The sequence below is a fragment of the Triticum aestivum genome, chromosome 2B (genome assembly GCF_018294505.1).
Source record: "Triticum aestivum cultivar Chinese Spring chromosome 2B, IWGSC CS RefSeq v2.1, whole genome shotgun sequence".
In the NCBI taxonomy this organism is placed as follows: Eukaryota; Viridiplantae; Streptophyta; class Magnoliopsida; order Poales; family Poaceae; genus Triticum; species Triticum aestivum.
This window is the reverse complement of record NC_057798.1, coordinates 157,015,982-157,088,070: the sequence shown is the minus strand read 5'-3', so window position 1 is coordinate 157,088,070 and position 72,089 is coordinate 157,015,982. Positions and strand designations below refer to the sequence as shown.

Here is a 72,089-nt window from a genome sequence, read left to right as displayed (position 1 = left end):
CATCGTGTTGAAGCAGAATGGTCCATATGGAGTGATGAATGCCGTTGCAGCTTGATCCGCTTCTGCCATCTTGATTTGATGATAGCCGGAGTATGCGTCCAGGAAGCACAATGAATCGTGCCCTGCAGTGGCATCGATGATTTGGTCGATGCGGGGGAGGGGGAAGGGATCCTTTGGGCAGGCTTTATTTAGGTCTTTGAAATCGACACATAGGCACCAGGATTTGTCCTTCTTTGGTACCATTACCAGGTTTGCTAGCCAATCCGGATGTTTGATGTCTCTGATGAATCCGGCTTCCAATAGTTTGGCTAGCTCTTCTCCCATTGCCTGTCTTTTGGGTTCGGAAAATCGTCGAAGAGCCTGTTTGACTGGCTTGAATCCTTTTAGGATGTTTAGGCTGTGTTCTGCCAATCTGCGTGGGATTCCGGGCATATCCGAGGGGTGCCAGGCAAAAATGTCCCAATTTTCCCGAAGGAATTCTCGCAGTGCGGCGTCTACATCAGGGTTCAATTGTGCCCCGATGGAGGCCGTCTTTGTCGGGTCCGTTGGGTGGACCTGGAATTTTACTATTTCATCTGCTGGTTTAAAGGAGGTGGACTTGGATCTCTTATCGAGTATCACATCGTCCCTATTCACCGTAGAGCGTAGCGCGGTGAGTTCCTCTGCCGCTAGGGCTTCGGATAGTGCCTCTAAGGCTAATGCGGCTGTCTTGTTTTCGGCGCGGAGTGCTATGTCCGGATCACTAACGAGAGTGATTATTCCGCCGGGCCCAGGCATTTTGAGCTTCATGTACCCGTAATGGGGTACGGCTTGAAAAATTGTGAATGCCTCTCGTCCTAATATAGCGTGATATCCGCTGTTGAACGGGGCCACTTGGAACATGACTTCTTCGGATCTGTAATTGTCTGGCGAGCCGAATACCACATCGAGTGTGATTTTTCCTGTGCAGCGCGCCTCCTGGCTAGGGATTATTCCTCTAAAGGTTGTGCTGCTTCGCTCGTAGATGAGGTTTAATCCGCTGCCGCCATCCATGAGGACTTTTGTAAGTCGAAAGCCGTCCACTATTGGACTAAGTACCAGTGCGGCTGGAGCTCGGGCTGTTCGGAATTTAGGTTCGTCGCTGGCGTTGAAGGTGATGGTTGTGTCGCTCCATGGATTGGTTGTTGCTACTTGGTAGACTTCGGCGAGGCTGCAGATTGTTCGTTTCCGCATATTATTTGATGCGAAAGTCTCGAAGACTGTTGATACCGTACCGATGTTGTTGGAGTGGTTTTCCGGAGCTAGAAGCTCCTCTCCACTTTTGGCCACCTGCCGTAATATCCAACATGCTCGAAGGCTATGTGTTGGGACGGCGCCTTCTGTACTGTGAATTTTACAGGGTCCGCTAAGCCATCCCTCCAGTACGGTTCTGTGCCCTTTATGGGGTTTTTGCTTTTTGGTTTTTGTATCTGGTGCCTGAGTGTAATGCACCCTTTTGTTGCGGACTAGGGTTGTATTCGGGGCCGGATTGTCCCAAAACTTATTTTCGGTTGTCCGAAAACTCTCCATCGCACAGTACTTTCGTACTATGGACGCCAGGTCGGCGAAGCGTGTAATTTCACGAGGCTGACGGCGTTCAAGATTCCCTCGTCCGTGCAATTATTGCAAAAAATTGAGATTGCATTTTCCTCTCGGCAGTCCTTTATCCTGTCCATAACCAGGAGGAATCTGGCCCAGTAGTGATGTACTGTCTCAGCGGGCTCTTGCCGGATTAGAGATAGATCACATATGTCTGGGCGGGTGGGTGGAATCAAGTCCGGAACCCTACCCATCTCAAGGCTTGAAGGCCGAGAAGTTTCCAAATTTGGAAGCTTGGATTGCTGGACGTTGTCCAACGAGTCTGGTCTGATGCCTGACTTTAAGTTCAGTGCTTGATCGAAGTCCGTCCCTCCGCGGGAATCCGGCATGGGGGGTTCGGGAGCCCGGACCTGACTAGTTTTCAATACAGGAGAAGAGTCGCCGCATTGTTCCTCTACCACTGCAACGTGGTGGGTGACCTGGGGAGAGTTAATCTCTCTCAGATCGGTTTTAAGCACAATCTGACTGTAGTCTGTAGCGACTCCTAGGGCAGCGATGCGATCCAAGAGCTCGTTTACGGATGAGAGCTCTATTGGATCTAGCCGCTCGGCGAATTCCGAGCGGACGTGAAGATTGCTTTTGACGACTTGAGAGGTCATTGTCGAAGCGGTGGCCGGACAGGCGGTCATAAGAAAACCACCTAGCCGGATAGTTTGGCCGGCGGCCAAGGCTCCTTTGGCGAAAATACCATCCTTGAAGACGGGAGGAGGCATCCTTCCTATCAGTGACGGCACAGAGGAACTCTCAATGAAAGCACCAATGTCGGTGTCAAAACCGGCGGATCTCGGGTAGGGGGTCCCGAACTGTGCGTCTAGGCGGATGGTAACAGGAGACAAGGGACACGATGTTTTACCCAGGTTCGGGCCCTCTTGATGGAGGTAAAATCCTACGTCCTGCTTGATTGATATTGATATTGTGGATGTTTACAAGAGTGGATCTACCACGAGATCAAGGAGGCTAAACCCTAGAAGCTAGCATATGGTATGATTGTAATGGTTGTTGTTGTGTCCTACGGACTAGAGCCATCCGGTTTATATAGACACCGGAGAGGGCTAGGGTTACATAGAGTCGGTTACAATGGTAGGAGATCTACATATCCGTATCGCCAAGCTTGCCTTCCATGCCAAGGAAAGTCCCCTCCGGACATGGGACGAAGTCTTCAATCTTGTATCTTCATACTCTTGGAGTCCGGTCGATGATGATAGTCCGGCTGATGATAGTTCGGCCGATGATGGTAGTCCGGCTATCCGGACACCCCCTAATCCGGGACTCTCGTCCACGAAGAAGCAACCTTGTCTATCCCACCATGGCCGTCTCCCACGAAGGACTTGCCTCACTCGGGTAGATCTTCACGAAGTAGGCGATCTCCTTGCCCTTACAAACTCCTTGGTTCAACTCCACAATCTTGACGGAGGCTCCCAAGTGACACCTAACCAATCTAGGAGATACCAATCTCCAAAAGGTAATAGATGGTGTGTTGATGAGGAACTCCTTGCTCTTGTGCTTCAAATGATAGTCTCCCCAACACTCAACTCTCTCACACAGGATTTGGATTTGGTGGAAAGAAGATTTGAGTGGAAAGCAACTTGGGGAAGGCTAGAGATCAAGATTCATATGGTAGGATTGGAATATCTTGACCTCAACACAAGTGTAGGTGGTTCTCTCTCAAAAACTGTAAGTTGGAAGTGTAGGCATGTTCTAATGGCTCTCTCCACGAATGAAGAGGGGGTGGAGGGGTATATATAGCCTCCACACAAAATCTAACCGTTACACACAACTTACCAATCTCGGTGGGACCGAATTGAGAAACTCGGTCGGACTGATTTAGCAAATCACCATTAGGGTTTTCGGTGGGACCGACATGCAACTCGGTAGGACTGATATGGTTAGGGTTAGGGAATAATGTAATCTCGGTGAGAATGATTACACAAACTAGGTGAGACTGATTTTTCTAATAAGCTAACAAGAGAGTTGGTCAGGCAAACTCGGTGCGACCGATTCGCTCATCTCGGTTGGACCGAAATGTTACGAAAGGGAAACAAAGAGTTTACATTGCAATCTCGGTGGGACCGATCGCTCATCTCGGTGAGACCAAAACATTACAAAGGGAAACAGAGATATTACAATCCCATCTCGGTGAGACCGAGATCCCTATCGGTGAGACCGATTTGCCTAGGGTTTGTGGCACTGGCTATGACATCTGAACTTGGTGGCGCCGGATAGAAAGAATCGGTGGGGCCGAGTTTGACTTTTGGTTTAGGTCATAGGTGGATGTGAGAAAGTAGTTGAGGGCTTTGGAGCATATCACTAAGCATTTTGAGAAAGAACCTCATTAAGCAACACCCCATCCCTCCTTGATAGTATTGGCTTTTCCTATAGACTCAATGTGATCTTGGATTACTAAAATAGAAAATGTAGAGTCTTGAGCTTTGAGCTTGAGCCAATCCTTTTGTCCTTAGTATTTTGAGGGATCCACTTTTCTCATCAATGCCAGGCCAATCATTGAGCTTTCGTGAAATATTTATCTTGAGATATCATTAGCTCAATGAGCTATATGTTGTTAGGAATTACCAAAACCACCTAGGGATAGTTGCACTTTCAGTTCATACTAAAGATCTTGCCTCCTTGAAAAAGGCTATTGACTCTTGCGAAGAGTTGATGAATGATAAAAGTAAGCTTGTGAAGTCTCATGCTTCTCTCTCTAAGGATTGTGAGCTTCTATCCGTGTCCCTCAAGACTAAGGAAGAAGAGCTCACCCTTCTTACAAAGAGTTTTGAGATGCTCAAACTTACTTATTTTGAAACTCTAGCCAAGGCTTACTCTTCTCCTATTATCAATGTTGATGCTTGTACTACTAACTCTAGTAGTGATCTAGCATCTATTCTTGAGGAAAATCGCTTTCTCAAGGCTCAAATCGAGAAAGGTCTCATGACATGTGCTCAAGGGCAAAAGAACCTTAATGAGATATTGAGCCAACACAATGAGGTGTTTGCCAAAGAGGGACTCGGGTTTGACCCAAGCACAAGAAAGAAGAAGACATTGTAAGTGCATCTAGTGCCCCTTAGTGATTTTGGTGTATTGAAGACTTATAGGTTAAGGGACTGATGCATTTGTGAGTGTACACAGGTCTATAAGTCTATGAGGAGTTTGATATTTATAGAGAAAGTCAACCCCTAAAAATGAAGTTCTTCAACTGAAGACTTTGGATTTCTGAAGACTTTTTGAAGACTTTGAAAGTGAAGAAATCGGTCTGACCTTGAAGACTAGGCAATCATTCGAGGAACATGAAGCGTGAAGACTTTGTTTTCGTAGTTTCATTTTCTCTTTCTTGAGTCATAGGAAACACCGTACTGTTAAAGGGGGTCGAGGAATACTAAGGAAAAATTTCCATGTGATGCTCAACTCAAAATCCTACACCTACCAATCCCTTCGAGTGAAGCCATTGGAAATCTCGCACAGTTCAGTCATATTCTTCAGTGATAGAGACGAAGTTCTTCTGGTCTCTGAGGAATTTGTTCTGACTGAAGAGTTAGGAATTCGCCAGTGCGGATTGCCTATGAAGTGAGGAACATGATAGCCCTGAGGAATTCGAACCTCAAATATTCCGACCGTTGTTGTGCTATGCGCCAGCTGTCCCAAAATATCTACCCACCTAACGGTCATATCAGACAAGGGCATTTATGTCTTATCATGTCGGGCTGCTCCCCGGCTATAAGTAGCCGCCCCCTACAACCACTAGTTGGTTGGCTGCTCCGAGAGAAACTGATACTTGTCATTTGAGAGCAACCCATCCTCCGAGGACTTTGAGTGAAAATCATCAAGTGAGGAAATCCCAAACCCAAACCTACAAAACCCCAAAGTGATTGAGCATCACTAAAGAGATTGATCCTACATGGATCCGACTCTTGTTTCATTTGAAGACTGTGCTTCTTCCAGACGGTTAGGCGTCAAGGTCTAGAGCATCCAAGAGGAATTGTGGATCGCCGAGTGACCGAGTTTGTGAAGGTTCGGAAGTCACCTGAAGACTTACCACGAGTGATTGGGCGAGGTCTGTGTGACCTTAGCTCAAGGAGAATATGGTGAGGACTGTGTGTCCGGGACTGGGTGTCCTCGAGTTTAAATACTCAGCCGCTCCAACCAGATGTACAACTGAGACAGCAGTTGGAACTGGTCTACCAAATCATTGTCTTCACTGAGCTAACTGGTTCTATCTCCTCAACTCTTTCATTTCCTCATGTATATTGTTGTGTGCCTGTTCATATCTGTTTGAAGATATTGACTGAAGACTTTCTCAATTTCCTCGGTTCTATTTCTTATGTATGTCCGTCTTCTTCCTTGTGTTATCCTGTGTTTACGCTTTCAGTACTCTGTGCTTGTCTTCATTTCATCATGATGACTATGCTTGTGTTCTGTTATGTTCCTTTCTGAGTACTTATTCCGTTGCAAGTAGTTCTTCATTTAGGAATCTCCTCACCAGCAAATTCCTCGGTGAAGAATTCATAAAAATCACCTATTCACCCCCCCTCTAGTCGATATAACGCACTTTCAATTGGTATCCGAGTCTATGGACAGCGAACTGTGGACCGTCACTGAGATCGGACTTACCGATCTATGCAAGATGGCGGAGGCTGATGACATTCGCAAGTACACACTACTTAACCTCATAACAAAGGATGTCATCTGCTCTAGTCTGTCCTGAAATCAGTTCAGGAACGTCATGCATCTCAATCACGCGAAGCTAATCTGGGACCATCTCTCTGAGGTCTATGAAGGTCATCGGACTTGTCATGATCCTTGGTTTGAGGATTACAAGGAATCTCTCAATGCGATGACATTCGAACTAGAATCATCATCTTCTACCCCTGCCTTATGGCAAATAGTGCTAAGGTAACTGAATGCTACCTATCCGAGTCTAGTGATGATGAATCTGGTGATGAATTTGGGCCTAGCTATGTCAAACTTGCTTCCCTTGCCACTAAACAACAAAGAGCTTTGGAAAAAGTTCAATACATGCTAAATAAGAGCGATGATATGTTGGGCGAAGAAATGGATCAGTCAAAAGCTTTGGCTAAAAGTCTTCAGAGACTTCATTCCAAGTTTGACGACCTTCAAGGTCATCATAACACTCTCTTATCTGATCACGAGAAGATTTCTCTTGAACTTCTTCAAAGAAAGCAAGATCTTGAGAAGCTAAGAGTGAGTTATGAAGATCTTCAGAAGGAGCGTGATTCATTACTTGCTCAACAAATCAGCGCTACTCAGGAAGAATTTGTTCCTCCATGTCTAAAGTGCATAGAATGTGAATCTGCTAATTCTTCACCTGAATGTTCAAATGCTTCAAATGTTACAAAATTCTTCACCTGTCTCTGCTATCACTAATTCCTCATTTGAGGACATTGCTAGTACTACTAATGATGCAGGGCTGAAGGAATTGTAAACGAGAGGCATGTACAAAAGCCTCAAAGGGCATCAGATTCTTTGTGATGTGCTCAAAAAGCAGATCCTCAATAGAAACCCTAGGAAAGAGGGTATTGCCTTTGAGAGGAAACTCAATGCTGATGGAACATATTGGAAGCCCGAGCAGTACCCCAAAACCTCATGGGTTGCTGCAAAGGGACCTCCAGTTGATCCATCCAACTTATCTGGCTTTACATGTGAATCTCCTCATTCTTCTGATGAGTCATTTGACTCTAACTATAAACTGTTGAAAAATTAGAATGGTGAAGTATTTGCTAGATATGTTGGGACTAACTTCAGGAACGGTTCCCCTATGAAGAAAATCTGGGTTCCCAAAAGTTGCCTTGAAAGTCTTCAGGTGAATGTCCTCATGACACCACCTGTGAAGAATAGGAACCCCAGATCAACTTCTTCATATGAACAAAATTCTTCATATGGATCCAAGTCCTCACGTGGATCAAATTCCTCAAAAGGATCAAAGTCCTCATATGATCATCATCATTCTAACCCCTCTGTTTCGCAGGATAGAGCTAAGGGCTATGAATATGAGCGTTATTCTTCAAATCATTATGTTCATAAGTCCTCGAAGAATTTCTCTGCTTACTCATATGCTTACCCTAACCCCTCTTATGTGAAACGAAGCGGACTGGCTTCTATGCCACCTTTCTCATATGGTGCTCGTAGAGTGATGAATTCTTTGCCACCCCTTCAGATGTGGGTGGTGAAGAAAAAGAACTAATCTCTTATGCAGGGTCAGGTCTCCAGACATGCTCAAAACGTCTGAAGAATTTGCTGGAGACCTGAACAGTGCCTGAAAGGACATAGGCTAATCATGAAGAAATGAATTTTCATTTCTCACATCCTCATACTGAATTATCTGTGCTATTGCTTGATGAAATTGATTGATGATATTGATGTCATATTCTTCACTGATGAAGTATATGAGTTTGTAAGTTGCACTAATTCATCTGCAGGATGATCAACCCAAAGCAAACGAGTGGGTCCTCAGTGGATGTACAAATCACATGCCGGGTGACAAGAATCTATTGATGGATGCTCCTTTATTACTGTCACATATGAAGCATATAATCTTCGCTGACAAAGGCAAAAGTCAGGTATTGGGTCTAGGTAAGGTTGCGATCTCAAAGGATCATCACATGGACAAAGTCATGCTTGTCGAGTCCTTAGGATACAACCTCATGTCTGTCTTAATGCTTTGTGATCTCAATATGGTTGTAGTCTTTGGAAGATATTGTTGTGTTGTGATCATGGAAGCTGACCATTCCAAAGTCTTCGAAGGCTTTAGGAGAGGAGATCTGTATATTGTTCATTTCTCTACAGGACCGCAACCAGCCGTGCGCTTACTTGCAAAAGCTTCAGAAGGCTGGCTATGGCATCGACGACTTGGTCATGCTGGCATGAGGAATCTGCACATGCTTGCGAAGAAGAAGCATGTCATTAGCATTGAGAATGTCAAATTCCTCAAGGATCACTTATGCGGAGCTTGTGAAGCTGGAAAGATGACAAAGGCCAAGCATCCAGCAAAGACTATCATGACTACCACTCGACCATTTGAATTGCTTCACATGGATCTCTTTGGTCCTAACCACTATTCTACAATTCTGAATGATGCATCTCAATATGGATTTATTATTGTTGATGATTATTCTCGTTACACATGGGTGCACATTGTCACTTAAAAACATGAAGTGCAGGAAGTCTTCAAACGATTTTCCTTGAGGGCTTGAACCAACTTTGGTGTGAAGATCAAGCACATCAGAACTGACAATGGGACCTAGTTCAAGAATTCCGGTCTATATGGCTATCTTGATGAACTTGGTATTACTCATGAGTTATATGGTCCTTATACTCCTCAGCAGAATGGCATCGTGGAGTGCAAGAACAGAACCCTCACTGAAATGGCTCGCACTATGCTTGATGAATACAAGACGCCTCGTCGCTTCTGGATTGAGGCAATTGATACTACGTGCCACGTCATCAACAGGGTATATCTTCACAAATTCTTCAAGAAAACTGTGTATTAACTCCCCACTGACAAAAAGCCCAATGTGAGTTATTTCAAAGTCTTCGGTGTTAAATGTTGGATTAGAGATCCTCATCAAACTTCCAAATTCTCACCGAAAGCACATGAAGATTTTATGCTTGGTTATGGAAAGGACTCGCACACCTACAGAGTCTTCAACAGCGTTCTTCACAAAGTTGTTGAAACTGTAGATGTGCGGTTTGATGAAACTAATGGCTCGCAAAGAGAGCACCTACCTTCTGTGGTAGATGAACTAGCACCTAAGGATTCTATCAAGTTCAAGGCTACTGAGGATGTCATTCCTACCAAAGAATTTGCTGAAGAATTCATTCCAGATCATGATGATCACCTGGCTGGCGCACCTGAAGAAAATGGTGCTGAAGAAAATGCTCCTTAAGAGAATGCTGATCAAATTCCTCGAAGACAACCCACTCATCCTTGCATTGCTAACGAAGTGCAAATTGAGAAGATCATTGATGACATTGAAGCACCAGGTCCTCTCACTCGCTCAAAATCTTCACATTTATCTAACTTTTGTGGGCACTTTGATTTTGTCTCTATCTCAGAGCCCACTAAGGTAGATGAAGCATTTCTGGAGCCTGAGTGGATTCAGGCTATGCAAGAAGAATTGCATCAATTCAAGCTCAACAACGTTTGGGAACTGGTCAAACGTCCAGATCCTCGAAAGCATAACGTCATTGGCACAAAGTGGATCTACCGTAACAAGCAAGATGAAAATGGCCTTGTGGTGAGGAATAAGGCACGGCTTGTAGCTCAAGGCTACACACGGGTTGAAGGAATTGATTTCGATGAAACTTTTGCACCTGTTGCTAGATTTGAGGCTATTCACATATTACTTGCTTACGCTAACCATCATAATATCACCTTATATCAAATGGATGTGAAAAGTGAATTCCTCAATGGTAAGCTTGAGGAAGAACTATATGTTCCTCAACCCCCAAGTTTTGAAGATCCAAAGAATCCCGACAAAGTCTTCAGACTCAACAAGGCCCTGTATGGCCTCAAGCAAGCCCCTCGGGCGTGGTATGACACTTTGAAGGAATTCCTCATGAAGAAAGGCTTCAAACCCGGTTTACTCGACCCAACTCTTTTCACAAAATCTTATGATGATGAATTGTTTGTGTGCCAAATCTATGTTGATGATATTATCTTTGGCTGTACTGACCAATGTTATAGTGATGAATTTCCCTATATGATGAGTGAAGAATATCAAATGTCTATGATGGGAGAATTTAAATTCTTTTTAGGTCTTCAAATTCGTCAATAGCACAATGGCATATTCATATCTCAGGAAAAATACCTCAAAGCTGTATTGAGGAAATTCGGCATGCAAGACTGCAAAGGGGTCAAAATTCCAATGCCCACAAATGGCCATCTATGCACTGATGAAAATGGTCAAGACTTCGATCAAAAGGAATACCGCTCCATGATTGGCTCTTTATTGTACCTATGTGCGTCTAGGCCAGATATTATGCTTAGTGTTTGCATGTGTGCCTGATTTCAAGCTACACCGAAGGAATCACACCATAAGGCTGTGAAGCATATTCTTCGATATCTAGCTCACACACCAACACTTGGATTATGGTATCCCAAGGGCTCTTCATTTGATCTCATTGGATATTCAGACTCTGACTATGCTGGCGATCGCGTGGACCGCAAGTCAACATCAGGAACATGCCATTTCCTCGGACGATCTTTGGTCTGTTGGTCCTCAAAGAAACAGAATTGCGTATCTCTCTCCACTGCAGAAGTTGAGTACATTGTTGTTGGATCATGCTGTGCTCAATTACTATGGATGAAGCAAACACTCGAGGACTATGGCATCAACGTGAAGAATGTGCCTCTCTACTGCGACAATGAGAGCGCTATCAAGATTTCTTGCAACTCAGTTTAGCACTCGAAGACAAAGCACATCTAGATTCATCATCATTTTCATCGTGATCATGTGTTGAAGGGCGATATCTCCATCTGCCATGCAAGCACTGAAGATCAGCTGGACGATATATTCACTAAGCCCTTGGATGAGAAGAGATTTAGCAAGTTGCGGTGTGAGCTAAATATCCTAGAATCTTCAAATGTTCTCTTAAATGGACACTCATCCTAACACTTATGCTGACTTGATGAATTAGATGCGCAACACACGAAGTAATGTTTTTCTTCAATAATGAAGACTAACCCTCTAAGTGTGAAGAAATTAACGAAGAAATTGACTCTCAGAGCCCTACGACAATTGTACGCGGTGTCTGAAGCCAACTTTCTTATACGGTGGGTTACGCCACCACAAAAGTTGAAAATCTTCAATTTGAGTTTTTTTTAGTTTTGAAATTCATCAATTTTTCAAATTCTTCAACTTGCAATGTCTTCACTATTTCCGTCGTTTGTCTTCATTTGAATATATATATATATATATATATATATATATATATATATATATGAGTTTATGTCCTCTACAGCATTCACTTATTGCTAATTCTTCAAGTTGACTTTTTCCGCTAAGTGAATGTGATCGGACCCTTCCCCCTCTATGCTAAACTCAATCTAATTTTTTCACAAATTCTTCATGTGTGTTCTCATTTGAAACTCGTTCAAAATCTTCACTATGTCCTTGACAGCTGAAGAAATTGCGAACGGAAACTTAAAACAAAAGATCTTATCTGAATTTTCGGCTTTGCCACTCAGACCGTTCCGCATTCCACGATAAAATACTTATCTATTCACCCATGATCCTACAAGATCGCCACCTCACAGTGTTGGGGAACGTAGTAATCTCAAAAAAATTCCTACGCACATGCAAGATCATGGTGATGGCATAGCAACAAGAGGGGAGAGTGATGTCCACGTATCCTCGTAGACCGTAAGCGGAAGCGTTATGACAACGCGGTTGATGTAGTCGTACGTCTTCACGATTCGACTGATCCAAGCACCGAACGTACGGCACCTCCGTGTCCAGCACACGTTCAGCTCGATGACGTTCCCCGGGCTCCAATCCAGCAAAGCGTCGGGGATGAGTTCCGTCAGCACAACGGCGTGGTGACGATGATGATGTTCTACCGGCGCAGGGCTTCGCCTAAACTCCGCGACGATATGACCGAGGTGGAATATGGTGGAGGGGGGCACCGCACACGGCTAAGGAACGATCCATAGATCAACTTGTGTGTCTATGGGGTGCCCCCCTCCTCCGTATATAAAGGGGGAGAGGAGGAGGGGCCGGCCAAGAGGGGAGGCGCACCCTAGGGGGGGGCAAACCTACTCCAAGTAGGTTTGGCCCCCTTTTCCTATTAGGAGTAGGAGAGGGAAGGAAGAGAGGGGAGGGAAGAAGGAAAGGGGGGGCGGGCCCCCCTCCCAATTCGGATTGGGCTTGGGGGGGCGCGCCCCCTCCTTTGCTCCTTCTCCCTCCCTTCCACTAAGGCCTAATAAGGCCCATATACTCCCGGAACTCCGGTATAGTCCCAATCTCATCCGGAACCTTTCCGGTGTCCAAATATATCCGTCCAATATATCAATCTTTATGTCTCGACCATTTCGAGACTCCTCGTCATGTCCGTGATCACATCCGGTACTCTGAACAACCTTAGGTACATCAAAACTTATAAACTCATAATAAAACTGTCATCGTAATGTTAAGCGTGCGGACCCTACGGGTTCGAGAACTATGTAGACATGACCTAGAACTATTCTAGGTCAATAACCAATAGCGGAACATGGATGTTCATATTGGTTCCTACATATTCTACGAAGATCTTTATCGGTCAAACCGCATAACAACATACGTTGTTCCCTTTGTCATCAGTATGTTACTTGCCCGAGATTCGATCGTCGGTATCCAATACCTAGTTCAATCTCGTTACCGGTAAGTCTCTTTACTCGTTCCGTAATACATCATTTCATAACTAACTCATTAGTTACAATGCTTGCAAGGCTTAGGTGATGAGTATTACTGAGAGGGCCCAAAGATACCTCTCCGACAATCGGAGTGACAAAACCTAATCTCGAATTATGCCAACTCAACATGTACCTTTGGAGACACCTGTAGAGAACCTTTATAATCACCCGATTACGTTGTGACGTTTGGTAGCACACAAAGTGTTCCTCCGGTAAACGGGAGTTGCACAATCTCATAGTTGCAGGAACTTTGTATAAGTCATGAAGAAAGCAATAGCAACATACTAAACGATCAAGTGCTAAGCTAACGGAATGGGTCAAGTCAATCACATCATTCTCCTAATGATGTGATCCCATTAATCAAATGACAACACAAGCCTATGGTTAGGAAACATAACCATCTTTGATCAATGAGCTAGTTCAAGTAGAGGCATACTAGTGACACTATGTTTGTCTATGTATTCACACATGTATCATGTTTCTGGTTAATACAATTCTAGCATGAATAATAAACATTTATCATGATATGAGGAAATAAATAATAACTTTATTATTGCCTCTAGGGCATATTTCCTTCAGTATCCCACTTGCACTAGAGTCAATAATCTAGATTACATAGTAATGATTCTAACACCCATGGAGTCTTGGTGCTGATCATGTTTTGCTCGTGAGAGAGGCTTAGTCAACGGGTCTGCAACATTCAGATCCGTATGTATCTTGCAAATCTCTATGTCTCCCACTTGGACTTGGTCCCGAATGGAATTGAAGCGTCTCTTGATGTGCTTGGTCCTCTTGTGAAATCTGGATTCCTTTGCCAAGGCAATTGCACCAGTATTGTCACAGAAGATCTTCATTGGTCCCGATGCACTAGGTACAACACCTAGATCGGAAATGAACTCCTTCATCCAGACTCCTTCATTTGCTGCTTACGAAGCAGCTATGTACTCCACTTCACATGTAGATCCTGCCACGACGCTTTGTTTAGAACTGCACGAACTTACAGCTCCACTGTTTAATAAAAATACGTCTCCGGTTTGCGATTTAGAATCGTCCGGATCAGTGTCAAAGCTTGCATCGACGTAACCATTTATGACTAGCTCTTTGTCACCTCCATATATGAGAAACACATCCTTACTCCTTTTCAGGTATTTCAGGATGTTCTTGACCGCTGTCCAGTGACCCACTCCTGGATTACTTTGGTACCTCCCTGCCAAACTAATAGCAAGGCACACATCAGGTCTGGTACACAGCATTGCATACATGATAGAGCCTATGGCTGAAGCATAGGGAACTCCTTTCATTTTCTCTCTATCTTCTGCAGTGGTCGGGCATTGAGTCTGACTCAACTTTATACCTTGTAATAAAGGCAAGAACCCTTTCTTCGCCTGTTCCATATTGAACCTTTTCAATACTTTATCAAGGTACGTGCTTTGTGAAAGTCCAATCAAGCGTCTTGATCTATCTCTATAGATCTTAATGCCCAATATGTAAGCAGCTTCACCGAGGTCTTTCATTGAAAAACTTTTATTCAAGTATCCTTTTATGCTATCCAGAAATTCTATATCATTTCCAATCAACAATATGTCATCCACATATAATATTAGAAATGCTACAGAGCTCCCACTCACTTTATTGTAAATACAGGCTTCTCCAAAAGTCTGTATAAAACCATATGCTTTGATCACACTATCAAAGCGTTTATTCCAACTCCGAGAGGCTTGCACCAGACCATAGATTGATCGATGGAGCTTGCACACTTTGTTAGCTCCCTTAGGATCTACAAAACCCTCCGGTTGCATCATATACAACTCTTCTTCCAGAAATCCATTCAGGAATGCAGTTTTTACATCCATCTACCAAATTTCATAATCATAAAATGCGGCAATCGCTAACATGATTCGGACAGACTTAAGCATCACTACGGGTGAGAAAGTCTCATCGTAGTCAACCCCTTGAACTTGTCGAAAACCTTTCGCAACAAGTCGAGCTTTATAGATAGTTACATTACCGCCAGCGTCAATCTTCTTCTTAAAAATCCATTTATTCTCAATGGCTTGCCGATCATCGGGCAAGTCAACCAAAGTCCATACTTTGTTCTCATACATGGATCCCATCTCAGATTTCATGGCCTCTAGCCATTTTGCGGAATCTGGGCTCATCATCGCTTCCTCATAGTTCGTAGGTTCATCATGGTCAAGTAACATGACTTCCAGAACAGGATTACCATACCACTCTGGTGCGGATCTTACTCTGGTAGACCTACGAGGTTCAGTAGACACTTGATTTGAAGTTTCATGATCAATATCATTAGCTTCCTCACTAATTGGTGTATTTGTCACAGGAACTGATTTCTGTGATGAACTATTTCCAATAAGGGAGCAGGTACCGTTACCTCATCAAGTTCTACTTTCCTCCCACTCACTTCTTTCGAGAGAAACTCCTTCTCTAGAAAGGATCCATTCTTAGCAACGAATGTATTGCCTTCGGATCTGTGATAGAAGGTGTACCCAACAGTCTCTTTTGGGTATCCTATGAAGACACATTTCTCCGATTTGGGTTCGAGCTTATCTGGTTGAAGTTTCTTCACATAAGCATCGCAGCCCCAAACTTTAAGAAACGACAACTTTGGTTTCTTGCCAAACCACGGTTCATAAGGCGTCGTCTCAACGGATTTAGATGGTGCCCTATTTAATGTGAATGCAGCCGTCTCTAAAGAATAACCCCAAAACGATAGCGGTAAATCAGTAAGAGACATCATAGATCGCACCATATCTAGTAAAGTACGATTACGACGTTCGGACACACCATTCCTTTGTGGTGTTCCAGGTGGCGTGAGTTGTGAAACTATTCCACATTGTTTCAAATGTAAACCAAACTCGTAACTCAAATATTCTCCTCCACGATCAGATCGTAGAAACTTTATTTTCTTGTTACGATGATTTTCCACTTCACTCTAAAATTCTTTGAACTTTTCAAATGTTTCAGACTTGTGCTTCATTAAGTAGATATACCCATATCTGCTCAAATCATCTGTGAAGGTGAGAAAATAACGATATCCGCCACGAGCTTCAACATTCATCGGACCACATACATCTGTATGTATGATTTCCAACAAATCTGTTGCTCTCTCCATAGTACCGGAGAACGGTGTTTTAGTCATCTTACCCATGAGGCACGGGTCGCAAGTACCAAGTGATTCATAATTAAGTGATTCCAAAAGTCCATCAGTATGGAGTTTCTTCATGCGCTTTACACCGATATGACCTAAACGGCAGTGCCACAAATAAGTTGCACTATCATTATCAACTTTGCATCTTTTGGCTTCAACATTATGAATATGTGTATCACTAATATCGAGATTCAATAAAAATAGACCACTCTTCAAGGGTGCATGAGCATAAAAGATATTACTCATATAAATAGAACAACCATTATTCTCTGATTTAAATGAATAACTGTCTCGCATCAAACAAGATCCAGATATAATGTTCATGCTCAACGCTGGCACCAAATAACAATTATTCAGGTCTAAAACTAATCCCGAAGGTAGATGTAGAGGTAGCGTGCCGACTGCGATCACATCGACTTTGGAACCGTTTCCCACGCGCATCATCACCTCGTCCTTGGCCAGTGCTCGCTTATTCCGTAGTCCCTGTTTCGAGTTGCAAATATTAGCAACAGAACCAGTATCAAATACCCAGGTGCTACTACGAGCTCTAGTTAGGTACACATCAATAACATGTATATCACATATACCTTTGTTCACTTTGCCATCCTTCTTATCCGCCAAATACTTGGGGCAGTTCCGCTTCCAGTGACCAGTCTGCTTGCAGTAGAAGCACTCAGTTTCAGGCTTAGGTCCAGACTTGGGTTTCTTCTCTTGAGCAGCAACTTGCTTGCTGTTCTTCTTGAAGTTCCCCTTCTTCTTCCCTTTGCCCTTTTTCTTGAAACTAGTGGTCTTGTTGACCATCAACACTTGATGCTCCTTCTTGATTTCTACCTCCGCAGCCTTTAGCATTGCGAAGAGCTCGGGAATTGTCTTGTTTATCCCTTGCATATTATAGTTCATCACAAAGCTTTTGTAGCTTGGTGGCAGTGATTGGAGAATTCTGTCAATGACGCTATCATCTGGAAGATTAACTCCCAGTTGAATCAAGTGATTATTATACCTAGACATTTTGAGTATATGCTCACTGACAGAACTATTCTCCTCCATCTTGCAGCTGTAGAACTTATTGGAGACTTCATATCTCTCAATCCGGGCATTTGCTTGAAATATTAACTTCAACTCCTGGAACATCTCATATGCTCCATGACGTTCAAAACATCGTTGAAGACCCGGTTCTAAGCTGTAAAGCATGGCACACTGAACTATAGAGTAGTCATCAGCTTTGCTCTGCCAGACGTTCACAACATCTGGTGTTGCTCCTGCAGCAGGCCTGGCACCCAGCGGTGCTTCCAGGACGTAATTCTTCTGTGCAGCAATGAGGATAATCCTCAAGTTACGGACCCAGTCCGTGTAATTGCTACCATCATATTTCAACTTTGCTTCCTCAAGGAACGCATTAAAATTCAACGGAACAACAGCACGAGCCATCTATCTACAACAAACATAGACAAGCAAAATACTATCAGGTACTAAGTTCATGATAAATTTAAGTTCAATTAATCATATTATTTAAGAACTCCCACTTAGACAGACATCTCTCTAGTCATCTAAGTGATCACGTGATCCAAATCAACTAAACCATAATCGATCATCACGTGAGATGGAGTAGTTTTCAATGGTGAACATCTCTATGTTGATCATATCTACTATATGATTCACGCTCGACCTTTCGGTCTCCGTGTTCCGAGGCCATATCTGCATATGCTAGGCTCATCAAGTTTAACCTGAGTATTCTGCGTGTGCAAAACTGGCTTGCACCCGTTGTAGATGGACGTTTAGCTTATCACACCCGATCATCACGTGGTGTCTGGGCACGACGAACTTTGGCAACGGTGCATACTCAGGGAGAACACTTCTTGATAATTTTTAGTGAGAGATCATCTTAAAATGCTACCGTCAATCAAAGCAAGATAAGATGCATAAAGGATAAACATCACATGCAATCAATATAAGTGATATGATATGGCCATCATCATCTTGTGCTTGTGATCTCCATCTCCGAAGCACCATCGTGATCACCATCGTCACCGGCGCGACACCTTGATCTCCATCGTAGCATCGTTGTCGTTTACGCCATCTATTGCTTCTACGACTATCGCTACCGCTTAGTGATAAAGTAAAGCAATTACAGGGCGTTTGCATTTCATACAATAAAGCGACAACCATATGGCTCCTGCCAGTTGCCGATAACTTCGGTTACAAAACATGATCATTTCATACAATAAAATATAGCATCACGTCTTGGCCATATCACATCACAACATGCCCTGCAAAAATAAGTTAGACGTCCTCTACTTTGTTGTTGCAAGTTTTACGTGGCTGCTACGGGCTGAGCAAGAACCATTCTTACCTATGCATCAAAACCACAACGATAGTTTGTCAAGTTGGTGCTGTTTTAACCTTCGCAAGGACCGGGCATAGCCACACTCGGTTCAACTAAAGTTGGAGAAACTGACACCCACTAGTCACCTATGTGCAAAGCACGGCAGTAAAACCAGTCTCGTGTAAGCGTACGCGTAATGTCGGTCTGGGCCGCTTCATCCAACAATACCGCCGAACCAAAGTATGACATGCTGGTAAGCAGTATGACTTGTATCGCCCACAACTCACTTGTGTTCTACTCGTGCATATAACATCAACGCATAAAACCTAGGCTCGGATGCCACAGTTGGGGAACATAGTAATTTCAAAAAAATTCCTACGCACACGCAAGATCATGGTGATGGCATAGCAATGAGAGGGGAGAGTGATGTCCACGTACCCTCGTAGATCGTAAGCGGAAGCGTTATGACAACGCGGTTGATGTAGTCGTACATCTTCACGATTCGACCGATCCAAGCACCGAACGTACGGCACCTCCGTGTTCAGCACACGTTCAGCTCGATGACGTTCCCCGGGCTCCAATCTAGAAAAGCGTCGGGGATGAGTTCCGTCAGCACGACGGTGTGGTGACGATGATGATGTTCTACCGGCGCAGGGCTTCGCTTAAACTCCGTGACGATATGACAGAGGTGGAATATGGTGGAGGGGGGCACCGCACACGGCTAAGGAACGATCCGTAGATCAACTTGTGTGTCTATGGGGTGCCGCCCCCCCTCCTCCGTGTATAAAGGGGGAGAGGAGGAGGGGGCCGGCCAAGAGGGGAGGCGCGCCCTAGGGGGGCAAACCTACTCCAAGTAGGTTTGGCCCCCTTTTCCTATTAGGAGTAGGAGAGGGAAGGAAGAGAGGGGAGGGAAGAAGGAAAGGGAGGGCCGGCCCCCCTCCCAATTCGGATTGGGCTTGGGGGGCGCGCCCCCTCCTTTGCTCCTTCTCCCCCCCTTCCACTAAGGCCCAATAAGGCCCATATACTTACCGGGGGGTTCCGGTAACCTCCCGGAACTCCGGTATAGTCCCAATCTCATCCGGAACCTTTCCGGTGTCCAAATATATCCGTCCAATATATCAATCTTTATGTCTCGACCATTTCGAGACTCCTCGTCATGTCCGTGATCACATCCGGTACTCTGAACAACCTTAGGTACATCAAAACTTATAAACTCATAATAAAACTGTCATCGTAATGTTAAGCGTGCGGACCCTACGGGTTCGAGAACTATGTAGACATGACCTAGAACTATTCTAGGTCAATAACCAATAGCGGAACATGGATGTTCATATTGGTTCCTACATATTCTACGAAGATCTTTATCGGTCAAACCGCATAACAACATACGTTGTTCACTTTGTCATCGGTATGTTACTTGCCCGAGATTCGATCGTCGGTATCCAATACCTAGTTCAATCTCGTTACCGGTAAGTCTCTTTACTCGTTCCGTAATACATCATTTCATAACTAACTCATTAGTTACAATGCTTGCAAGGCTTAGGTGATGAGTATTACTGAGAGGGCCCAAAGATACCTCTCCGACAATCGGAGTGACAAAACCTAATCTCGAATTATGCCAACTCAACATGTACCTTTGGAGACACCTGTAGAGCACCTTTATAATCACCCGATTACGTTGTGACGTTTGGTAGCACACAAAGTGTTCCTGCGGTAAACGGGAGTTGCACAATCTCATAGTTGCAGGAACTTTGTATAAGTCATGAAGAAAGCAATAGCAACATACTAAACGATCAAGTGCTAAGCTAATGGAATGGGTCAAGTCAATCACATCATTCTCCTAATGATGTGATCCCACTAATCAAATGACAACACATGCCTATGGTTAGGAAACATAACCATCTTTGATCAATGAGCTAGTTCAAGTAGAGGCATACTAGTGACACTATGTTTGTCTATGTATTCACACATGTATCATGTTTCTGGTTAATACAATTCTAGAATGAATAATAAACATTTATCATGATATGAGGAAATAAATAATAACTTTATTATTGCCTCTAGGGCATATTTCCTTCACACAGTATGTGGGTGACACATGTCACGTGAATGAGAAGGGCCAGGGGCTCGTTCGTCCGAAATCTTCGGTCGCACAGTTTTTCACTGCCGCTATAAATACCCCTACCTCTTCCTCACTTCACTTTTACTGCGCTCGACCTCTCTCCCGCTCGAGCTTCCCAAACCCTAGCACCGCCGCTACTTCATCATCGCCGGTGAGGAAGAGCTTCACTGCCTCGACCTCGTCACCGTCGTACTCACGCCAGTTGCGGATTTCTTCACTCCGCCGCCGCTGTAGTTGTCTTCCTCTGCCGAGTTAGGGCATGGATGGTCTGAACCGACGAACTTCACCTCAACACTTCCTAGTTCGTCGTGTTCTTCACTTCAGGTAATTAAAAGTTACTTTTATTGCCCGCTTTGATTCATGTGTTTTCTTAAAAATCTTCAAAGGTGTTTATTCTTCAAATCTTCACACACTAAACACCTCACATGTTATCTGTTCTTGATTCGTTTCTCTAAGCAATGATTTTCTTCAAGATTCCTCAATTGTGTGGATTTTCAAATCTGTACAAATCTGGAACCTAAGATAAAGAAAGCTTAGTGAAATTCTTCAAGACTCATCGGTCAAATTCCTCAAACCTATTCTTTTTGAAAATCTTCTGAGGACGCATATGACCTCTCCAAATTCCTCGCAACTATACTCTGCTCATAGGTACACATGTCCGCTGCTGAATCACTAGGTTCTCATCAACTTAACTCATTTGTAGCGTTCCTCGAAGAAAAGTTGCATACCTCTTCAGAAACTTCAGTTGTTCATCCTCAGCTGAAGAAAATGGCTGACGGTAAGAAACCACAGAAGGAAGGAAAGAGGCCTGAGGTTAATACTGCGTTTGAAATCCCTGAGAACATTTATGTTGGATACTGCACTCCTGATGAGGCCAAGTTTGGCAAGGACGACAAGAATCAGCGCAAGGTGCGCATACAACGGATTGAGAGGAGATGGCCACGAGAATGGAGGGAGTACAGGTATGTTAGTCCCAAGTACATGAAGAAATTTGCGCTCAACCCTCCATGCTCAAGACCTCCATTGAGACCTGGCCAACTGGCGGATCCCACCAGCCTCAAGCGCGGTGAGGACTATGCTGATGAATGGGCAAGGCGCCAGGCCAAACTAACCAAGCAAGCAAAAGAAGCAGTGAGGAAATTCAATGAAGATTCTGCTGCTGCTGCTAACGCTGCTGAGGCCTCTGGTAGTAAGCCCAGGAAGGCTATGCCAAAGAAGCCTGCCCACAAGTCAAGTGCTTCTCCTTCAATGCCCTCGTGGCCAAGCTCCTCAGAAATGCCCTCAAGGCCAGTATCTTCAAAGCCCTCACGGCAAATTCCTTAGTCTGCTCCTCCTCCTCCTCCAAAGTCCTCAGTTCCTCCGACAAAGTCTTCAGCTGCTCTGACCAAATCTTCGGCACCTGTGCATCTTGCCACGTGCCAAAGAACAACTGGCATCTCTATTGCCTCAGGAGCATCTGCTAGCTCCACTGCTGCACCAAGTTCCTCAGTCGGTCCATCTCTGCTGAAGAAAAAGGCCACTGCTGGATGAGGCCTTCCCCCAAGTCCTCACAAGAAGCAGGTTGCCTTCCAAATCCCCTCTGATGATGATGAGGCTGATGATGAAGAACTTGCTGAAATCATCAGGGACAGGCAAACCAAGGCCGCTAGAGCCAAAGGAAGCAATGTGCCACTAATTCTGGATCCCAAGTTGATCCTTGATTACATTGACTTATGGCACAAGGACCCCACTACACCTTTGCCAGAGATGAACCTCACTCCTGGTCAAAGTCATGTTCTGACTCACTTCATTGAGGAAGAGAAGTGGAAATATGAAGAAGGACGAAGGCTGAAGAAAGCGCAGTACAAGAAACAGCGCTACCTTAAGGACAATGTCCTCATGCTTACTCCTGAACAACTCATTGTTGTACAAGCTGAAATCAAGCAATTGAGTGATAATTTCAATTGGTACTATGCTGATTGGAAGGGAGCAAAGGTTTGGTTCGTCAATTTGACGAGACTTTCTCTTCAACTGCCACTGCTTCGGTGCATGTTGAAATTCCTCAGGCTGAAGCATCTTCCCAGCCCATTGAAGAACATGTTAGCACCACTAATGTAAGTCAGGCTACTGAAGAAAATGAGAGTACCAGGGCTGATGACTCCATTCCAGCTGTTGAATAAATTGCCAGGGCATCCACTAGTGGTGCGCTTGAAGAAAATGAAGAAGTCAGGGCAACTGCAACAGTTGCGCCTGAAGAAAATGCACCAACTTCCTCTGCACCTCCTGCGCCTACACCAGCTCCTATCCTTCCATCTGCCCTAGATGTGAAGAAGACCAAGGCTGCAGAGCATGCAGCGATGAAAAAGAGGAAGTCATCAGCTTCATCAGATTCTTCAGCTCCGAAGAAAATAAAGCCTTTGACAAGTTCAGCTGCAAATCCTATTGATGTCGTTCCTGTCTCCTTCATGCCATCCAAGGACCTTGTTCCGTTTGGTGAAGACTATGAGATTCCCGAGGAATCCGATGAAGAAACTCCTTCTGCTGCTTTGGCAGAGCAGTTGGATGAAGAAATTGAAGTGGATAGAATCCCTTCAACCCCAGTCATCTCCTCACCTATGTCTCAGTTCACTGCTGAAGAGGCAGGTGTTGAAGAAATGGAAGATGAGGATGTGGACATCGGATGTACCACACCAGTACTGAATGATGACTTTTGGGAAAGTCAGCACCCCAACTCTCTGTTGTTCACTCCTCTCCAAGTTCTTCCTCAGTTCCCAGCCGCTACTGAAGTACAGGTGGGATCTGATGAACCTCGTGCAAACCCGTCTGTCCATGAAGAAATTCCAGCCACTAGTGCTGAAGAAAATGTGAATGAAGAAGTGATGACCTAGCTGCAGCTGCAGAAGAAACTGAAATTCCTCGGCATGAGGAACCTGAGATTGCGATTCCTGAGGTGGTACTGCAGATCACTGACACCCCTCAACCCAAGCCAAAGAATCCCTTCTCCAAGAAGCCAAAATTCAAAGCTGATGATTTCTTCGGCGAACGTGTGTTCTTCACTGATTTTAACCCATATGACAAGTCCTCAAGCTACTGCTCCTCGTGTGCTGACTGATCGTGAACTACTAATAAGTCTTCACCAGAAGGTGGATCGAAACCACAAGTGGGTTAAGCGTCAGTTTGGCTCTATTATTCACAACATGACTTCTACACATGAAGTGTTTGATCGCACCTGGGCTATTTTGTCACATCTATATGGTGAAGAAGATCTGAAGCAAATGGGCTTCAAGGAAGACTTTGACGGGTCTGCACCTCCACCAAAGAGATTCAAGAAAGTCAAGGTTCCTTCCTTGGTGGACAGCTCATATTCTTCTTCACGCGCCACGGACGAGCATGAAGACTTGGACGACACTGTAGCAGGCCCTACATTGACTCAACACCCCAACAATGTTGGCACTCCTCCATCTTCATGATATTCTTCAGGGGCGTTAGTCCTCATTTTCAACCCTTTTGGTCATTCAATGAAAAAGGGGGAGAAATTTGAGTTATTCTTCAAGCGGGTCTATATATGGGCATTTTTTTGCTAAGTTACAACTCTCGTTCTTCTGATGACTTTGCTGGATCGAGTTCTAATCTTAAACTCTATGGTGACCTGATACTTTTGTTGTGTTCTTCTGCATGCTTATTCCTCTTTAATGTTAATGCATGCATGCTGAATTACATCAGGCACCATATTTCATCATGCATTTCAAATTCTTCATATTATATATCAAATGCGTGTATGAATTACAAGATATAGGGGGAGATCTCCATGATTATACTCTTCAAGTGTGCATTGCTTCAAAAGCAAATTCCTCACTATGCACATCTTCAGGGGGTGTTCTTCTATATCTTGCAATCAAATTCCTCAATATCAATATTTACACTTCATACGATTATCCCCGTTGAAAACTTAACCTATATTGTCATCAATCACCAAAAAGGGGGAGATTGTAAGTGCATCTAGTGCCCCTTAGTGATTTTGGTGTATTGAAGACTTATAGGTTAAGGGACTGATGCGTTTGTGAGTGTACACAGGTCTATAAGTCTATGAGGAGTTTGATATTTACAGAGAAAGTCGGCCCCTAAAAATGAAGTTCTTCAACTGAAGACTTTGGATTTCTAAAGACTTTCTGAAGACTTTGAAAGTGAAGAAATTGGTGTGACCTTGAAGACTAGGCAATCATTTGAGGAACATGAAGCGTGAAGACTTTGTTTTCGTAGTTTCATTTTCTCTTTCTTGAGTCATAGGAAACACCGTACTGTTAAAGGGGGTCGAGGAAATACTAAGGAAAAATTTCATGTGATGCTCAACTCAAAATCCTACACCTACCAATCCCTTCGAGTGAAGCCATTGGAAATCTCGCACAGTTCAGTCATATTCTTCAGTGACAGAGACGAAGTTCTTCTGGTCTCTGAGGAATTTGTTCTGACTGAAGAGTTAGGAATTCGCCAGTGCGGATTGCCTATGAAGTGAGGAACATGATAGCCCTGAGGAATTCGAACCTGAAATATTCCGACCGTTGTTGTGCTACGCGCCAGCTGTCCCAAAATATCTACCCACCTAACGGTCATATCAGACAAGGGCATTTATGTCTTATCATGTCGGGCTGCTCCCCAGCTATAAATAGCCGCCCCCTACAACCACTAGTTGGTTGGCTGCTCCGAGAGAAACTGACACTTGTCATTTGAGAGCAACCCATCCTCCGAGGACTTTGAGTGAAAGTCATCAAGTGAGGAAATCCCAAACCCATACCTACAAAACCCCAAAGTGATTGAGCATCACTGAAGAGATTGATCCTGCATGGATCCGACGCTTGTTTCCTTTGAAGATTGTGCTTCTTCCAGACGGTTAGGCGTCATGGTCTAGAGCATCCAAGAAGAATTGTGGATCGCCGAATGACCGAGTTTGTGAAGGTTCTGAAGTCACCTGAAGACTTACCATGAGTGATTGGGCGAGGTCTGTGTGACCTTAGCTCAAGGAGAATATGGTGAGGACTGTGTGTCCGGGACTGGGTGTCCTCGAGTTTAAATACTCAGCCGCTCCAACCAGATGTACAACTGAGACAGCAGTTGGAACTGGTCTACCAAATCATTGTCTTCACCGAGCTAAGTGGTTCTATCTCCTCAACTCTTTCATTTCCTCATGTATGTTGTTGTGTGCCTGTTCATATCTGTTTGAAGACATTGACTGAAGACTTTCTCAATTTCCTCAGTTCTATTTCTTAAGTCTGTTTGTCTTATTCCTTGTGTTATCCTGTGTTTACGCTTTCCGTACACTGTGCTTGTCTTCATTTCATCATGATGACTATGCTTGTGTTCTATTATGTTCCTTTCTGAGTACTTATTCCGCTGCAAGTAGTTCTTCATTTAGGAATCTCCTCACCAGCAAATTCCTCAGTGAAGAATTCATAAAAATCGCCTATTCACCCCCCTCTAGTCGATATAACGCACTTTTAGACGTCCTCTCAAAAGTGCACAACCCCTCTAAAGGAAACATTTGTACGACAAGGGCACAAGGAGAAGGTTAAGGTTGTTAGTGGGAAGCCACAAGGGGCATGCCCACTCTCAACAAGCGAAAAGAGTTCATGCCTCCATCCTATGTACTTCGTAAGACTAAGGATGGAGAAGTTTATGCAAAATTTGTTGGTCCTCAAAATGCATTCCGATTCTATGCTATTTGGGTCCTAAGACCCTTGTGACTAACTTGAGAGGTCCCAGGGTGCCTCTAACCAAGTCATAATTGTGTGTAGGTTTCCTTCTCCGGTGGAGTAAAATGGGTGATTGATAGTGGATGTACCAATCATATGACCGGAGATAGCAAATTGCTCTACGATTTCATGGAAGCTATTCAACCATTCATGAGCATTATGTTTGGTGGAGGTTCAAAAGGATAGGTACTCGGGTTGGGAAAGGTGGCTATCACAAATGACATGTCTCTTGCAAATGACATGCTTGTCCAATCCCTTAAATACCATTTGCTTTCTGTTCGCCAATTGGCTTCTGTTGGTTATGATACACTCTTTGGACTAACGGATGTGAAAGTATTTAAGAGAGATACTCTCGAAGTGGCCTTTGTTGGAGAGTTGGATGGCAACCTTTACACAGTTGATTTCTCGAAAGAGAGCACATTCCATGCAACTTGTCCAATGGCCAAGGCCGACAAGGGGTGGCTATGGCATCGCCAGCTAGCCCATGTCGGCATGAGAAATCTTCAAGATCTCTTAAAGGGGAATCACATCCTTGGGGACTAACCAATGTCTTTTTTGAGAAAGATCATGTGTGTATTGCATGCGTAGATGGGAAGCAACATCAATCAAAGCACCCACCCAAGAACATAGTATCTACTTCAAGGCCCCTGGAGCTCCTTCATGTGGATCTTTTTGGGCCTCCTTCATGGGATAGTCTTGGTGGGAAAAAGTATGGACTTGTCATTGTTGATGATTACTCAAGATATACATGGGTGTTTTTCCTCAAGTCCAAGGACGAGATGAAGATCACCTTCATTGATTTTGCAAGCAAGCACAACGCAAGTTTGACAAAGAAATCTTGGCAGTAAGAAGTGACAATGTCTCTGAGTTCAAGAACTATACCTTGGAAGAATTCCTTAGTGATGAAGGGATTGAGCATCAATATTCAGCTCCATACACTCCTTAGCAAAATGGTGTAGCCGAAAGGAAGAACCGTACACTTGTAGAGATGGCAAGGTCCATGTTGGATGAATACAAGTCACCACATAGTTTTTGGGCCGAAGCTGTCAACACTGCATGCCATGCATCAAACCGGCTCTTCCTCCGCACTATATTGGAAAAGACTCCATATGAGCTCCTAACTGGGAACAAGCCAAATGTCAAGTACTTTCGTGTATTTGGGTGCAAATGTTTCATCCTCAACAAAAGATAACGGTTAGGAAAATTTCAATCCAAAACAATTGAGGGCATATTTGTTGGCTATGGATCAAACTCTCACGCCTATAGAGTCTACAACGAATCCAATGGATGTGTTGTAGAAACTTGTGACGTGGTGTTTGATGAATTTAATGGCTCCCATGGGGAGCAAGTTGATCTAAGTGATGTAGGTGAAGAAGATTCCTCTCAAGACATTTTGACCATGGGAGTTGGTGCTCTTCTTCCAATGGAACAAGAACCTCATGATGATGATGAAGAAGATGGAAATTTCACACATCATCAAACTACCTCAACACCCATACCACCACAAACTCCTATTGTTCAACCGATGCCCTTAGCCCAAGTACAAGAAGATGATCAAGTTCCTCTTCATGATAATCTTCAAGAACAAGATCATCATCAAGGGCAAGAACAAGAAAGTCCAATCATTAATGATGAACCTCAACAAATGCAATATGAAGAAGAAGATCTTCCACCACACATTAATGATCCATATGTTGAGGATGTGGATGATGGACATGAAGTTGAACCTCGTGAAACCCTTACCTCCATCATGCCTCGAGTGGCCGATCGTGTTGATATTGACAAAATTCTCACCGGCATATCGGAAGGTAGAGTCACTCGTAAACATTTGACAAACTTTTGTGCTCACTTCTCGTTTGTGTCTAGTGTTGAGCCCCTCAAGGTACAAGATGCATTGATGGACAATGATTGGTTCGTTGCTATGCAAGAAGAGTTGAACAGTTTTGAACACAACCAAGTGTGGTCATTAGTCAAGAGGCCACCTACCAAGCACAACGTCATTGGAACAAAATGGATTTTCAAGAACAAGCAAGATGAGAATGGTGTAATCATCCGTAACAAGGCAAGGTTAGTGGCACAAGGGTACTCACAAGTTGAAGGTTTGGACTTTGGTGAGACCTTTGCCCCCGTTGCCTGTCTTGAATCCATTTGCATCTTAGTTGCTTATGCCGCATTCAATGGCTTTACTTTACATCAAATGGATGTGAATTCCTTAACGGTTCTCTACAAGAAGAAGTATATGTGTCACAACCACCTGGGTTCGTTGATCCCGATCACAAAGACTATGTGCACAAACTTCATAAGGCTTTGTATCGCCTCAAATAAGCACCTCGTGCTTGGTATGATCAGTTAAAGAAGTTTTTACTCGATGATGGTTTTGTGAGAGGGGTGACTGATCCCACTCTTTTTACTAAGAGGGACAAGGGTGATTTGATCTTATGCCAAATCTATGTAGATGATATCATTTTTGGTTCTCCTAACATTCATTTGTGCAAGAATTTTGCGGCTTCAATGACCAAGAATTTTGAAATGTCACTCAATGCGGATTTTAAGTTATTTCTTGGATTTCAAATTCAACAATTTCAAGAAGGAATTTTCTTGTCTCAAGCAAAGTACCTCAAGGATATCCTAGAGAAGTTTGGCATGTCTGATGCTAGTCCATGCACGACTCCCATGACAACCAAAATTGCACTCACTGAAGACACAAATGTACTCCTTTCGACCCATCTATTTACCGCTCTATGATTGGTTCATTGCTTTATATTTGTGCATCTAGACCAGACATCATGTCCATTGTATGCATGTGTGCTAGATTTCAAGCTTCCCCTAGGGAAAGTCATCATAAGGCGGTTAAGCATATTCTTAGATACCTTGTTCACACCCCAAAGTTGGGTCTATGGTACCCCAAGGATGCTAAGTTTGATCTCATTGGGTACACGGATGCGGATTGGGCTGGAGACAAAGTGGATCGTAAGTCCACATCCGGTGGCCAGAAATTCTTATATGCTTCCTAGCCCAGGCGCCGGACGTCTGTGGATTCCCGGTCGTCCGGATGTTTCTCTGACACCGGACGTCCGTTGCACTCCGGTCGTCCGTAAAAAGCTTTCTGTTGACCTCAGCTTGGTCGTCCGGCCTATCCGGATGTCCGTAAAATACTCTCTGGTATCTTTTCCTGGCCCAGGCGCCGGACGTTCGTGGATTCCCAGTCGTCCGGACGTTTCTCCGACACTGGACGTCCATCGCACTCCGGTTGTCCGTAAAAAGCTTTCTGTTGAACACAGCCCGGTCGTCCAGCCTATCCAGACGTATGTTCATTCTTTTCCTGGCCAGGCACTAGATGTCCGGACGATTTCTCAGGCACCTAAATATAGCGCAGGGTGGGTTTTCGGGCCAGTTACCCTAATCCACTTGCCTCCTCTCCTCTGTTCCCCACTGCCGCCGCCCCTGTCTCGCGGCTCCTCACCGCGGCCGCATGCCATCTGAGCCCCTCACGTGGCCTCTCACCACTTGGGATCCTTGCAGTTGCCACGCCACTCGTTGTGGCCGCTCGGGTCGCCCCTGTCCCCGCTCGAGCTCCTCGCCGTTGTCACGCCACTCGCTGTGGCCACTCGGCCCGCTAACTGATTAGCTCCAGTCACTGTCTCCCTCCGCGTTCTTCACTCCAAGGTAGCACCTATCTCTTCTCCCATCGTGCATCGATTCTTCGATCTATGGTGGGGTTGTTGATTTGGGTCTTCCTCCTTCCCTAGGTCGTGATGCCCAAGACTAAGCACTCCGCACACAAGCAAGTCACCAGTGGGCCGGCCTGCATGTCTCGTCGTGGTGGCTCCGATGACTCACAGGAGCGGGCTCGTCCTCGGAAGCGTGTCGCCCGTCCTCACAGCTCTTCTAGCAACTCCTCCTCGGAGGGATCCGACTATGAGGATGAGCTTGAAGATTTGGAACAGCCCACGTTTGTTGCTGTTCGCACCTCCGCACCCAAGCCGGGAACTCGTAGGCCCACCTACTAGCCTCCTCCTCCTCCGGTGCAAGCCCACGGTGATGCTCGTCATATCTCTCTTGAACCTCCTTTACCACTCGGCTGCCACGTTAAGCGGTTCAACGAGGTTCCCATTGCATCTTATCTTAAGTTGCATCGTGATGTTGATCAGTTTACAGTTGTTACTGACTCTCAGGACAATTGTTTTCGCACTAATGTCCAAGCTGACATCTTTACCACTATCGTCATTCCTAAAGGCTTGTCCCACCATGTATGCATTGACTTAGAGCATATTCGCACTCATCCGGATAAATATCCAGGGGCTATTGAGCTCATTGAGTCATCTAATCTTGCTGCTCCATTTGCATTTCAACATGACTTTAACCAAGCTGCCATTCATCAATTCTATGCCACATGTTATTTTGGTCCAAATAACACTGTCACTTGGATGACCTCCGACACCGTGCTCACAGCATATTATGCTCAATTTGTTACTGCCCTTGGGTTTCCTGACACCGGTTTCAAAATCCACAAGGATGACCCCAACCATAGGCCCAAGGGCATTGATGTCTGTGCAAATCTTCTCAAACCGATAGAAAGTTTGTCTAACACGGAGAAACAAAAGGGTTTGAACCAAGTCTCCATTTGACGCTCCCCTTTCTACATCATCTATCAGTGCATCATCCGCACCATCTATCCCAAGATGGGTGACAAAGGGTCTTGCAGTAGCTATTGCATTGATCTCATGCATCACATCTATGCATCCCCAAAGGGGAAGATAAATGTTCCTCATTTTCTATGGCATGAGATCCGCCTCGCTAGTTTTCAGCACAAGCGGGCCTTTCCTCATGCCCCCTTTCTTCAGGATTTTATCGAGAGTGTCGCTTCATTTCCCATTGCCCACACTCACGTGCATGAGCGATGGGTCATTCCACCTCACATGGAGGATGATTGGGTTCCTCCTCCTACTGCTACTACTCGTCGCACCATAGCTAGTGTTCCTTCTCATACTTCTCGTTCTACTCCTTCCAGTTCTGCACCCTTTGGGCACATTGCTCGCTTTCTTGGGAAGGCTCACTCCACAATGATGAAGATGTTCACCTTTCATTGCTCCCAAAATCATGATGTTGTCACTCGCATGTTCACTTCCAAGAATGCTCTGAAGGCTCATCTGAGAGACTCCGGAGTTTATGATGTGAGTGATAATGAACGTCTCCCTGACTAGCCACCTTCTGATTTTGGTTTCCCCTTGGGTCCTGAGTGGGCTGATTTCTTTGACGAGGCTGGTGGCAGTGGTTCTCATGATGATGATGATGATGATGATGATGATGATGATGATGATGCTCTCTGATGTTGTTATGAACCCCCCCCCCTTTTCTTTGGTATTTGATACCAAGGGGGAGTAGGCACTATGCATACTATGATATTAGCTTGTTAGCTTGTAATTGAACTCATTGCTATGATTGTGATTAGCTTGTATCAAACTCATGTTATGAGATTGTAGAAACTTATGTTCTATGCTATGAGTGATGGACCTATATGGAGCTTATTGTCTTGATTATCTTGTGTATGAGATTTGGTTGTGTTGGTATCATATTGAGGGGGAGCTCTCTTCATGATTATTCTCTATGGTATCATATTGAGTGGGAGCTCACTCCTTGCTTATTCTTTGATTATTGAGCTCCACAACAAATCCTTTCGATTCCTATTTTTATGTGTGTGCATATATGTTGACATCAACTACCACAAAGGGGGAGATTGAAAGTGCAATCATGCCCTTAATCATATTTTGATGTTGATGACAACATGTATGTTGGGACTAATCATGTTTATCAAGTACATCTCAGGATTATGTCTCAAAGGCCGTGTGTGGATCATGACTAGGGACAAATGCATATAACTCAAGATTGGAGATACAAGACATTAGCCTTGGCTTTGTTTATGATTTGTTCTTGAGTATAGGGATCCCGCACTATTAAGAGGGGATCGTTGGATCTAGTGAAAGATTTTCTCAAACCCACAACTCCAATTTTTCTCTCCGGTCGTCCGGTACTCTACGGACGTCCGATCCCTCTCAGCTGTCCGGACGTCCGGGTCTCTACGGTCGTCTGGTGTTTCTATTATAGAATGTTATTCACAGATTTCTGAAACTCTCCAATTGTCCGGCCTCCGGACGGCCGGCACGTCTCGGTCGTCCGGTATTTCCACCACAAAACCATATTTACGGATTTCCAGGCCTCTCCGGTCGTCCGGGCTCCGGATGACCGGCACGTCTCGGGCGTCCGTGTGTTGTGTACAGATTCGTGGCCTGTGTGTTCCCAGCGGCTGGACAACCGATAACTGTCGGACATCCGGACATATGTGTGCCACCGGACGTCCGGTGTTGTCCGGATGTCCGACCCCTTCTGTGCACTTAAGTGGTCCAAACGGTCACTTTTCCACACCCACTATATATATGCTTCTCCCTTCCACGGGATGAGGTTGACCATTCACTTTGAGCTTGCCAAGAACACTTTTCACTCTCTCTCTCTCTCTCTCTCTCTCTCTCTCTCTCAATCCCCTACATCAAATCCTAGATCCCCAAGTGATTTAGGAACATTTGAGAGAAGTTCTCCGATCAAGTGATAGAACCACTCCTGCCCCTTCTTTGCACCAAAGGAATTTATGATTTCAGCAAGTCTTGAGCTTTTCCCCTACGTTCTTATTACTCTTGGAGGTTGGAGACTCCTAGGAGGTAGGAGTTTTTCGGAGAGGAATCAACCTTTGTGATTACCCACGGAAAAGTTTGTGAGGGTTTGGATACCACCCCAAGGTCTACCACTAATGGTTGAGAAACGCCTCAGTGGTGTTGTCTCAAAGGGAGAATAGGGTGAGCCTTCATGGCGTTGGTGTGCTTTCGTGGTAACATCCACCTCTCTAACGGTGACTAGCTTCCCTCCAAGGAAGTGAACATCGGCATACATCCTCGTCTCCCGGAGTTGCGGTTATTCCTAACCCAAACTTTCTACTTGTGGTTACTTGTCTCTTAGCATTTACTTATATCATATTGTGCTTGCTTACTTACATGCTCGTGTTACTTGCTTAGTACTTAGTACTCACTTGCAATTGTTAGGCTCACCTTCATATTCCGCATTATTGCCTAAAATTGCTAAGTAATAATTAAAATTTGTAATTGTACCTATTCACCCCCCCCTCTAGGTCCATCTCGATCCTTTCACATGTATTGCTTCTAGTTTAATGAACACCCCCTATGACGAGACAGTTTTAACTTGGCAGAGTGATATTGATTGCACCTTCCATATGGTGTCTAGCTTGCAGTGCTTCTAATTTGCTGAAGTGCCTTCTGCTTAGTTACCACATCATAGGTGTGAATATGCCAAGCCGTCCAGTTTTTCGTACATATTCCATCCTCGTATCATGACTTTGCCTTTCAATAGAGTAGTGTCCATTAGTATCATGCATGAATGAGCTCTAAAGAGCGAATTATATTCCTTTTTCTTGTCGGTCTGACCTCACAATGCAAAATCAATAAAGCTGAAGGAAATTGGCAAGGCATTGGATGATGGTGGTCCTTCCGAGCAACTGAAACGGAGGTTCTCTACTGATTCTACTCCGCCATCCTTCCAACAAGATTCTCAAGACAATGCAAGGCTAGACAGTCAACGTAGTTGTATAGATGATGAGGACATCTCCCCTACTCCACCATCTCAGGTGCTTGCTCTAACTTGGCACTATTATATGTGGTTGCATGTTGCGTATGATGTCTAGCTTGTATTGCTTCTAACTTTGTTGAATTGCATCTGCTTAATTTACAAATAATGCCTATGAATATGACATGTGTTCCTGTTTCTAGAACATATTATATCTGATCACACCATGTTCTTATATCAGACTATTGTCCTGCATATCCTGCATCAATCACTTATGATAAGGCACCTTTAAGTCGCCACTATGATATTGGTTGTGTCTTGCATATGATTTCGAGCATGTACTGCTTCTAATTTGTTGAAACGCCATATAGTTAGAACTTGGCAGAGTGATATCGGTTGCATATTTCATATGGTGTCTAGCTTGCAGTGATTCTAATTTGTTGAAATGCATTATGCTTAGTTACCACATCATAGGTGTGAATATGTCACGACATCCTGTTTTCCGTACATATTCCATCCTTGCATCATGTGTTTGCCTTTCATCCGAGTAGTGTTCGTTAGTATCATGCATGAATGAGTTCTGAAGAGCGGATTTTATTCCTTTTTCTTACTGGTTTGACTTCACAATGCAAAATCATTACAGCTGAAGGAAATTAGTCTGGCAGTGGATGATGGTGGTCCTTCGAAGCAACTTAGACAGGGGGTCTCTACAGATTCTACTCCGCCATCCTCCCAACAAGATTCGCAAGACAACACAAGGATGGACAGTCAGCGTAGCTGTGTAGATGATGAGCACATCTCCGCTACTCCACCATCACAGGTGCTTGCCCTAACTTGGCACTATTATATGTGGTTGCATGTTGCATATGATGTCTACCTTGTATTGCTTCTAACTTTGTTGAATTGCATCTGCTTACTTTACACATAATGCATGTGAATATGACATGTGTTCCTGTTTCTAGAACATACGTGTACATGATGAGCACATCTCCCCTACTCCACCATCACAAGTGCTTGCTCTAACTTGGAACTGTTATATGTGGTTGCATTTTCCGTATGATGTCTAGTTTGTATTGCTTCTGATTATGTTGAATTGCATCTGCGTAGCTTACAACTTATACCTGCAACGATCACTTACCCATAAGACACATTTAACTTGGGACTCTGATAGGTTGCATCTTGCATTGTCTTCTAGCTTGTACTGCTTCTAATTTCTTGAAATGGCACTTACAACGAGACACTTTTTACCTGATAGAGTGATATTGGTTGCATATTCATATGGTGCCTAGCTTTCATTTCTTCTAATTTTGTTGAAATGCCTTTCGCTTACTATTTTTTCATACATATTCCATCCTCCTATCATACGTGTGAATATGCAACATTGTCGGGGATATACCCCGCGGTATGACCCGACCAGAGTGTTAAACTGGCAGATGGCTAAGACAGACTGTAAACCGGCAAGTGTTAAACCGGCAGACAGTTAAGACAGATGGCTAAGACAGACGGTAAACCGGCGAGTGTTAAACCGGTAGAGTTAAGACAGATGGTAGCACCGGCAGGTGTTAAGTCAATCGTAACCCAGAAGACAATGTTAAACCGGCAGACAATGTTAAACCGGCAGACCATGTTAAACCGGCAGACAATGTTAAACCGGTAGACAATGTTAAACCGGCAGACGTTAAGAAGCCCAGGAAGGAAAGTCAAAATAGTTTAAGTCTTAGTCCGAGACGGACTCTACATGTAACCCGCCCCTTTAACTTATATAAGGAGGGGCAGGGCTCCCCAAAGAGGGACAAGCAAGAAACAATCTCTAGGGCTAGACACAACTAGAGGAGAGCCGGTTTACGGCAACTCCCTCGTGATGATAATGAGATCTAGCCTCAAACAGCATGTAGGGTTGTTACCGGATGATGTTTCCCGGGGCCCGAAGCTGTCTAAACCCTTGTCTTGTGTTGCGTCTCTCGATTCCGCTCAACCCCTCTCAAGCTACCACATAGATGCGTTGGCCTCACAACTAAGTCCTCACACTAAGGACATCTGACGTCTTAATTCCATGACAAACACTATCTTTTTTGTATATATTCCATCCTCCTATCATGCGCTTGACTTACATCAAAGTAGTGTTCGTCTGTATCATGCATCAACCAGTTACGCAGAACTAATTTTATTCATCTTCTTGTGGTTTTGACTTCATAAGGCAATATCAAAAAATAGGAAGGAAAAGAGTAAGTTAGGGGATGTTGGTGGTCCTCCGCACCGACGCAAACAGAGACTCTCTAGATTTGCCACTGCTACTTCTAATGAAGTTGAAGTCCCAAGTCTACATGATGAGTTTATCTCCCATACTCCACCATCGCATGTGCTTGCTCTAAGTTGACAGTGTGATAATTGGTTTCATGTTGCATATGTTGTCTAGCCTGTATTTCTTCTATTTTGATTAAACTACACCTGCTGAGTTTATACGTTATGCATGTGCATATGACATGGCTCTCTGTGTCTAGAATACACTGCATCTATGTATCATACCATGTTCTTACATCAAAGTACTGCTCTTATGTATCCCGCATCAGTCACTCATGATTGGACGCTTTTAACATGGCAGTTTGATAGTGGTTGCATCTTGCATTGATTTCTATGTTGTACTACTTCTAATGTTTCGAATTGCCACTTATGACAAGACACTTTTAACTTGGCAGAGTAATATTGGTTGCATCTTTCATATGGTGTCTACCTTGCATTACTTCTATTTTCTTGAAAATCCTTCTGCTTAGTTCTGTTTTTCTTACATATTCCACGTCGAGAGTAACTTGTGAATATGTCACGTCGTCCTGTTTTTCTTACATATTCCATCCTCATATGGTTGTCTTGCATCAAAGTATTGCTTGTCAGTATCATGCATCATTGAGTTCTGAAGAGCGATTTTATTCTTTCGTGTTGTGGGTATGGCTTGACATGGCAAAGTCAAAAAAGAGCAAGGAAAATAATATAGTAGGGAGTGGTGTTACTCGTCGGGTGAAACAGAAAAGGATCTGCCGTCAAGATTCTGCTAGTACTTATAGTGCAGTAGAAGGTCCAAGTCCACCGGCTAAATCTACAAACACAGTATCACCTGCTCCACCAGCTACAGCATCCGCTTCAACTGTACCAGCATCTCAACGAGTTACTTGTTTGTTTGCTCTGGAACTGGCCAGTTCCCAAGCTGCCTTCACACCTAACACTACTTCCGAAGCACTGCTGGCACAACACGACTTGGCAAGATCAGATGAACCTCATGAGCATCAACACCGAGACGGTACCTAACCGAGTCAAGTTGCGGTTGCATGCTCCTTTATATGTACTCTCACAATTTGATGTACACTAACACTTTCCATATTCGTTGTTGAACTAGCACCACAGCGCAAGCGGAAACAAACATCAGGGATAATGCTTGACAGATTAACAAAACCTAAAGGAGGAAGAATGGAGATCCATTTTGAGACACGTTTAAAAAGGCCACGTGATGCTACAGAGTCAGCCAAGTTAGTATCAGAGGCAGCCGTTGCCGTTAGGTGTCATGCACGTATCCTCCCAACGTGGATCCAATACAGGAATGAGAAAGACAATGCCCAGTTTAACACCTTCCTTGACCATTTATCCGTAAGTAATGTTATTCATCGCAATTAGTAATATTGTCTTGCTCTGTCCCATACTTTCTAGATTCCTCCTAATAAGACTCACATTGTTTTCTCAACAGATGAGGTTCAAGTTGGATCCGAAAGATGATGCAACTAAACAAGCATGCACTCATGTTTTTCAGTCTGCTCTGCGACAGTATCGGTACCACCTTAGAAAATCTCACTTTGAAGGCAAGGCTAACAATGAAATCGCCCAAACATCTCCGGTGGAATATATTACAGATGAAGACTGGACATCCCTCGTTAAACACTGGTCTGATCCAAAGTATCAGGTAGGCTATATGTATTTGATCAGACCATATATTGAACTTATATTTATGTATGTGCCTTACAAGTGTATCTTCTTCTAGGCTAACTGTTTGAAGAACAAGATGAACCGTTCTAAAGTGAAATTCCAACAGACAACAAGATCTCGTAGCTATATTGCACATCGCGAGGCTCTTGTAAATAGCTGCTACTTCCTTCTTTTTTCTATGCCATATTATCGTATCTATATTGACTTGTTCCAAATACAAAGGAAAGCCCGTGCGGACCAAAAAGAACCTGAACCGAATGCAGTGCAAATCTTCAAGGATTGCCACACCAGCAAGATGAAGGGCATGAGCACACCAGTTCAAGCCGCTATTGTAAGTCCTTACTCCTCCTGCATTTGAACTGATTGGTACTATGATGTGTTCATTTAACTACTTGGTTTGCAGCCAATGTCAGTTACTCTATTCACTTTTATACACAGTTGTCTTAACGTATCATTTCACCTTACATGGTTTAAAAGAGATGAAGGATATTCTTTTGGTCTTGACGTGTAATCTAGTTGTTATGTTCACGTGCGCACACAATGATAAAATAGCCTGTTTGTTTTATATCTGTTTGCCCATGATATGAATGATGTCATACTATGTTCAACCTACTTTAAACCATGTCTATTTATCCTTAGATGTCAACAAACGTGAGGAAATAGACAATACAGTAGGCATGCTACATGGACATATGTTCTGAAAGTGATTTTATTATGTAGTTGGCACTACAATACATGCTAATGTATTACAGTAGTTCACCAAAATAAGTTATGTATAAACATGTAACCTACTTTGTTTGTTTTTGTCTCATTAGTAACTTATCTGGTACACTAATGTACAAGTTCAAACTTTCAGCAAGCTATGGAACAAATGATTGAACAGCCACAACCACCTGAAGGTGACGAGGCTACCATAGGCACAATGTCACCTCTTCCTGCAGTGTGTCAGTATCTCTCCACTAACAGTGCAAAAAGCACCTTCCTGCATAATTCTGGGTTGGTTGTCAAGGTAACCTCGTCCAAATCACCTACTGAACAAAATCTTCCAGCTAGACAGAGTGATATATCTGTGCTCCAGACACAAGTCCAATCCCTAATGGACGTCGTTTCGTAAACAAGAATAGTGGTTGACAAACGTCGTCAAGATATGAATGGTTTTGAAACCAGACTATCAGACATTCACTTCGTTTTTCAAGAGCAATGGCGGAAAAAAGTGAAGATTGTGCTGCTCCATCAGATTCTACAGCCTGAAACATTAGCACTCATGTCAAATGATATGTGCTTTTATACATCTGATGGTGCTTTTATGTGCAAGGACTGTAAACTTTATGCCAACAGGCCTTTTGTTGTATGGTTGGAATTTATTTTGTTGTGATATAGCATTTCTGATGCTGCCAAAGGCTGCAATAATTACGACATTATTTTTGTATAGTGTAGGTTTATCTTAGTAATGTATTCGACCGAAAGCTTCGTAGGAGCCCAACATGCCAACATTCGTCAGGCCCATTCCAATTGGGCTAAAAACGATTATGGGCCGAAATTTGCATGTAACCCACTAAAAATATCTTGGCCTAAATCAGCATAAGCTTTCATATTTTTCTGGTAGGCATGTGCCCATAGTGGGCCTTTAACAGGCCTAAACATAATTTGGGCCCTCAGTAACAATAGGCCGTTTACAGGTGTAAATATCTCGAGCCCATAAAAAACATGGGCCTTTAATAGGCCGAAAGTAAGATTGGGCCCTGATTGTGCCAAATAACCCACTAGTCTTAGCAGGTCGAAATGGTGGCCCATTTACGATGCGGATCTTTCACAGGCCGAAATTTGGACGGGTCGTAAATGCGCCGACCTAATACACGGGCCTTTAACAGGCCAGAAGTTCGGTCGGGATAGATTATCGTCATTTTTATATGGGCCGTTAAGGGGCCCGATGTGACGTTGGGCCACATATGGTCCATGGATTTCGTCCGACATTAACAAGCCGAAAATCACAACAGGCCGAAAATGGCCCAAATCTATAGTGGGCCTCTAACAGGCTGAATGTCAGACATGGCCGAATATGACCCAAATCCTTCACGGTCGTTTATGGGCCAAAAGTTTCAATGGTCTGTAAATGGGCCCAAATGAAGTAGGACCTTTAACAGGCCGGAAATACACCGGGCCGTAATTCGGCCCAAATACTTGGCAGACTGTCAACGGGCCAGAAGTGACCATGGGCCACGATGATGACAAGTTTAGGACAGGTTGTTGACGGGCCGATATGACACTAGTCATACGGGCCTTAACTAAGAATGTTGGGCCTTTAGCTAGGTCGGCCCATTATGGTCTGCAAAATCTTATGGGCCTTTAGCTGGGCTGGCCCATTGTGGTCCGCGAAATCTTGTGGGCCTTTAGCTGGGCCAACCCATTATCGTCTGCAAAATCTTGTGGGCCTTTAGCTGGGCCGACCCATTATGGTCCGCTAAATCTTGTGGGCCTTTAGTTGGGCCGGCCCATTTAAACTTTATGGGCCACTTTTGGGCCCGTCCACGTGTCAACATATCATAGGCCCATCTTGACCGTTGGATGAGTGACACCTGTGCCAACGCGGAGCTGACGCGTGGTTCCGTCGGCCAATGAGAATTTTACACGTGGAAAATCGGCATTGGTCGTGGCTGTTAGCGGGTTATCGGATCCAAAATAGGACCCGATAGCTTAACGGCGTCCCGTTACGGTGGATGCCATGTGTCGGTCACCCTTGATGAAAGCACTTCTATGACGCACGATTTATCGTCATGGAAGTGGACACTTCCATGATGATAATTTTGGTAATGTCATGGAACACTTCTACGACAGCACAGGTATGACTATCTTGATTCTGTCATAAAATCGTCATGGATGTACATGCATGACAAAAAACATGACCTACTGTGATAAACACGTATCATCACGGAAGTATTTTTTTTGTTAGTGTAGACATGTGGCGGGTTGTGGTCCTGCAGAGAAATCAACAATATACAAGTCTCCTCTCCTAAAGCCTTCGATGACTTTGGAATTGTCAGATTCCATTAGCACAATGCAATGATATTTGCCAAAGACGACAACCATATCAAGATCAGAAAGCATTGAGACAGACATGAGGTTGAATCCTAAGGACTCGACAAGCATGACTTTGTCCATGTGTCTATCCTTTGAGATTGCAACCCTACCTAGACCCAATACCTTGCTTTTGCCTTTGTTAGCATAGGTGATATGCTTTAGATGAGATGGAGATAAATCAGTGTCTATCAATAAGTTCCTGTCACCGGTCATGTGATTTGTACATCCACTGTCGAGGACCCACTCAGTAGCTTTGGGTTGTTCATCCTGCAGATGAATTAGTGCAACTTACGAACCCATATACTTCATCAGTGAAGAATATGATATCAATTTCATCAACAATAACAGATATAGCAATTATGAGGACATGAGAAATGAGTAATTCATTTCTTCATGATTAGCTTGCGTCCATTCAAGCACATTCAGGTCTCCAGCAAATTCTTCAGACGATTAAGTTCGTCTGGAGACCTGACCCTACATAAGAGATGAGTTCTTTTTCTTCACCACCCACATCTAGAGGGGTGTCAAAGAGTTCATCATTCTGCAAGCTCCATAAGAAAAAGATGGCATTGAAGCCAGTGCACTTCGTTTCACAGAAGAGGGGTTAGGATAAGCATATGAATAAGCAGAGAAATTCTTCGAGGACTTATGAACATAATGGTTTGAAGAATAATGCACATATTCATAGCCTTTAGACTTTCCTTGTGAAACAGAAGTGTTAGCACAATGGTGTTCATATGAGGATTTGGATCCACGTGAGGAATTTGATCCAGATGAAGAATTTGGTCCATAAGAGGACTTGGATCCATATGAAGATTTTGATCCATATGAAGAATTTATCTAGGGTTCCTATTCTTCATAGGTGGTGTCATGATGACATTCACCTGAAGATTTTCAAGGCACCTTTTGGGAACCCAGATTCTCTTCATAGGGGGACCATTCCTGCAGTTAGTTCCAACATATCGAGCAAATACTTCACCATTCTGATTCTTGAAGAGTTTATAGATGGAGTCAAATGACTCATCAGAGGAATATGAAGATTCACAAGTAAATCCAGATAATGTGCATGGATCTACAAAAGGTCCTTTCGCAGCAACCCATGAGGTTTTGGGGTATTGCTCAGGTTGCCAGTAGGTCCCATCAGCATTGACTTTCCTCTCAAAGGTAATACCCTCTTTCCTAGGGTTCCTGTTCAAGATCCACTTTTTGAGCACATCACAAAGAGTCAGATGCCCTTTGAGGCTTTTGTATATGCCTGTCACATACAATTCCTTCAACCCTGCATTATCGTCAGTGATACTTGTGGTATCCTCACATGAGGAATTTGTGACCACAGAGACAGTTGAAGAATTTGCATCAATAGAAGCATTTGAACATTCAGGTGAAGAATTAGCAGATTCATGCTCAATGCATTTCAGACATGGTGGAATAAATTCTTCCTGAGCGGAACTGATCTATTGAGCAAGCAATGAATCGTTTTCCTTCTGAAGATCGTCATAACTCAGTTTTAACTTCTCAAGATCTTGCTTTCTTTGAAGAAAATCATAAGAAAGCTTCTCATGATCAAATAAGAGAGTGTTATGATGATTTTGAAGGTTCTCAAACTTAGACTGAAGTCTCTGAAGATTATCAGTCAAAGTCTTAGTTCGATTCAATTCCTCACCCAACAGGTCATCGCTTTTGTCTAGCAGATTTTGAATCTTTTCCAAAGCCCTTTGTTGTTTAACAGCAATTTTAGCTAGTTTGGAATAGCTTGGTTTGAGATTGTCATCAGATTCATCCTCACTAGATTCAGAGGGGGGATGTTTGAGTACCTTGGCACCTATCACCATGAAGCAATAGGTGGGAGCATAGTCATTGACGCTCTTGTCAGCAGAGTTGGGGAGGTCATTTTCTTTAGTGTTGAAGATGGACTTCCTGACGTAAGCAGTAGCGAGGGCTAGGCTCACCACACCAGAGTCTGACTCCTCAGATTCCTCCTCTTCCACATTTTCCTCGGATTCGGCTTCAGAGTCCATTTCCTTGCCAATAAATGCCCGTGCCTTCTTTAAATTGCTCTTCTTGTGAGATGAAGACTTTGAAGATTTTGATGATGAGGATTTTGAAGATTTATTCTTCTTCTTTGAGTCATCAGAATCGTCATCTTTGTACTTCTTCTTCTTTGATTCCTTTTCCCACATAGGACAATCAGACATGTAGTGATCAGGTTTCTTGCATTTGTGGCAAGTTCTCTTTTTGTAGTCACGGGACGATGAATCATCACTCCTTGAAGACTTTCCAAAGAGACCACGGCGAGAGAACTTCTGAAATTTCTTCACGAGCATTGCTAGCTCCTTGCTCAGTTCTTCAGGGTCACCAAGGCTACTACTAGAATCTTCACCTTCAAATTCAGAGACTGCCTTGGCCTTCAGCACACGTGATCTTCCAAAGCTCGGTCCATAGAGGTCTCTCTTCTCAGCAAGCTGGAACTCATGAGTGTTTAGCCTCTCGAGGATATCAGCGGGATCTAGAGACTTGTAATCATCTCGCTCTTGATTCATCAATGCAAGAGTATCGAATGAGGAATCAAGTGATCTCAGCAATTTCTTCACCACCTCATGGTCGGTGATGTCAGTGGCACCAAGTGCTTGAAGCTCATTTGAGATGTCAGTGAGGCGATCGAAGGATTGCTGAACATTTTCATTGTCGAGTCTTTTGAAGCAGTTGAAGAGATTGCGAAGAACATCAACTCGGGAGTAACATTGAGTAGAGACTCCTTCGTTGACCTTGGACAGCCTGTCCCAAATCAGCTTAGTAGTTTCCAAAGCACTCACTATGCCGTACTGTCCTTTGCTCAGATGGCCACATATGATATTCTTCGCTTGAGAATCGAGTTGCTTGAATCTCTTCACATCAGCAGCATTCACATACGGAGTGACTGAGGGAACACCATTTTCCACAACATACCAGAGATCATTATCAATTGCCTCAAGATGCATGCACATCTTGTTCTTCTATTAGGGTTAGTCCGTCCCATCGAAGGTAGGACACCTAGCTGAGACCTTGATCATTCCTGCAGTCGACATAACTAAAACTCCAGGTGGTTAAACCAAAATCACATAGAACAAGGGAGTACCTTGCTCTGATACCAATTGAAAGTGCGTTATATCGACTAGAGGGGGTGAATAGGCGATTTTTACAAATTCGTCACTGAGGAATTTCTAGGTGAAGAAATTCCTAAGCAAACGACACACTAGCAACGGAATAAGTACTCAGGTATAAGCATAACAAAGCAACAACATAGTCATGATAATGAAATGAAAACAAGCACAGAGTACAGATAGCGTGATAACAGGATAAGCAGGCTGAAGACTATGTGACTGGAGAAATTGGATTGAGAAAATAGAGAAAGTCTTTAGTCAAAGTCTTCAAACAGTAATGATCAGGTTCATCAACACATGAATGAGGAAATGAAAGGGTTGAGGAAATAGAACTAGTTGGCTTGGTGAAGACAAAGATTTGGTAGACCAGTTCCAACTGATGTGACAGTTGTACGTCTAGTTGGAGCGGCTGAGTATTTAAACTCGAGGACACACAGTCCCGGACACACAGTCCTCACCGTATTCTCCTTGAGCTAAAATCACACAGACCTCGCCCAACACTCATGGTAAGTCTTCACAGGTGACTTCTAAACCTTCACAGACTTGGTCACTCGGCAATCCACAATTCCTCTTGGATGCTCAGACCATGACGCCTAACTGTCTGGAGGATACATAGTCCTCAAAGGTAACAAGTGTCGGTTCCTCACAGGAACAATCTCTTCAACGATGCTCAATCACTTTGGGTTTGTAGGTGTTTGGGTTTGGGTTTTGGGTTTTTCCTCAGTTGATGATTTTCGCTCAAAGTCCTCGGAGGATGGGATGCTCTCAATGACAAGTGTCAGTTTCTCGCGGGGCAGCCAACCAGCTAGTGGTTGAGGGGGCGGCTATTTATAGCCTAGGGAGCAACCCGACATGATAAGACATAAATGCCCTTCAATGATACGACCGTTAGATGGGAAGATATTTTTGGACAGTTGGCGCGTAGCACATCAACGGTCGGGTATTTGAGGTTCGAATTCCTCAGGGCTATCATGTTCCTCACTGTGTAGGCAATCTACACTGGCGAATTCCTAGCTCCTCAGTCAGAACAAATTCCCCAGAGACCAGAAGATCTTCGTCTCTGTCACTGAAGAAATTGACTGAACTGATATGAGATTACCAATGGCTTCACTCGAATGGATTGGGTAGGTGTAGGATTTTGAGATGAGCATCACATCGAAATCAGTTTCCTTAGTATTACCTTGACCCCCTTTAATGATACGGTGTTTCCTATGACTCAAGAAAGAGAAAATGAAACTACGAAAACAAAAGTCTTCACGCTTCTTAATCCTCGTATGAATATCCAAGTCTTCAAGGTCACACCGATTTCTTCACTTTCAAAATCTTCAGGAGAACCAAAGTCTTCAGCTGAAGACATACATTTTTAGGGGTCGACTTTCATCGTAAATATCAAACTCCTCATCGACTTATAGAGCCTGTGTACACTCACAAACATATTAGTCCCTTAACCTATAAGTCTTCAATACACCAAAATCACTAAGGGGCACTAGATGCACTTACAGAACCCAACATAGGTTTTCCTCCAATGCTTGAGCCGGGAAAGCTTGGTCAATGCTATGACAATGCCTCCAAAGAGGAGCGCGGGCGTCGCCATTGTCAAGCATGGATTTGCCGGCGGCCATGACCATCAACTCCCCAAGGACCGACAAAGGAAGGGTACAACAGAGGTGAGGGAGCATGTCGCCGGCTAGGATTACCGCCGCCGAGAAAAATTGCATCTTATCTCCGACCGACAAACGTCGGCTCCACCGACCCCAAAGAAGGCTCCCGACGCCGACCGCGAGCATCCCACCACATGCTATGCCCCCATCGCTGCCCAACCCATGCAACCGCCCAACATGCCAGAAACAGCACCAACGTAGGGGAGAGTTGAGATGATGCCACTAACTCTAGACCTAGAGAGAGCGCTTCCAGTGAAATGATTGGCACATAGCTTCATGTCTTACAATTCAAAGCGCAAGATGGTTAGATGGGTAAAGAATTCAGGAGATTGCGCCGCGTGTATATGACCTAGTTCCACCTTGAACTCGCAAGATGAGATTGGTCAGTACAGCCATGGAGAACGGGTCTTGGGCGATGGACTTCAACCCCAACTTTGGGTCGGACACCTTGCGTGAATTTCTATCACTTTGGCAGGCGGTTAATGCTTGGGATCCATCTGATGATGAGCCGGATGAGATAACATGGTCGTGGGAGGCAAATGGGCGATTCTCAGTGAGCTCTGCGTATGCGGCTAGATTTTAGGGACGGGAGGTAATCCCAATGGCAGACCTAACATGGAAGTCGCGTGCTCCTATGCAATGCAGATTCTTCACCTGGTTGGCCATGAAAGACAGATGTTGGACCTCGGATCGTCTTGCGCGAAGAGGTCTACCTCATCAGGCCACATGCCCTTTTTTATAAGAGGAAGAAATGATCAACCATATAATGCTCACGTGTGTGTTTGCTTGGACAATTTGGGCAGCAATTTGTGTTGCGTTGGGTACACCGGATTGGATCCCCTCTCCCCAAGACTCACTGGTGGAGTGGGCCATAGACAAGCAAGGATCGAACAGTGTGAGCATGAAGGATCTACAAACCATTTTTGCGCTTACTTGGTGGGGGTTGTGGAAACATAGGAATGCCATTGTCTTTGAGGGAGCGCGGCTTTCCATCGAGCAGTTGCTAAAAAAAGTGTGTTATGAGGGTTTGGTTTGGTCCTCCACTGGACTTTTGAAAGGGAACGTAACGCCCTTCTTTAGTAGGGTAGAGAGGTGGGTCAGTGGTGAGGGTTAGCATGTACTGATAACCCTGTAAACTATGGTGAAGGCACTCTTTGCCTTTCTTTTTTAATAGTATATGATATGCACACTCATGCATATTCGAGAAAAAAAAACAATTCAAAGCGCACAAATTTATCTTCAACTCGTGCTTCCACAAATCTTTGCCTCAAGCCGTGTGCTGGGAAGTATAAAGTGCAGTTGGGTCTTCGGAGGGAGGCAGCCAAAGCCGGAACTCACCACGTGCGGATGTGGCAGTTGGCAGGTGTACATACATACAGCGCAAAATATACACAAACCACGCACACATTCACAAAATATACTCAGACCCAACAATTTTTTCCTTTGCAGCCGTCGCCATTCTGACTTAACTAGAGGTGGCGCCGCCGCTGCCGATCAACAAACACAAGCAGTGTCCGATCTGATCTGACCCGGTCCAGTTTATGTACTGCGCAGAGGCCAGCCAGGCCGTCTCAATGGTGCCTGCCGTGCCGCGGCCGCGAGCTCCCCGCGGCCGCTGCGTGGTTATTACGGGAGCGCTCGTGCCGCGCGTGGGACACCAGCATGTCCGACTGCGCCAGCCTCCTGCTGAACTCGCTGCCGGCAGAGCGCTGGCCATGGCTATCTCCCTGTAAGGGAAAAAACATTTGGTGATCAGAAAACCAAGTGCAAAGTTCTGGAGGCATGTTCGAACTTGGAAGGTAACGGTGCCCACCATTCTGACTCGGTTTGAGCCTTCTAGCAGCTCGATCGTCTCGTCCATCTCCATCATCCTCTGCTGGAGGCTGTCTTTCTCCATCTACAGCATGAACACCAAAGTTCAGTGTTGGGTAGAACAGTACTAGTATGTTTCGGAAGTTCGATCGATCAAAGTAGTTATCTGAACCTGTAGCATTTCGTTCTGGGCCTCGAGCATCTGCTCCCGCTGCTCCAGCTGTTCGACAAGCAGCTGGGTCTCCAGCAGGTCCGCCTTCCTTTGGTCCATGTCATCAAGCAAGCTTTATAGCACAGAAAAGTATCAGATATCAGGTCATTTGTGGCATGCAGGGTTGCAACTGAAGATAAAAGCATGAACAGTTAAGAGTCGTCACCTGTCTCTTTCTTGAATGAGATGGCCGAATTGCTCTTTGAGGACGTCAAGTTCCTCGTCCTGGATTAACAATGCAGATGAAGGTAGACAGAAATTTTCAGCTTGCTATATAATGGGACAATGTAAACAGACATTTGCTAGTGGAGCTGTGACCTACCTTCGCCTTCGATTGTTCGATTTGTTCCTGGGATGCTACTAACAGCTTGTGCACTTCTTCTTGGTCAAGCAAATTCTAAACATGGCAACAGCAAATCTCATGTAAGTGACCTGGTTGGTAGACAATGAGCCCTAATGCTGATTAGCTCCATAGAGGTGCTGCCGCAACTTACAGCATAGTTTGTCATGTCTAATTTGACGCCAAGTAGCTCCCTTATAACATCATGTGTCATGCTATCCACGGCTGCCAGTCTTGACGTAAGCAAGCATATCTATGAACAGAGGAGAAAATATGAGCATCACCTTTGAGGCACTTCATTCTACACTGGATATTGGATTCATATTATTTATAGTTAGAAAATTAGAAATGAACAGATAGAACACAGCTGTGTTTTCATTGTCTCCCAGTGAATGTGGGACACATTCTAGAATTAATCTAAAATGCTCTATACATATTTCATTCAAGTACATGCTTGTGTTTATGACAATAACCATGGTCTCAACAACTAGCCAGGAGATCTCTTAACCTGTAAGTGTATTTGACCATATTGTAATCTAAGGACATATGTGGTATTGGGAGACAATATTCTCTAATTAGCAGAAGCTGTACTTTTGTTAAGTCCAAAAACCGCAACAACATACATGTTGACCATTGCCCATTAATTTGCCTAAACTACGATGAAAAGACGATCAAAAAGTATGACCTGTTTCTGTTTGTCACTAAGCAACGCTTCAAGTTCTTCAATTCGCTGGCGGCCCAAAGAGATTTCTTGATCCTTCTCAGAGTTCATTTGTTGAACAATGCTAGATATGCACCTAAAAGGTGAACCAGATCCTCTTGTTCGCCCTGAAGGCTTTTCCACTTTTGTATGGACAGACTCAGAATTAGATTCATGTGAACCAAAGTTCTGTTTAGAAACCATGTGCTCCATTTCCTGATACTGTACGACAAGAATTATTAGCATATGTGTAGTGTTAGATACTTGTATAACCATGTTGGCAAATATATAACAGCTGAAGGTCTTCTACCTTCTCCTGAAACAGCAATGATTGTGCTTCTGAATGCAGGACCAGCTCAGCTATATGCTCTTTGCACTGCCTTATCTATGTACATGAAAAGGACATAGTATGAGATTATTCTAGTAAATGAAACTAAGTTAAGATTATTTGGAAACACAAAACTCCATGAATCGGGTATGATTGCTCCTGCATATACCTCCTCATCTTTACGCTTTGCTTCCATTACGAGTCCTTCAACCTTCCTTCTAGTATCTTGATGTGCAATAATCTCAGCTCGCAATCTCCTATCATAAAAATGCATTTGATTAAAATGATTATACAATTACATCTGGTTAGGTCTTTTAAGAAAAATCAGATGAATAAATTCTCACTTTTTTAGTTGGCATCTCCCTGGACACAGTTCCACATTGTCATCACATTTTGAGGCATTTTCTACAGTAAGCATCTCTTCAATTGCTTGAAATTCAGCTTCGGAATGTTTGTGCGCTTGGTAGCTCCTTACTTCCTCTTTAAGGTTGCGTACCTTCAGTAAAATCAGATATGTGATGAAACTCACCATTCGCATTAAAGCCCCATTATTCACTAATTTGCTTAATTTTGCACCAACCCTTACAAGATTACACCCTAAATGGCTCAATGTTTATCTATCATTGCAAATGAAATTTTTGGATGTATAATATTACTTAGCCATCTATCTTCTGAAAATTACTGTTGTTCCATAATCTTCGGAGCAATCATGTGTAAAATATTACATTTCTTATGCCAAATCTCAAAGAAAAATCTATCAAAACAGTGAGCACCACAAATCAGAGAAATGCGCAGCTTACCTCTTCCTCAAGAACAGTTATTGTAGATTCAAGTTCTCCAACAGAATGTTCAAGAATTGTAACCTCCTCATCTTTCTCTTCCGCGTAGATTTTACTTATCTCTGCAGCCTACAAAAGCAGGGCAAGTGAAACTTCATACAAATTGGTGGAAAGCAAAGGGCGCTAGTAACACAACACTTACTTGCCGAGCTTCAATAGCAGCAGCTTCATTCTCCTCAGCTAAAGCCATTGACATCTCAAGCTTGTCATTTAACTTGAGTATCTCTGCTTTGAGCTTTCCATTTTCATTACATAACATTTTGATATTATTACTTAGTTCTTCAATATCTGACCTAAGACGTCCCTCTTCAGAAGAATTAAGCAATATAATTTCACTCTCCAATCCCTCTATGACCTTAGCTTTGTCTTCCAACAGAGCTTCTATTTCACCGGTCTTCACAGTTTCCTCTTCCAGCATCACTCTCAGATCATTGTTCTCCTTCGATAGCGCAGATGATGAAACTTGAGATTGCTCTAACTCTGATCTTAAAATAATGAGTGCAGCACCATTTTCAGCCAGTTCTTCCACTAGTGTCTTCTGTTTTGCCAACATGTCTTCTGTCTCAGAATTTTTAATCTCAAGTTCTCGTTGAACCTTTCTAAGGGCATTCGACACTTCATCAGCTTTATCTTTCATGTCCTTCGCATATGAGGTAGACTCTTGCAATAATTTTAAGTCAAAAGACAATCCTTCAGCGATATCACTTTTCCTGTCAAAGTCTCTTCTTAGTGATGCGTACTCTGTACTGTGGCCAGCCTGAGAATCACCATTCCATAAGCATATTTTCTGACGTGTCAAAGCTTTCTTCTCAATACTACTAATGTCATTAAGGAGTCTGCTAAGCAAAGGTGCATTCTGAGAACCTTCTTGATCAGATAGTAACAGATAACCAAAAAAATCTATAGCAAAAATCAAATTATCTTGCACCTTATTCAGAACAGTAACAAACTGCTTCTCATTTTCTGTTCCATCCCCCATAATGTCTTCTTTATTGATAAATTTAGACAGTGGAATCATTAACTGCGCCAAATGATGCTTGAGACACTGAACATCATTCAAAAGAGCAGTATTGTCTTCCTCTCCTGAGTGATCAAATATGCTTTCCTTGCATTGCTGTGGAACAGCTGAGTGTATTTGTTCACTATCTAATCTTGCAAGTGCAGCAAGAGGGTTTGCATAACTTTGTTCATCGCAAGCAACACCTGGATATGTCTCTGCATTCTTAATGCAGGACACTTTGTTGACCAAAATATCCCACTTTTGAGCAATACTGAAAATTATGTCCTTAATAACAGCCATATCGTATGCACTGTCTGCATCAAAAACTTCCAGTTCAGCAGCACTGCCCATTGGAACTACATGTATGGATGACGTGTCCTTTCCTTCATCCACCATATCTGTTATAGATATAATATGCTTCCTAGAGTTGTCAGGAATTGCTTGAGTTTCATGAAGAAACATAGTATTGCTGCCACCCAGGTCACATGAATCAACTTGTTGACACATGCATGTATAAGCATTCACATTAAGGTGATGGAGCTGCTGAACTAAAGAACTGCCTCTTTCTTCTAAAAGTGATTCAATGTTTACCAGATAAGATCTTGAATCACTTATCCACCTCTTTAAGTCCTGCCCAATATTAATAATTTCAGAGCAAAGTTCAAAGAGTTCCATTGTAGCAATCCTTTGCAAATGGTGAAAAGATCCCTTCATTAGAGTAGCAATGTTTGTCATCTCGTTGGTACATTCATTCATCTGCTGATTTAATTTGCTGTAACTCTGTGCTGTACAAAAACTTGACGCTTCAACCTCCTGCAACTCATTGACCAGAGAACTTTTCTCCGCCAATAAAGATTCCACTGCTTGGCTGCAATTATCTCTGTCAAGCTTTAACTCCTCATTGGCCTTCAACAAAGCCGAGAGCATAAGGTCGGCCTCTTTCATGGTTTCTTGAGCATCCTCGAAATTTGAAAATAAGGCCAAAACCTTATTTGACTTATCCTCGACGAGACATAATACATCGTCGAGCTTTGACTACAAGGTATTGGAAAAAAATCGTATTATCAGTCATATTGTTTATAACCCAGAAGAAACTCGTTAACAAGAAAAGCATGGAGAATGCCATGACATATCCATGGTATGCATATAAAATTTCTTGTATCTGGACTGATTCCAGAGGTTATGTTCCATGTAATATTCATTTTGTATCTTGATAGCTGATAAGGATGATAATCAACTTCTACTGATTTAGAAATGTCTGAACAAATTGCACAGATTTCTGTGTGGGGCATTTGATCTCATGGGATGATCACAAAACCAAATGTGAGATATGATGAGTGTATCTGGTTAGAATAATTAAACTTTGATACAACACATCTCCATGAAGCACAATCATTACCCTGTACATGATCATAAGATAATTTCCTGAATTTTTTTATTCAAATATATTTCAGTGTAGATCTAGAATTCTACTCCCTTCGTCCCATAATGTAAGGCCTTTTTTGGCACTAGTGTAGTGTCAAAAAACGTGTCTTACATTATGGGACAGAGGGAGTGTATATTTAAGAAACAAAGTTTGCGACTTAGTAGGTAAATAAAGGAAAACATCAGTAGCGGTGCAGAAGCTCCCTGCTAAACATCAGTTTTGCTATTCGCAAGTCAAAATATGCAAAATAGAGTAATTGACTGTCCAGGTAATGTGTACTTCGCAAATAGTTACAGTAAAGGCGGTCATGAGAACAGGTAAGTTTGACAATGGACTCAGTAAGTTTTATGATGAGCAACTAACATTGAAATTTTAAAGTACAGTCTTGCTTATTTGGAATCAAATGATATACTGGTCCTTCATATTCTTGACGGAAAAAGTACAGTCTTGCCTACTTGATTTCACTAATGAGGAAAATCCTGGTGAGTTATCTCCTGTTTTAGCTACAATATGAAGCTGTCTACACAAATAGTATCATGGACTATCTTCACTTCATATCAGGTGCATTCATCCGTACAGTGTATGTAACTACAGTAAAGACTGCATACCTGGTAGTCTGGATTAGCTTTATTAACTGCTGATCCATCTTCACTATGAGTCCGCTGTGCACTCATGTCATTCAAGCTGTCAAGGAATAGAGGTTCATCACGAGAATGCTCTACTGCTTCTGACAAGTCACAATTTTTCCGTTCCACATTGCAATCCTTTTGGTTTACTCGTCTTTGTGCTTCCTGAGAACTTTCATCATTATATAATTGCTGAGCTTCAGTGATAGCAAGTGTTGCACCTCTTAAGATGTGCAACTTTTCTTTCACTTCCCTGCCCATTCGCTGTGCATCTTCTAGCTCAATTTGAAGCCTGAAGATTATTTTTTCCTTTTCAATGCTAACTTTCATAGCCTTCTCCACATGTTCGCTGACAGAATTATTGCTGTAAGGAAATGAACTAATCATATTATCAATATTCTGATATGCATCGTCTAGTGATCTGCAGCCATCTGTCAAGAAGCTTGTTAGATCAACTATTGCAACCTCCCATTCCTCAGATAAAGAGGCAATTTCTACATCTTTGGCCACAATGATCTCTGCAAGCCTGGTACTTTCTTCAGCCATAATAACTAGCTTCTCTTTGAGCTCTTGATTTATGCTTTTAATGTGCGCCAACTCGGCCTGTAACGTCTGTTTGCTTGAGCCCATTATTTCAGTCTCTTGATGACATAATGAAGTCTCACCATGCAAACATATACCCATATTTGGTACGTTTTCATGTATTTGATCCATCTCATCCTGCTGTAATTGCAATGTCTCTTCATCTTCTACGTGTCCACTAAGAATAGTGTCTTTGTCAAGTACATTATGTGAAGATCCAACAGCCAAGGTGTAGCACTGAGACACTTCATCACTACACTCTGGCACTTTTGTAGAATCATTCAAATCACATCTTTCTGAATCGAAGTGATACAAATGAGAACAGGATTCCTGGTGTCCACTAGCAATTTCTGAAGGAAGGTTGAGTTGAACTGATTCCGTAATATTAGTTGTCATTCCAGCACCATTGGGCGTTAAACATGAAAAGTTCCATCCCACTGGATCCTGATATAAAGTTCAAACAAGAAAATAACAGAAAATAGTTAAAGTGAATATCTAGTTACTGGGTATAAATCAAAAGTGTGCAAAAAATCTCACAGGTTGCATCTGACTGATCTCTGGAATCCCACAATTCTTCTCTGCCGTTGGAGCAACCTGAATGGTGATGTGCATCCAAACACTGTATGTAATTCTGGACGCAACAAATAGCATAAAGAATTGCTGGTGGCTACAAAAATTGCAGACGTACTTGGTGCGTGCTAGACATCTGGTATTGTTTCAGTTCACAGCGCAGCTTATTTACTTCACTGCAAACAGCATGAATAATCATAACCATCAATTACCAAGATACCCAAAGCAAGCAGACATAACGTGAGTAACAATAAGTATCAAAAGCCGATCCTGATAATTATGAAGTATACATAGATGAAGGAAAAAAACAATCAGACCCAGGGTAATTAATGACACTGCCAATTGAATACATCGGGATTTCATTACAGATGGAGGCGAGGAAAAGTTTCACATAAAGTTACTTTAACGAAATTTACCACTGTGCACTTTCTAGATTTCACAGAAATGTGAGAATGTGAAAATATGCAGCTCCATTCACTTTCTCACCATGGAAGAGTTAAATCATTATCGTCTTCTAGAACTCAAATGTCTTTACTCAGTCAAGAGTATCATACAATGCATGTTTTGCGAAGAAAGTGTTCCTAGCACATCATTGTTATTGTAAATGTAAATATGCATTGAGATAATAAGATTTAGTTGAAAACTTACCGTGCAAGCAAAACATTATTTTCTAAGCATGCATCCAGCTCCTTCCTGCAATTGTCTAGATCCTTGACAATCTCGTCACCCTAAATGCATTGCATCGCACATCAACCACTTGCAAAAATTCAGGTTATTCTTCAGTATTACATTTGGGACATGTGGTTAATCAAGTTTAACTTCCCTTATATTAGATAAGATGTGACAATATTGTTTACTGTTAATTTAGTCTAAGGTTTTGACCGTCTTCTGAAACAGAAGAAAAATAACCATAGCCATGTGGTAAGTACTTTCGGAAGTAAAATTATATCAAGTGAGAACACACCTGTGCTTCTAAATTCCTAGGAGGTGCTGCATACTTCTGCTCAAGAATATGAAGGAACTACACATATAACAAAGATAAGAGTGTGTCACTGGAGAAAATGAGATCGAGCAAAAGGGAGTTCAGGGAGAACAAGCATACATGATTACGCAAAAGAGATATCTCCGTTAATAACATCTCTCTTTCCCTTTGCTTGTGGAAGTTCTGAAGCCTATATATGAGTACATCAGAATAAGCTATCACCAATTTATTCATGTAAGCGAAATAGACGAAGTGTGCAAATTTGTCCGGGCTCAAAGTAAATTGAAACTTACGTTCTAACTTGCTCGATTAATCTCTTGTTTTCAAAAGCAAACTGAGTCAGTTGAGGATTTTCGTCGAATTGTTTTTGCAGTAGCTGAATCTCTTGGGACATTGCAGCATTTTCTTCAACCATATAGCCATCCGATGGCACTAGATCATCAGCTAACATATGCAATCTTTTTAATTTTTCGTCACGAAGTTTCAGCATCATTCTCAAGCGTTGGGAATCAGATTCCTTCAGGTCAACCTTCCAAAACAGAAAGCTGGTGCCGCTCAGTATTTTAAAACACAAATAGTTGCTATAATAAGAAATTATTAGGTTCTGTGTTTTGAAGGATATAAAATATCCTAGAACTATCTGCAATAGAATTACCAGACGATTCAAATGCTTTATTTCAGCTTCCAGCTTCCTGATATCCACCTCAGCTAGTTTCTCTCTCCTAAGGCTCCCAACAAGAACATCTTCCAGATGGATAACCTGATATTAGATATATATGTATAAATAATTGGCTGCAACTTGCAAGTAATTTATAGTGCACCATTATGTATTTTCCAATGAAGTAAATCATGCTATATGACCTTTTGCTTTAGAAGACTCAGGTCACAGCTTGATTGATGATCTTCAGCTAAAGTATTGTATTCTCTATCAGAGCCTGAATTTAGCAGGAGAAAGCTAGGCGATCCAGGGGCATTTTGCTGCTTCCTCAAGCATGTCAATTGATCCTGGTAAACATAATTAAATAACTTAACTAGAAAGCACTTCTATAATCAAGAAGAGAGTTGTCATGATAAAGCTTACCTTTAATTCTTCTATCTGCCTTTGTAAAGCCATAACATCACCTGAAGCATCTTCATTTACTTTTGCCTAGCACAACAGAAGAATCCCCAAATGAGTCGACACGATAAACTTTGTATATAAAAATTTCAACATGCTTAGAATTACATTGTTTTGAATCAACTTCGCGCGCTGAGCAAACTTCAAGGTACTCAGTGTCTCATTGGAGGAACTGCAATAGTGTAATTCATTTACGTGTTAAGCATACTGTTAGGATCTAGAAAACAAACCGAATACAAGAATAAAGGTGCACAATATCGGTACCAAATAGACGGGCTGATGTTGGCAACAATTGTTGTTTTAGAGTTTCCTCCAAGGGAATCCTAGAGAAGATGATACAATGAGCCAGAGAAGACAATGGACATAAACCGAAAGAAGACTCAAACTCATTGTGAATTTGAACCTGGAGGAGAAATGTAAGCCTTGAGTCTCTATAAGGCACATGGCGGCTTTTTCCATTTGCGACATCCACTAGAGTCATGATAACAAGCCTGAAATGGTATAGCTGGATTATCACTATGAACAGTACTTCTTCAAAGAAATTGTCAATTTGATACTCAAATACATTCTATGCTAATATAACAAAGAACCTTGTAATGAATGCTAGAAGACATTATGAACTTCCGCAAATGTTTCATTTAAAAAAAGGGATACCACCACCAAACTATAACATTTTCACAACTGAATACAAAATGTGTAACACAAATGTGGTTATTTTCATATGTTGCAAGACAAAATATGAATATGAACTGTGTCAAAATTCATGAATCTTGTCTGAGAGCAATAGGTACCCAAGAGTTGACAAGGATCTGTTAATGTTCGCAGCTTCTTTCAAGCGGTCTCCTTCAGCGCCCGAGCTTTTCTGCCTAGTTTGAATTCAGTTAGTATTTGTGAAGGCAAGAAAAGGTTGTCAACTTGTCACCTTTATTCTGGAACTCACCTCTCAGAACCAGCAAGATCAACCAAATTCAAACGCCCAAAGCGGAGGTGCGTCATTGAATCCCTTTCCCAGTGACTCTCAATGACGCAAGTGAAGACGCTATGTGAACGGCTGCTCTCACTATTCATATTTGTAGCTGCCATTTTCCTATTTGCAACCCCCTAAAAGAAAATTGCAAAAAAAAAACATTAATGTAAGTTAGCACATGCTCGTTTTAGAACCTCAGATCCAATGCAACATGGAATGAACAGACAGTATTCTTTCACCTGTAATAATAACAACATAACATCTTTAACAGATGACACATAACACTCCATTAGGTTCTCAACATATACACCTTTCTTTATATCTTCACGGATCTACAAAAGACAGAACAAATGTAAGATATCACATTCTGTTCATGCATTATCAATTCTCAAGTACTACCTCTGTAAACTACCTGAAGATTAGTTGATGATGGTTCAAGTAGATCAGTTATCTGCTCATTGTATATCTCCAGAAAAGAGCATTTGCAGATGTACTTCAATTTGTCCTCTCTTCGCCTTTCCTCTTCCTTCACATAATATATGATTTAGGTCTGTCTATTAGCAAGCATTCACCAAAGTACTAGCCTGGCATAAAAACACCTCACCTCCTTTATCCGAGCAAATAGATACTCGAAAATACGAGGCGTCAAACCAGAATCATTGCTAAGTTCATTGCCATCCTTACTAAGCTCTCCCATCATTGTGTAAGTTTTGCCACTCCCTGTCTGTAAAAATCATATGTAGCACTATATGTCAGATGAATTCTTCTGCAGGATAAAAAATGTGCATATTAGTGTTACCTGGCCATAGGCAAACAAACAGCCGTTGTATCCAGACATGCAGTTCTCCACCATTGGTAGACCAACTACCCTAAACAGCTTTTCCTGAAATCGTTGTAGAGAATATTTCTTAGGCTAAAGGATGACTTACTTGGAAAGAAATCTAAGTTAGTTGCAATACACAAGACATGCCTGTGATATTGTTTCACATGCGACATGATCAAACGTGAACATCGTTTCAGGGTGTCCTGTCCAGCTCAATGTCTTTGAGCTATCCTGTATCAAACATCTTTTTTGACCATACGCGGTGCTCTCGGCGGCACTGATTGGCCTTAATCGTACCAAAACCTGTAAATCACACCAACATTTAGATTTCTCAAAGAAACGGCACCATCATTTAGCCCCATTAGCTTCAGAACAACGGCACCTTACACAAACGAAAAATAAAATCAGCAATGGTATTAACAATTAAATCACAATTGGTACTGTAAACATGATGGTGGATAACATTACACGATTTGGTCATTTCGACGACACGCAATAAGGAAATACTTAGGTAATCATATAATCCATTTTTTTGTGATGTTTGCTAATTTATTAATTGGACACGGGATGTTCATGTACGTATGTATCATTGGCTCACTGCAGCATTTCACTTTGTGCAACCCTTTAATTTACAGAAACACCAACCTGTACATTGCGGTCCATCCAGAAGGCGGGGTCCTCATCGAGCTCAAAATGAGGCACCTCCACGGGCACCTCCGTGCCCGCCAGATCCCTCAGATCAAACACCCTCTTCGCGGCCCCGCCAATCGAGGAGCTCCGATCCCTGGCCCCAGACGCCGCCGCGCAGGCCCTGGGGGTGCCCGCCAGCGACTTGGGCGTCCCCGGCGCGGACCGCGGGTTCCTGCCCGGGTCAGCGATGGCCGCGAGGGGCGACCGCGGGGGCAGCGAGAAGGGCGGGCCGGCCGCGGAGGGGGAGGACGAGGAGGGCGCGGCCGCGAGGTCGTCGTTCTCGTTGGGCTCCGGCGCGGCGCGGCGGGAGGCGCGGGTCGTGGACGCGCGCCGGCTGCTGCCGCCGCCGCCGCCGCCTGTGGCGGACATGGCGGGGGAGGGTGCGGGTGGAGCGGGAGGTGGAGTGAGGTGGCGTGGAGCTCAGCTCGGGTGGAGGGGAGTGAGGGGGGAGCGGAGTGGTAGCGGAGACTAGTAATGGCCAACGGGGTCTGCCCTGCTGTTGGGGGTTCTCCACTCGATTTCAAATTTTGAACTGGGTTTGCGTTGCGAGGAGGCCAGGGGTGGATGGATCTGAGTATCTGACTGAGCAACTGATGAGTCATCATTTGACTGATGGGCCTTTCGGCGGCTCCTGTCATTAAATTAAGAACTGATCAATAATTAGGAAAGTAGTTTTCCCTTCCCTCAAAAAAAAGGAAAGTAGTTTTCCTTGTGTAGGCTACGGGAGCACCTAAGCTCATTTGCTCCATGAGTTCCCCAGCCGTTGGATCTGAGATCCAAATGCCACATAACAGTGAATACAACTTGAGGAGTCTGATAATTACATCCAGATCGAGTGTATCCTCGTATGCCCTTTGGATCTCAGCACTTGAGGTTAGGTGCTCCTGTAGCACCAAATATTTTCCTGTGTAGACTTTGTGATTAAAACTTAAAATTCAAGACAAACAATTACTCAATTAGCTTTCAAGTTCCAACAGTTACATCCCTGTTTGCTTTAAAGTCAGGCACCTTTTGCAACAAATGAATTTTACAGGAATTTCAAAGAAATGGTATCTTATAGGAAAATCTTCCTATGTGCCCTTTGATAGAATCAAATTTGCTAAAGTGCATTTGGATGAGAATTAATTTAGCACATCTAACTCCCTAATCGCACGATTTAAAGCTCCAAGATTCACCTTTTCGCGAGCGGCTCAGTCTGCCGTTGTCTATCCACGTCTGCAACTTTCACACAGATGTATATTTTTGTTGGGATGACCAAAGTTTTCCATCATTTTGTCGTGTACTTTAGCACCACTACCTCACCTTTGTATGTTTCTACTCTACTGCTTCGGACCACGAGTCTAATACCTTTGGATGTGTTCACGATGACCTGTTGCGTCAATTGGTGCAGAGACCAACTGCAGCCTGCAAGTTAAATGAATTATATGAAACATAAAACGGAAGTCAATAGAACTATTTGAAGAGATCAACTAACCAACTACGACTAGAAGTTAAATGAACTATTTGAAACATAAAATGTAAGTTAAGTCTAACTGTGTGAAGAGACCAACTACAGTCATGAACGCAAAGACCAATTGTAGCCAAGAAGAGAAACAACTAATATAACGAATTTTCTTGTTAACTATTTCAAGAATGTTTACCGTGAATGGACCGCAAGCCTTCCAACTGGGTTGGGGACCATAAAACTCAAACTTCATCTATTCCGGGTACGCACATTTGGTTTGTTGGTCAGTTGTTGTGTCTGGTTATGCCGGGCACATCCATGTGATGACCGTGGGGTCAGATATTCATGGATCTCACTCGGCTATCCCTCTTAGAGGATGGCTGGTAATGGTCCCGGTGCGTAGCCCGTGCCCTGCACACACGATATTGGTTTGCTGGTCTGCCATTGTGTTTGGTGCATTAGATATTCTGATCTGATGGTCTAGCCAGACGGGATGCTTTGGAATGTCTTTCTGGACTTTCAAAACTAACTTTGTGAAGTCATCAATACAAATGAGACAGAGATGAAATCTGCCTCGCGTCCATGAACTTCCTAGTTACCCAGAAATTTATATCATTTTACATATTATCATACCACTTCTTTTGGACGATGCGGTCTGTCCAGATAGAGTGATTTGGCCCGTCTGCTCGACCTTTGTGCATGCCCGAATAGTGTAGTTTGGAATTTCTTCCAAGCCTCTGGACTCTGCGGTTGGATGTTCTTGTTAATCAGGCTCTCCCCTGGTCTGTGTGCTTTTGGTTGGGGTGCACGATTGCGATGGTTCGGGTCATTAGTCGATTTGTTTGTTGTCATTACAGTTGATTTGTTTGCTTGTCGGGTAAATTCCACGATCACAGTCGGCACATGGTTTGCTTTGTTGTGCAAGGCACCCCCGAAGAATGTTTGTATGGGGTCGCAGAGATCCTGAAGAATGTCTTGTGCAGCCTTTGCCATAAAACACACGTGTTCTCTGATCGTACCCTTGATGCATTCTAAAAAGGCGAACAACTTTCCAAGGCGTACCATTCGGCAATGCCGACTAAACACATGTTGGTGTCCGAAAACATGATTGAATCCACGGCACACGAATACAACATCCTCACTCGACTCATGCAAGACAGGCATCCCAAACTCGAAATCTGGCAAGAGAGGCCGGCCAAACACGCAAAAGGTACGCCACGTTTCGGCCGACTATCGTTATCGATATGTGTTTGTGCCGCAGTTGGTCTCCATGAACTACCATACCACTTTCCCCTAAAATTTATATCATTTTGCATATTATCATAACACTTTTACATATTTAGTTTTGACTGCATATTTTTGAAGTAATAATACATATACATAATCATATACAGCTACTCGAATTACCAACAAATGATAATACATATCAGTTGGTCGCTAAAAATATGCCACTTATCATACCACTTTACATAGACATAATGACCGGCTAAGGATTTACCAGGTTGGTCAACTATGAACTTGACCAATCGCAACCTGGAAATTATGACTTGATCAATTTATATGACCCGTTGCGCAAATCAATGGTGAGATCAACTACAGCGCGAAAGCTAAGCAAGCTATTTGAAGGATTATTTCCTCAACTGTTTGCACATGATTATGTTTGTACTGCATTTGCCTGGACAACCATTTATATAAACACAATGTGAACCTTGGACTTCTTTTGCTGGTAACTACAATGCGGAAGCTAAGCGGACTATTTGAAGGATTATTTCCCCAACTGTTTGCAAACGATTATGTTCATATTGCGTTTCTATTTGCCTCGACAAACATTGATAGAAAAAGCAATGTGAATGTTGAGCTTTCTTTCTTTCTTGTGTTCTATTAGGCGGGGGCCTGGCGGACTGAGTTGTGACTTCTCTCTATCAGGGAAGCAAAGCACTACTGCAGGATGCTGCTAACGCGACACTGCGATCAGAGACCCTTTGACGAAACTGTGTGCGATGCATTAATCGCAAATGGTGATGTAAAAAACCCGTCAAAAAAGATGCAAAATGTTTGCGATGAATGATACATCAAACAAGGTTCAGATTTTAGTTATGTGTGCGATGCGGGGCATACGGTTGATCCGTACGAACTGTTTGCGGTGAGACAGAACAATAGAAATGGGCAGCCAAATCAAGTTGTGTGTGATATACAACACACAATTTGCTCCGATGAACCGTATGCAATGATTGAGGTGAACACAAATGTTCGGCGTAACAAGATGTGTGTGATACCCAGCAAACAAGTCGGTAATCAGAATTGTGTGCGATCATTATAGACAGCCCATACGATCTTTTTTTGTGAATTGTGTGCTCTTCAGGGCACACAGTTCAACAAACCAACCTATGGACGATAATATAGAAGATCTCTGTCAAATACATATTACTAACCGTCTGCGATGATATTGACAGGATAAACAGAGATAACAAATTAGTATGAGCGAACAGAAACAGAGATATATACAATCTGCTTAACTTAGTCATTCTTCTTCTTCTTCTTCTTCTTCTTCTTCTTCTTCTTCTTCTTCTTCTTCTTCTTCTTCTTGTTGTTGTTGTTGTTGTTGTTGTTGAATGGCCCCGCGACATCGTCTTGGCGAGGACGCTTCTTGTCGCTGACCGTTGGCTTTTCATCACCATCGTCATCATCATTGTCGTTGCTGTCGCCGTCCTCCTCCTCCTCGTTCGACCATTCCTCCTCATCATCGTCATTGTCCTCTTCTTCATCCTCCGACGGCTCCTCGTCCGTCTGGTTGTCGCCTGACGACTCCGGAGGCGGCGTCCCTTCCATGAACCAGATATAATCGAGGTCTGGGCTCGACGCCGGACTCATGAAAGACGAGCGGGATGATTTCGATGTTGACCTATCATCGGGCGCCAGACTGCTGGCCGAACTGTCATCCTTGATGTCGCTCAACATGGTTGCTGAGTGTGTGCCAGTGTGTAGCGCGGCTTGCCGGGGACGATGAAAATGGTGTACACTTAAGCGGGGTATGCAGAGAAGAGGAACTGCCAATTGAAGCGTGGGTTTTTTTTTTGCACGCGGGGGGGAGGGGGGATTGATGCGGGGGTTGACGTATTATCTAACCGCTGATATAATCAACCGCAATTATTTGTATCCAGACTCTCCAAATTCACGGGGTTGTGCAGGACTCCTATTGGCTATTTGGTTGGTTTCCTTTTTCAGGACAAAAACAAGGAATGAGTTTTGGGATTATGCACCGGTACGAACGGAGTAGGACAGTTGGCAAGCAATACATTGAGCTCTTCTTATTGATAAAGCTAGTAATAATCAAACTAGAAAGGAAAAGAAAAAAGACAAAGAAAAATATCTACATGAATCTTCGCGTAACATCAATGGCATAGGACCTAGATGTGCAGTACTTAGAGCACATCTAGATGTGCTTTAGCAATACTATCAAACAAAACCCCTAATCATCACTGCAAACAGCGCATAGAACATGGCTAATGCGACAACCACAACTACACATGCTAGTTCCTTCTTGTCTCTTGCTTTCATCTGTTGCCTGTGATTGATTCTTTCTTGCTTCATCATACTGATTGTACATTCCAGACCAGCCAGTTTCTTCTTCAGCTTTACGTTATCTTTTGCGAGGTTGGTGATAACACTCTGAGCCCTGCCATGCCATTCTTCATCCATCCAGTTAACAAAGGCACAAGCCTCATATCCCTGCCAATGTTAAATAGTATTCAGGATGAGTGGTGGCATTAACTCGAGTAAAATGATGAAGTTAGCACTAACCTCTAAGGGGCAACTGAGAAACCACCTACCAGTGTTGAATCCCTCCGTGCATACATGTCGAGCGGGAGTGTGCCTGTGCACATAACTCAGCTTTTGGTACTTCTCGGTGGCGCAAAACTCGGAGTCAAACTCGTGTTGCGGGAGTCTGGAGTCATGCTCGGGATCCAGCGGTAGATCGCTTTCCTGGGGGGGGGGGTCATTCAGGACGGGTTCAGCAAGGAGCTACTTTGGACATGCTAAAAAAGATCGGGATAGATTGGAACCTGATAGGATGATTTGGATTCATAGTACACCTGCCTTCTGATGACCTTAGGCAAGTGCTCGGTGGCGACCGCCATCGTGGCGGCGATACGAGCAGGAGAAGCCGCACAGAAACCATCAACACCACCCGTCCGCATTCCCCCAACGTCAGCTCCACGCGAGGGAATTTGGAGGCTATGTAGGGATCTGGGGGAAATGGGAAAACTGTGGGGATAAGCTAATGGTTGAGAACTACTTATGGCACTATATGTTGGAGTATACAGCACACTGTTTATACATGTCGTTTGTGTTAGGTATTACAACGTCACACACGATTTCCGCACCAAACCGTGTGAGAAGACAACGTAGGTGAGACACGGTTGCCATTACATAATCGTATGTGGTGTACTATAGGTTGAGTGCCACCCTAGCGCTTCTCAGATTTAAAGCAGCAAACGGTCTATCAAACAAGGGTTTCACAGAGATGTTAGGTCTTTTCAAAGAAATTCTTCCGGAAGATAATGTGCTCCCCAGAAGCACGAATGAAGCAAAGAAAATTGTTTTCCCATTGGAACTTGAAGTGCAGAAGATACACGCTTGTGTGAATGATTGTATATTGTACCGTGGTGAGTACAAAGATTTGCGTGCATGTCCCAAATACAAGCATGCACAATACAAGCGCGGGAGAGCCAAGGACAAGTACAAATTGGACGACGAGATCAAGACAGGAATCCCGTTCAAGGTTGTTTGGTACTTGCCTTTAATTCCAAGGTTGAGGCATTTGTTTGCAAACCCTAGATAGGCAAAGAGGTTGCGATGGCATCATGATGAGCGGATTGCGGATAAGTATATGAGGCACCCGAAAGATGGGGATCAGTGGGAATTAATCGACAACAAGTTTGAAGACTTTGCCAAGGATCCTAGAAGTATAAGGCTCGGGGAGTGTACTGACGGGATGAATCCTTATGGCGATATGAGCACCAATCACAGCACATGGTCGGTGCTTCTGTGCATATATAACCTAGCTCCTTGGTTGTGTATGAAGAAAAAATACATTACGATGTCAATGATTATCCAAGGCCCGAAGCAACCTGGAAATGACATCGACATTTACTTTCAGCTACTGGTAGAATAACTGCTGATAGTGTGGATAGGTGCACCTGCTGTAAAATGCTATGACTTATAGAAAGGAGATTTTCGATCTACATGCGATGCTGGTGCACACCATTCAAGATATGCCGGCATTAGGCAACACATCGGGGCAAAAAACAAAGGGGGATGTAGGGTGTGTCACATGCATGGATAGGACAGCTAGCAGGAGACTTCCCAACTCGCACAAAACCATGTATTTGCATCATCGTAGGTTCTTACGGAAAAATCACCCATACCGAAATATGAAAGCTGAATTTGATGGTACGGTAGAGGTAGGTGTGGGCCCAAGACCCTCTGATGGGGAGGTGGTCCACAACATGGCTAAACAAATTAATGCTGTGCTTGGCAAGAATCACGCTTTGACGGTGAAACAAACACCCAAGGGTCAAGTGTTTAAGAAGAAATTGGTGTTCTAGAAATTACCTTACTGGGAGGTTCTACGTGTACGTCACTGCATCGATGTCATGCACGTAGAGAAGAACGTATGTGAAAGCATCCTTGGTATTCTGCTCAAGATTAAAGGTAAAAGAAAGGATGGTGAGGGTTCACGGCTCGATATGCTTGCTGATCAATCAAAATGCAAGAGTGAAGCAGAAGATGATGAGAAATTCATCAAAGCTCGCCAGAGTTATAATTTCAGTACAAAAGAAGCAACACAGTTCTTCACCTATTCGTTGTCAGTTAAGACACTCTCTTCCTACTCCGCAAACATCAGAAGTCTCGTGGATGTGAGCTCATATGAAATGAAGTTGGGACACGAGAAGTCACATGATTGCCACGTAATGTTGACACAAATCCTCCCGGTGGCCATCAGGAATCTGATGGACAAAGATATAAGGAACACACTCATTGAGCTCTGTGATTTCTTCAACCAACTATGGTAGAAAGTTGTAGATCCTGAAGAGCTGGATTATGCAAGATGATATTGCAAGAATATTGTCCAACCTAGAGATGTTTTCCCACCGTCATTCTTTGATGCCATAGTCCATATCACTGTGCACCTTGTCAACGAGATAAAGTATTGTGGTCCTGTGTTTCTTCGCAACATGTATCCCTTCGAGCAGTTCATGGGAATACTAAAGTGCTTTTGTCGGAACCGAAACCATCCAGAGGCAAGCATCCTAAGGTTATACCACGGAGGAGGTGGTTGAGTTTTGCACCGAATACATGAAACAACGACCTATAGGTTTTCCCCTCTCTCGCCATGAGGGAAGGCTGAAAGGTAAGCCGGTCCTTGCTGGCACGCAAATGGCTGGACCTGGAGAATTAGCAAAGAAAGCCCATTTGATGGTACTGCTTAACAGCCCAGTTCTCAGCGCTTATGCCGAAGAACACTTGGTGGAGATACGCCAAAGCTTCTTACCAATGGTGCCTTCATCATATGTGGAGATGAAGGAGTACACTAAGAACTATGCCGAATGGCTGAAGAAGCGTTTGGCACAAGGATCCATCAATGACATTGCTACGTGGTTGGCACAAAAGCCATCACCTATGGTGTTGATGTACCAAGCATATGACATAAATGGATACATGTTATACACTAAGGAACGTGATGAGAAGACCTCATATCAGAATAACTCTGTTCAAATAGAATGCATGACTGTAGATGAAGCTGATAAAAAGGGTATACTATGGAACCATCAAAGAGATTTGGGAGCTTGACTATGTGAAAGTTAAGGTGGAATTATTCAGGTGTGCATGGATCCCTCTTGGTCAAGTAAAGGTTGTTGATTAGAGGAAGACATGTGTTAACAGGACAACAATGGCATATCACGTGGACCCGTTCATTCTTGCCAGCGATGCTACCCAGATTTTCTTTGCAGAAGACCCTTTGTGTAAGAACTGCCATGTAGTGATGCATGGGAAGAGGAGGGTACTGGGTGTCAAAGATGTCGCCGATGAGGACGAGTATGATGAATTTTATGAGTTGCCATCCAAGGGATCGTGCACCCGTGTAACAGAGAAGCGTAAAATCATCAGAAAACCCAAGTTCATTCGGGGTTAATGTAATGATCCCAGTTCCCCCATGTAGATGGGAATTAAGCCGTAATACTAGTCTTTATGCCTACCCTGCAACTTAATTCATTCAATTTAGAATTGTTGCGTGTACTGAATTTGTGAGTTATGCCCGATTTTCTGTTGATGTAAGAACCGTTAATATGTTGACCTTGATATGTTGTCAGCTCAGGCAATGAATATGAACTGCCTTTTGTTATTATTCTTATTATTGTATCATAGAGGTAGCACACTCAATTGATCTCACTACAGTATATGTGAACAAAAAAATGCAATCTGGTTTGCAAATAGGTTCGTTGATGAAAGTTGTGTGCCAACCAAACCTCGCCCACGATCTGAGTCGTGCTTTCTGATTGGCCAGAACCCAAACCCCACGGATCGTACGTCTGCACCGTTGGATGCTCCCAGATCGAACGGCGATCCTCATCCCTTTCGACAACACATGCAGTTCTGGTTGTAATTTTATTTTTATGCACAAAATGCATGCTAAACTCAAAAAATGCCTTAAATATAGCTAACGATACTTGAAATGCGCCAGAAAATAAAACCCGTGGTATAATGGTGATTGCATACCGTGGAAACTTTTATGAGGCCGAACAATGAAGTCACCAGCCATAGGAGTTTGAATTGACACATCTCCTTTTGGAAACCATGATCCTTCATGTGAGATGCTCCGGTTTGGAAGGAGCAATCATCAAAACTTGTGCCAAACTTTACAATTTTTTTCCACGGGGTTGTGAGAGCACGCCATGGGCACACATCAATTTGGTGATGTCCGGACTCCATCTGAATTTCCTGTAATTAAAATACCAACTAGGCCTACGTCAGTGGCCGCACCATTTGGCCGAAATGTTTGAAACTTCTCCCCGCTTCTCAAACAAACGGATGAAAACTCACAAAGCGACGGACAAATGATCTGTACACCTTCTTTGCTTGGCTGATCGTAATGGGATATCATAGCTAGTATCATGCAATGCCAACTAGGCAATTTTGATGAGCTGTCATAGAATTAAATGAAGAAAGAGAGGGTTAAGTATCATATCATGAAACCATATCATAATAAATGCTATGCTACTATGTGTCATGCATGACAATAAATAAAGTACTACATGATACTACTTTATGATATTATGCATTAGTGAGGTAGCTAGTATAGACTAGCTAGTATCATATATATGCATGATACTAGTATATGATCGATACTACCTCCGTAATGCGCGCATGGTATCATAAGTTAGTATCTTAGGTTGCCTTATTAATTTCCATGCATGACACAAAGTAGTACAACATTTAATATAATATGGTATCATGATATGATACCATTCTCTCTTTCCTCATTTAACTGTGTGCCACATCATCCAAAGAGTCTAGTTGGCATACATGATACCGCTTAATACTCCCATTACGACCAGCCTTAGGGTGACCATAATGGGGATACCATAGTCGGTATCATGCACTCAGGAATAGCAAATATGATGTTGTGGCAACGAAGCAGTAACATAGGTAGATACCGTAACATATATAATAAATGTTATACTACTTTGTGTCATGCATGGCCATAAATACGGTCATCTATGATATATACTACTTTATGATACTATATATGCACTATGAAGGTACGTATGTAGTATCATACACTAGTATCATATGCATGATACTATAGTATATGATACTCTCCACTATATAAGGCTGGCCATAGTGGTGATATCATATCCGACAATATCATGCACTCGGAAATAGCAAGTATGCTAATGTGGCAAAAAAATAAATATAGAGAGGGTTAGAGTAACATATAGGTAGATACCGTATCATGTTAAATGTGATGCTAATTTGTGTCATGCATGACAATAAATATGATCTATGATACTATACTCTATGTATTATACTATGTGCTATGATTAAAGGTAGTATCATACACTAGCATTATATATATATGCATGATACTAGTATATGACACTCTCCACTATGAGTAGACTAAGTATACCCTAACTAAAACACCAACATGTAGTTGTAGTAGGGTTTTTGACTTTATATGCACTAAAATGCAAGGTAAGTGCAAAGAATGACTTAAACATAGCAGACGACCAGAAATGGGCCAAAAAATCAAACCAAGGGTTTATTCGCGATTGTTTACCATGTTTTTTTTTCGAGGTGGAATGATGTAGCTAGTAACTGACGATTTGTAGTCTGAAGTGTCGCGTCTCCTTTTGGAAACTGTGATCCTTCTTGTGAGATGCTTCGGTATGGAAGGTGCGAGCACCAAAACTTGTGCCAAACTTTACCAAAAAAATCATGCGATCGTGAGAGCACGCCACAGTGACACAATGATTTTTGTTATTTTCCAGACTCTATATGCATTTCCTGAAATTAAAATACCAACAAGGCCTACGCCTCTGGCCGCACCCTGCGGCCGAACTGTTTGAAGTTTTTTCCCGTTTCTCACACAATGAATGAAAACTCGCAAAGTGACACACAGATGATCTTGCTAGCACGCACGTGTACGAGATCTCTTTTTTTGCATATTCAAAGTTTGAGATTGCTAGCGAGGCCTGCGGCCTGGTAAAATGTACCCAAAATCGAACCATAGGGTACAATCGTGATTTTCTTACCGTGGAAAAAAATTGGAGGCAAAATGATTAACTCATGTCTTCATTCAAACAAAAATATGTTGTTAGTTAATGTAAATATTTTGAAATAGCACACGGTTCACTCACGAAAGCCGTGTGTCCACTAAGCCATTGCCGATGCCCCCCCTCTGCCACGCGCGCGATCTGAGTCGTGTGTTCTGATTGGCCAGAACCCAAACCCCATGGATCGTACGTCTGCACCGTTGGATTCTCCTTGATCGAACGACGATCCTCATCCCTTTCGACAACACATGCAGTTCCGGTTGTGATTTTATTTATATCCACAAATTGCACGTTATATTCAAAAAATGTCTTAAATATAGCAAACGATACCTGAAATACGTTAGAAAATCAAACCCGTGGTATAATGGTGAATGCGTACCGTGGAAATTTTTATGAGGCCAAACGATGAAGTCACCGACCACTGGAGTTTGAATTGACACATCTCCTTTTGGAAACCATGGTTCTTCATGTGAGATGCTCCGGTTTGGAAGGAGCGATCATGAAAACTTGTGCCAAACTTTACCAAAAAAATCCCTGGGGTTGTGAGAGCATGCCATGGGCACACACCGATTTTGATGAAGTCTCGACTCCATCTGAATTCCCGGTAATTAAAATACCAACTAGGACTACGCTGGTGGCCGCACCTCACGGCCGAAATGTTTGAAACTTCTCCCCGTTTCTTAGACAATGGATGAAAACTCGCAAAGCGACACATAAATTATTTGTACACCTTCTTTGCTAACTAACACCCAAATGTAGTTGTAGAACGGTTTTGAATTTAATTATATGCACTAAATGCAAGGTAAGTGCAAAAAATGACTTGAATATAGCAAAGAGACCTGAAATGGGCCAGAAAATCAATTCTAGGATATATACGTGATTGTTTACTGTGAAAATAATTCAAAGCGGAACGATGTAGTCACTGACGATTGGAGTCCGAAGTGCCGCATCTCCTTTTGGAAACTATGATCCTTCTTGTGAGATGCTCCAATTTGGAAGGTGTGAGCATCAAAACTCATGCCATCTTTACCAAAAAAATACATGTGATCCTGAGAACGCGACATAGTGACACACTGATTTTCATTATTTTTGGACTCTATATGCATTTCCTATAATTAGAATACCAACAAGGCATACGCCTCTGGCCGCATCCTATGATCGAATTGTTTGAATTTTTTCCTGTTTCTCGAACAAATAAATGAAAACTCCCAAAGCGACACACGAGCGCTTAGAGGCAATCATTTGCATAGGCCTTTCCGTGCGGCGACCGAGATATTTTTCACCCTTTTCACCTAGGCCGCCAACTCCCGCCCACCGCCCACCCGTGTCGCACTCAACTAGTCCACCCAATCTCCATCGCCAGCTCCCCCCGCCCCCAGATCCACATCAGAACCCTCTCCAGCGACGGCATGCTCACCCCGACCGTGTGCCCGCTCTTCAGCGTCAAGCCTACCTCCACTGTCGTTCCCAACATGCGGCTGCCCGCGTCTCGCCGTCTTTGTTTGCTCACCAGCCACCCTCGAGCATATCAATGATGCAACCCTCGCCTCTCCTGTGGTCCGGCCGAGTTTGCATTAAGAAGCATGTTAGTTACTGCTCTCCATCATGTTGAGGCATATTTCCTTGCAATCCCTCTTCCTATTTCGCTCTGTATGTTCCAAAATTGGCTATAAAATAACGGAGAGCGTATATATGTTCATTATCTACCTTCCTAACTAGTACATATAAGATGTATTTCTTCCAATAAGTTACTGCCAATTTACAGATCGCGGGCGCCCGAGTCACACAAACTTAACAAATTATCCGTACATTCTCTAAATTATTGCATGACATGTTTAGAAAGCTTGATACCAAGTTGTTAGTTTTATGCTTATCCTCCTTTCCTTAGTTTCGCATGTGTTCTCTATAGATGCCGATTAGCAGCGACATCACTCATGCTTCAGGCAATGTATCTT

General features: G+C 43.2%; 1 protein-coding gene across 2 annotated transcripts; it reads right to left on the bottom strand.

Moving 5' to 3' along the window:
- Positions 1–47,076: 47,076 nt before the first annotated feature.
- LOC123044045 (kinesin-like protein KIN-12E) lies at positions 47,077–59,320 on the bottom strand. 2 transcript variants are annotated; one of them, XM_044466666.1, is made up of 33 exons: positions 58,807–59,320; positions 58,309–58,464; positions 58,138–58,221; positions 57,943–58,062; positions 57,751–57,864; positions 57,578–57,670; positions 57,312–57,472; positions 57,163–57,237; positions 56,775–56,862; positions 56,636–56,694; positions 56,480–56,543; positions 56,336–56,401; positions 56,116–56,259; positions 55,910–56,014; positions 55,548–55,783; positions 55,375–55,444; positions 55,237–55,293; positions 54,921–55,000; positions 54,391–54,448; positions 54,240–54,296; positions 53,103–54,146; positions 50,211–52,103; positions 50,030–50,137; positions 49,574–49,725; positions 49,399–49,486; positions 49,212–49,286; positions 48,887–49,123; positions 48,356–48,454; positions 48,184–48,258; positions 48,028–48,086; positions 47,823–47,934; positions 47,652–47,735; positions 47,077–47,565 (listed from the first exon to the last, which is right to left on the bottom strand). In XM_044466666.1, the coding sequence occupies exons 1-33, from the start codon at positions 59,218–59,220 to the stop codon at positions 47,410–47,412; spliced, it is 6,483 nt and encodes a 2,160-aa protein (XP_044322601.1). In that variant the 5' UTR covers positions 59,221–59,320; the 3' UTR covers positions 47,077–47,409. The 2 variants fall into 2 exon arrangements, with proteins under 2 accessions (XP_044322601.1, XP_044322602.1); XM_044466667.1 differs by lacking the exons at positions 57,578–57,670; positions 57,751–57,864; positions 57,943–58,062; ... (1 more) ...; positions 58,309–58,464; positions 58,807–59,320 and having other exon boundaries at positions 57,163–57,233.
- Between the last annotated feature and the right edge of the window lie 12,769 nt (positions 59,321–72,089).

Bases quoted from the DNA above. Each gene is read 5' to 3' on its own strand.
- LOC123044045 (XM_044466666.1), bottom strand. From the start codon at position 59,220: ATGTCCGCCACAGGCGGCGGCGGCGGCGGCAGCAGCCGGCGCGCGTCC. The intron at 49,726-50,029 runs GTAAGCTGCGCA...ATTTTACTGAAG, and splicing joins TAACTGTTCTTGAGGAAGAG to GTACGCAACCTTAAAGAGGA. The intron at 49,124-49,211 runs GTAGAAGACCTT...CTTGTCGTACAG, and splicing joins CATTGCTGTTTCAGGAGAAG to TATCAGGAAATGGAGCACAT.